This window comes from Amborella trichopoda, chromosome 8 (genome assembly GCF_054954075.1).
Source record: "Amborella trichopoda isolate Santa Cruz 75 chromosome 8, AtrichopodaSantaCruz75HAP2 v2.0, whole genome shotgun sequence".
In the NCBI taxonomy this organism is placed as follows: domain Eukaryota; kingdom Viridiplantae; phylum Streptophyta; class Magnoliopsida; order Amborellales; family Amborellaceae; genus Amborella; species Amborella trichopoda.
Window position 1 is genome coordinate 36521911 of NC_142343.1, and position 72089 is coordinate 36593999.

At 35.0% G+C, this 72089-nt stretch overlaps 4 protein-coding genes and 1 long non-coding RNA gene across 22 annotated transcripts in view; 1 reads left to right on the forward strand and 4 right to left on the reverse strand.

The window, feature by feature from the left end:
• Positions 1-18271: 18271 nt before the first annotated feature.
• LOC18437125 (protein LIGHT-DEPENDENT SHORT HYPOCOTYLS 6) lies at positions 18272-20382 on the forward strand. 2 transcript variants are annotated; one of them, XM_020668987.2, is made up of 2 exons: positions 18272-19698; positions 19996-20382. In XM_020668987.2, the coding sequence occupies exon 1, from the start codon at positions 19061-19063 to the stop codon at positions 19673-19675; it is 615 nt and encodes a 204-aa protein (XP_020524646.1). In that variant the 5' UTR covers positions 18272-19060; the 3' UTR covers positions 19676-19698; positions 19996-20382. The 2 variants fall into 2 exon arrangements, with proteins under 2 accessions (XP_020524646.1, XP_020524648.1); XM_020668989.2 differs by having other exon boundaries at positions 18272-19607.
• An 18367-nt stretch (positions 20383-38749) lies between these two features.
• Positions 38750-40004, reverse strand: LOC148781065 (uncharacterized). Its single transcript, XR_016060639.1, has 2 exons — positions 39873-40004; positions 38750-39685 (listed from the first exon to the last, which is right to left on the reverse strand). It is a non-coding gene; the product is annotated as an uncharacterized LOC148781065 (long non-coding RNA).
• A 5202-nt stretch (positions 40005-45206) lies between these two features.
• Positions 45207-48005, reverse strand: LOC18437124 (pentatricopeptide (PPR) repeat-containing protein). The gene has a single exon (XM_006847343.4). The coding sequence runs from the start codon at positions 47363-47365 to the stop codon at positions 45806-45808; it is 1560 nt and encodes a 519-aa protein (XP_006847406.2). The 5' UTR covers positions 47366-48005; the 3' UTR covers positions 45207-45805.
• Positions 48006-51476: 3471 nt separating this feature from the next.
• LOC18437119 (Iron-sulfur cluster biosynthesis family protein) lies at positions 51477-59586 on the reverse strand. Of its 2 annotated transcripts, none has more exons than XM_020668990.2 (4): positions 59311-59586; positions 54627-54757; positions 54420-54528; positions 51477-51898 (listed from the first exon to the last, which is right to left on the reverse strand). In XM_020668990.2, the coding sequence occupies exons 2-4, from the start codon at positions 54752-54754 to the stop codon at positions 51836-51838; spliced, it is 300 nt and encodes a 99-aa protein (XP_020524649.1). In that variant the 5' UTR covers positions 54755-54757; positions 59311-59586; the 3' UTR covers positions 51477-51835. The 2 variants fall into 2 exon arrangements, with proteins under 2 accessions (XP_020524649.1, XP_088729794.1); XM_088873668.1 differs by lacking the exon at positions 59311-59586 and adding an exon at positions 55876-56156.
• A 1964-nt stretch (positions 59587-61550) lies between these two features.
• Positions 61551-72089, reverse strand: part of LOC18437117 (LRR/ubiquitin-like domain protein) — a 10968-nt gene continuing 429 nt past the window's right edge. The window contains exons 2-10 of one of the 16 annotated variants that reach the window (XR_016060641.1): positions 70790-70884; positions 70368-70526; positions 70101-70211; positions 69880-69980; positions 68751-68888; positions 67278-67326; positions 67038-67103; positions 62165-62492; positions 61551-61997 (exon numbers count right to left, since the gene is read on the reverse strand). Coding sequence is in view for 5 of the 16 variants with exons in the window: in XM_011626159.3 (XP_011624461.2) it covers positions 61872-61997; positions 62373-62492; positions 67038-67103; positions 67278-67326; positions 68751-68888; positions 69880-69980; positions 70101-70211; positions 70368-70526; positions 70790-70884 (965 nt within the window). In the remaining 11 variants the exon portion in view is untranslated. Of the gene's footprint in view, positions 62012-62084; positions 62493-67037; positions 67104-67277; positions 67327-68750; positions 68889-69879; positions 69981-70100; positions 70212-70367; positions 70527-70789; positions 70885-72089 lie in introns of all 16 variants that reach the window. The other 15 variants (XR_016060640.1, XM_011626159.3, XM_020669007.2 and 12 more) reach the window with 15 other exon arrangements.

A 72089-nucleotide genomic window follows, 5' to 3' on the forward strand; every position in this document is an offset into this window, starting at 1 on the left:
TTTATTAAAAAAAATCATGAATCTAAATGTCTATTGTGAGTCATGTACTCAGTACTCAACGGTTAGGGCACTGAAACCACAATTTAACATCAAAGGTCACAATTCCATCGCTTACCAACCAAAAGCCAAAATAAGAAAGAGAACTTTATTTGATGACTCTTATTCTAGTTTCCTTATCAAAATTTAATGAACAAAACTATAGAAAATTTCAGTGATTTAAAGAACTGGGTCGGCATAGATCATCAGGTCCGACTAGGGAATCAATCACCTCGTTCAAATTTCATGTATATATAGGAAAACGACCAAGTCTAGAAAGGAACCCACAGTTCCGCACAATAAACGACAGCTCTGTATAGTAAAACAATCCGAACCGGTTTTTGGCCGGTTCATATTTTTTTTCACGTGTTTTTTCTCCAGGTCACTATTTTTCTGTACAGTAAAACGATGATCCGGACCGCCGATTCATCAATCCAGACCAGTTTTTGGGGTTCCCAATCCGGGTCGTCGATCCATTTTTTCAATCGCTCGAAGTTTTAACACAATTTAAGATACCTAAAGAAAACCCAAAAAGGAGCATTGTTGGGTGCAAACTTAAGTGCTAACAATCCACCAGGCTAGGATAAACCCAAGCTATTTGTCGCTTAATAACATGAATTTTGCCCTATCACTCCATTTTCAAGGAAAGGGCAAGTCTCCACTGCATTATATTGGAAGGTCTATTCCTGATGGTTACTTTGGCATTGTGGATTGACTTGAGGAATATATAAGAGGCCACTTGTGCATGACCCATCAGTATTTGAGGTGACATCACACTTTTAGAGATATACATGTGCCAATATGTGACTTTTTTATTTTATTTCTTTCCTTTTTTTTTTTAATTCATTTTTTTCTCTTTTCCTTTTTTTTATTTTTCCTGATGGATAAATACTAAGACTATAGAGTTGCAGCCATTATGCACTTAACTATTTCTTTAATGCACATTTTGTACTATTTCTCCATTGCACATTTTCTTGCTTCAAGTGGAAATTGTTCCACGTGATAATTTAGAAATTAGAAAATGCCACAATATTCATTCCAAATTTCAAATATTTCTAGGGTTCCTTTAAATAGGCTAGAAGAGGTTACCATGAAGCCGTTTTAGTATCTAAAAAGAATTTCTGATTGGTAAAATTACAAAACAATCATTTATTTTAACCAAATACGATTTTTACATATTTATGAATGGAAATGGCATATGTTATTGTAATTCAATACACCAATTGTAGTGTCAATTTTAAATTAACTTTTTTTACTCGTTTTTAAAAAGAACACCTTAACAATTTTTAAGCTGATCCAAGATAATTTAATAAATTTGTTTTGATAGGTGGAAATGGAAGTCATAACATGAAGAATGGCGTGTACTACCACCACGGCTTCAGCCCTGGCCCCCAAATCATAAATAGCTCCGTGCTTCTTTTTCTTAAATGCGACTCATATATTTCAAAAGAAATAAAAAAAATAAAAAAAAACACTATGATTATGTAAGCCAGCAAAAGTTTACTTGGCAAAGTAAAACATTTACCAGATTTCAGTGCTACAAAATGCGTAGGCATGACATCCACCGTGTGTTATCAAAATAGACGGTGGAGATGACCGACAATTAGGAAAAACCACTGTTTACATCCACCATGTTTCCTAAAATCTGCGCCTCAAGTATATTAATTTTACAGGTAATGCTCCATTTGCTAGATGTTGGGAAAAATACCCAGCAAAAACTTTAAGGGAAAAAGTTTATATATGGTGTCAACCTCATAAGACGCACCTCAAAAGACACTAATATACACTCCTATCGATCATCTCGAGCTTGAGATATAGGGGCATGAAAAAAAAGTTTTTTAGTCCTAAAAATAGGGCATCTCATAATATATTATCTAAATGTTCTTTTTTAAGGTTGTCAAGCGTTCTTATATTTGTCAGGTTCACACTATTTTATAACTTTTGAATTTCATATTTAGAGACAAAAATAGATTTTCAGACCATCAAAGAAGTTTCTGACATTAAACAACCGGTGTCATTTGGAGGCATGCCTTACTTCGGTTGTTTAAGGCGCCAACCTTACACAAAACTTATCCAACTTATCAAAACTGAAAAGCAGCATTGTTGCTTGTGTACAATAAAAATAAGGATTGTCTACTAAGAGACCATTTATCTTTTGTACATTGAGGTCACAATCATTATTATCCTTAAAATTTCAAAATAGGTGGTTGTAAGAGTGTCATTGAATAGACACAAAATTTCAAAAAAAAAATGGCATTTAATGAGTTAGAATGATTGTGACCTCCACATACAAAAGGTAAATGATCTCTTTATAGATAATCTCATGAATATAAGACTATGCCTTCTCCTACAAATAAGATAAAGGGGGTGTTTGGCAACAAAACATTTGGTTGCTTAATTGCCAAAAATTCTTGAAAAGCACCTTATATGGAATTTTTTCATTTGGACAATAGAAAATGTTGCAGTAAAATGAAGTTCAATTTAAATAGTCAGTAGCATTTTTAGGTGAATTATAATGTAGAATTTCATGGTTGATTTGGTTTTTTATTTTACATTCTACATTTATATAACGAGATCATTTACTTTTGATACAAGGTGGTCACAATTAACCTTGATCATGTGAAATTGAGTAGTTGCATTTATTTCATTGATCAAGCTCAAAGTTCAAGAGAATTTTTCTTGAACATTGTGACACACCCAAGCTATCAAATTTCACATCTAATAGTTATAAGTAAGTGTGACCTCTTCATACTAAAAGGAATATGATCTCATTGAATATTATCCTTTTTACAATTAAGTGAAAGTGAGAAGCATAAACACCCAAATATTTTAGTTCAATACAATGTATAAAAACAAATTTTAAATTGAAATACTATCTTATGGAAATTTCGATCGTGATTTTTTTCTATATTACTTTTTCCACATTTTTTATTGGTGCTTGAGGGTGAGATGTATAGAAGCTCAAAATTTTAACTCAATCTGATGCATAGAAAAAAAATAAAATTAAAAATACTTAGAAATGCTCTGAACTCATCTAAAATGTTTTTTCTTCTTACGTTATCTAGACCATCTATTTTGTTAGAGATACCATGCATAAACTATAATTTCAAAAACTCACTTACTCAAACAAACATTACCATCTCATTAAAGAAAACTTCAATGAATCGTTAATTAACTAATTCTTAATTCTCTGAATTCATAAAATTCCACTTAAACCAAACATAATTTTCCAAAACCCTCATAACTCTATACTTGTAGATATACTTGTAGATAGAGTGCTCTATATATATATATATATATATATATATATATATATATATATATATATATATATATATATATATATATATATATATATATATATATATATATATATATATATATAGACATGGTTTTTAGGGCATCATGATCTTAAAGCACACACAGTAGTGACCCACAGGTTGCAATCTATTTGGTGGATATGACAATATTTAGGGAGCCAATGATTCCCAATAAGATATAGCTCTCCATTATATATTATATCATTTACCTTCCTATTTCTCATTCCCCTCAAAGGCAATCAAAAGCAAGTAAGACTATATTAACGGAGGATGGGTAAAATACAAAAGAATGGTGGGTGGAAATGAGTAAACAAAGCTTTTTGAGGATACGCATTCAACATCACCCCTGTTTTAACAAAGATCACGCACCATCAAAAGTGTAATCAAGATTCACCCCAATTGGCTTTTGGTCACATCACCCACTCCCCATTGTGAAGCATTTAAGCAACACATAAAAACAAAGAAAATGGGGCCACATTAACCTATTTAATTCTCTCTATCTCTCCTCTCATCCCTAGATATAATCATATGTTGGGAAAGGAAAATTGTTTCATCGGGTTGGACTGCATTTCTACATGTGCGGTCCAAAAAGTGTAAAGCATCCATCTTAAAAATAGATGCAAGTAGGTATTTTATCTACAAACAATAGAAACTAACGGTTCAGATATTTTCTTACTAGAATTATTATTTTTAATTTTTAAAATTTATTTATTTATTCATGTTCACGATCTCCATGTTAGACATTATATGTCTTTAAAAATTAAATCTTAAAATCCATCTCAAAAAAGGATTTATTAATAGGCCCACATTTCTACATATGCGGGCTTGGCCGCAAAGAAACCGGTTCGTTCGAAAATACCCACACTAGAAAATTTCAATTAATGAGGGGTATGGTTTTGTATAAGGCTGAGGCCTTAAACAGTCAGAGTAAGTTGCACCTTCAAATAGCGTTGAAAGATGTTGTTTCAGTACCAGAAATCTTTGTGATGGCCTGAAGATTTATTTTAATATCTAATTGAAAAATTTAGATCGAGTAGGTCAAAGAACACTTGAAAATTTTGAAAATTGATGGTCTAGAAAATCCATTACATGATGTACTATTTCCAAGACTTAAAATCCATTTTTTTTCATGTCCATACATCTTGGGGTTGAGAAAATCAATTTGAAATTTTTTTGGCATCAAAACAACTTGTTCCAGTAAATTTAATTTTGAGGTGTTCCTTAATGTGATTGTTTAGGGCCTCACCCTTATATAGACTTTTTCCTTTGGAAAAATACCCGCATTAGAAAATGCCCATTAATTGGAAAAATGATAGGATAGCTCAAATAGTATAGGAGGTTGTCGGTTCTCTTGCCTATTTTAATGGAATTTAGGGTTTATTTTCTCACTGATGGAGAAGGTTGACATATACCTCTCAAACTTGGCATCGGTTTTAAATAGTGGTGTGATAGGAACACTATAAAAACATTATCGGATGGTTGGGATGAATAGAATAGAGGAATAGGAATGGAGGGTGGGTGTGAAAGAGAGAGAGAGCTACATCATCAAATTTAGAGAGAGAAAGTGGGGGAGAGAGATGGCTACGTCATCAAATTAGGAGAGAGAAAGAGACAGATGGTTACATCATCAAATTAAGAGAGATGGCTACATCATCAAATTAGGAGAGAGAGATGGCTACATCAGCTAATTAGAGAGAGAAAGAGAGAGATGGCTACATTAGCTAATTAGAGAGAGAAGGCCACATCAGCTAATTAGAGAGAGAAAGAGAGAGTGAGAAGAGAGAGATGGCTACATCAGCCAATTAGAGAGAGAAAGAGAGATAGATGGCTACATGAGCTCATTAGAGAGAGAGTAGAGAGAGAGAGAGGGGTACATCAGCAAATTAAGCGGGGGGCAGTGTACCCTACATATTCCAAGATCCAATTTCCCAACCCCATGCACTGAATGATAGAGGGAATCGTTTGTGGTAGGGTCCGTGGGCCACACATAAACATCAATGATAAAGAAAAAAAATATCCTTAATGACGTAATTCCGCTAATATCCGCCGTTTTTCTATGTTTCTTTTTTCTTTTTCTTTTTTAAGGTGAACTCTTGAAAGCTACTTGATTTGTGAGGATCTTAACAATTAAATAACCAAAAAAAATTTCTTTTTCCTTTTTTAAGGTAAACTCTTGAAAGCTATTTGATTAGCTAGGATATTTACAATTAAATATACAAAAAAAAAAAAAAATGTTGTATAAAATTTTTAAGTTCTCTTCTGTTGTGAAAGAGAACAAGTGCCTCTATCGTTAGGTCATCCGGAATTGGTCATTTGTGTTCATAGCAATGGACCTTGTGAACGTGGGTTTCCTGTTTAAGCCTTTCTCAAACTTAGTGAAATGGATTTAAAGATTTTTGGAATATCCAACCCAGAATCGTTCGAGACACAATGGAATTTAAAAGTCAGAAAATTTAATTTAAAAAGCCCAAAATCACCCCAATCTTTTACCTTTAATTTTTTTTTTTTCTGTATATTTGAATTAGACAATTCATACACGAATCGGGCAATTTAGATCGGAAAAGGTAAGCCGACCTAGTTTTTGAGGGGGACCGACTCGGACCAATGTTCCCTCTTTTGAGTCACTATTCATTGTTTGTGAGAGGAGTTGAAATTTTAGGAATAGCTCATAAATAATTTGTTTGAAAACTCTTAGCTGAAAAAGGAATATTTTGAAATTGGTCTGTTTTCTTCTTTTAATGAAAAGGTCGCATAGGATTCGGTAGCTTTAAATATTTATATCTATAAGCGTTGTACGATGTAAAAACCATCTTCGTGTTTCCTACTTTAAAGTGGGTGATCATTTTGACCCTCAAATTGGACATAAAGAGAGGGAGAGGTGCCACCAAAAAGATGCTCAACTTTTTATTATTTAAATTTAAACTTTGAATATATGGCAAATTCAGGATTTAAACATGCAACCCTGAGTCTGAAAGCTCCAATCCACCAATAAACGTGCAACCTATAATTTCACACCAAAGTTAGTGCACTAGGAGGGACTCACTCCAACTAAATCCGGTAGTGTTAGGCGGTGCTTGAAAACCGGACTACCATGGAGAATCCGAAAAGTTGGTACGGATCGGCATATCGTTGATCAGGATTTGCCCGATTCTAATCGATCTTTAAGATTTAAAAATTTAAAAAATAGAAAAAAGAAAAATAATTTAAAAATATAATATGGGGGAATTGGGTGATGTGGTTGGTCCTGATTGCATAGTTCCCAAACATAACCGAGCGAGTCCATTCCCAATTCTGATAAGGAGTCAAGTTGGTTTGGATCCACTTCCGACCTGGAACAAGATTCCTAATATCGATCGCCGGTTTTTAAGTAACTTTTTTGGTAGTTCAGCGACAAGAATCCAATTTGAGATGTTGCTAATACCAATTGCTAATCACTCAAGGCCAAACTCAATTCCTAAGTAGCCAGCATAAAAAATGTTCATATTTTAAAATGTTCCCGCCTGTATACTTATCCAAATGAATCTGACTTCCAAATTCATCTTAGAGATGGATTTTAGATTCCATAGGTCAATAATGTCACCCACCACGATCATAAATATAAAATATATATATATATTTATAGTTCTAGAAAATAGCCCATTTTGAACCTTTTTTTAGGATTGGATTATACCATTTTTGGAGCCTTAAAATATTGTAAGAGGAAAATGTGTTTTCAGTGATATGGGATGCGCTATATATTAAAAACCTTTGAAAAACAAGGCAGATTCCTCATCAAAAATAAGGTGTGGTTTTTATGGGCGTGTCAAAGTTAAAGAACCGAAGTAAGACTAGCCTAAAAATCGATTTTCACTTCAATTATGTAATTTAAAGCTCCAAAAATTGTGTATATCCAGCAAATCTATAAATGCCAACAAAATTTTGAAAATGGGCGGTCCAAATAACATATTATAAATTGCACTATTCTTGAACTTGAAATATTTTTTTCTTTTTTTTAATAATAGTTGTAGGGTATTATAAAGTTTGTCCAAAATGGTCACAAGGTTAAATATTAAATATTAACCAACTAAGAAAAAAGTGAAAAAAAAAAAAAAAAATCACATTACTTAAGAGGTCACCAAACTAGCATGCATTTGGCCTAAGGGAAATGCAAGCCAAGGTCCTCTTTTAAATCAATCCTTTTTCTGATTGTATTGAGTATATTAAGGTGAGAAATACATTTTTTTTTTTGATAAATATTTCAAATTTTATTAGATCAAACTAAACAAAAGAGATTACATCATTAGAGACCACAAGAGAAGGCAAAGACACATAAATACATATTTTCCTCTTGCCTCAAGATTCTTTGACATGCACTATTTGACATTGGCTCTACACATCCCACAAATGCTCCCATCCACCTTTATAGGGATTTGAAAGCCTACCCTACCTTTCATAGTAAATAAAGGTCCACAACCCTTGGCCATTATTTTAAAAAGGCCCACAACCCTTGGCCATTATTTTGAAAGGAAACTTGAGAGGTTAAATTGGGGTCATGCCCCAATCTTTTGTGAAGAATAAAGGAGCATCTCAAAAGGCCAAACCTAACAAAAGATGACTTAAACCCTAAACCTCAATGTTGGAAATATTGTACACATGGAACCATGTCCTCCTCCTGCCACGTGGCTTCAAACGGTAAATTTGACAAAGAGCAACCTTTATGTAGTAATTATGGGGTGGTGAATTTAGCACAACACTCCTATTGGGGGCTTGAATCCTAGCTTACCTACTGAAAAGACATCAACTGCAATGAGGAGGTGTGGGTTGCCAAAAGGTTGGCAACAGTACCTACTCCCCATTATGAAGCTAGTAAGCTATAGCATTTTTTTTTGTTTTGGTTAAATATTAAAGATAATAAAGGAACAAGTCATTTTTGGGGCATTTTATCAAAGGGTGCGGTTTTTATAAGGTTGCAACCTTAAGCAATCCAATTAAGGCGCATCTTGAAATTTTTTTATAATACTAATTTTGTTGTAAAAAATACTTAGTATTATTTTAAAATCTATTTTCATATCTAATTAGAAAATTTAAAATTCTTAAAATAGTTAAAATCAAGTAGATCTATAAATATATGAAAATCTTGAAAATGGACGGTCTAGATAATACGTTGTAGGATGCACTATTTTCAGGACTCAAGAACTTTTTTTTCCATATTCATGCATCTCCATGTCAAGATGATCGATTAGAGGGCTTTTTCAACATTAAAGCAACATTTTTGAAAGATTTTTTAGGTGCATCTATGATTCTACATTTTAAGGTTGCAACCTTATATGTATAAACTTTTCCCATTATGAAAAAATATTAAAGTGGTGAACTACTTGCCAAAGTCAAAATCCCATTAAAAAACTTACTACTCATGAAGTACAATAGGTGATAGGTTAGGTGTATTTTGATAAGGACACCGTTTCTATGAGTGCAAGTAAGTAGAAGTGAGTCACCTCTTAAAATTCTATTTTTGACCTAAAATAGAGATCATGAATATAAAAAAATAAATAAATTTTAAAAATTAAAAATAAATTCTATTAAGAAAATATTTGGACAGGTAGTTCCAATTGTTTTTAGATGAACCACCTATTTACATCCATCTTTAAGATATATGCTTTATACCTCAAGGACCGCAAAAGTAGAAATGCGGTTTCCGCCTCATGAAACAATTTTCTTTTTGATAAACACATTAAAATGTTAAATGGTTGAACTTTTAGATAAATTTCCAGGGTACTGATTTCATACAACGATTGTATAGTAATATAATGCAACCACACTCCTAAAAACCATGATTGTAGCATTCGAATCACCTCAAAAATTGCATATCCATTTCTTCATCTCAATAATCAATTTCCAAAAAGTAAAAATTAAATTTGCATCATAGATATGGTTAAAATGAGTCACCTTCAATAATGAATATAGACCATCCATTTGGTCTATTTCGTGATATAGGCCTTTACGAACTCAAAACCTTTTCTTTTTTTTTTTCAATATTATTCATCTAAAGATAACAAAGCTATCTTAAAATTTTGAAAAGAAAAAAATCCTTCGAAGGCCTAGATCTAAGCACCTTAACAAAATGGCCGGTTTATGTTGATTGGGCTAAAATAACACTTTTTAGGGTGAATTTTTAAATTTTGTTTTTTTTGTGATTGTTCAATGGAATGAAAAGAGTGTACATTTAAAAATTGAAATCAAATAAATGGCACTAACATGATTTTTTAAAGTTGTTGCATTATATTACTATACAACCATTCTATGAAATCATTTCCCAAATTTCCCATCACATGTGCCTCTCATTTTTGTACTCCTTCCTTATTGTGTTTAATTTTTATGAGGAGATTAGGGAGGAATTGAATAGGGCCTTGAGCTAATAGGATTATGGGGTTATGGCTTGCCAAAACAATGCAACAAAGTTATTAAGTAAATGAGCTCTTGAAAATGGAAAGAAATATGCTCTTATTTTTTTTAAGAAGTAGACATATGGGGTTATGATCTCTTGGCACAGTAAGTGATAGGGCCAAGAAGTGCAGGTTGTTAAACCTCAGAACTAAGTTTTTTTTTTATTATTATTATTTTTTTAGGTAATTCAGTGGGGAAGAGAGGCCCTACCCATTTTTTAAGTAGATTAGGAGTTAGTTTTTTGAAAGAATTAGTGAGGTGGTGTTAGTGGTGAGAATGAAAATTAGAACGTGGCGACTAAGATGTGGGGTACTACAACCACGACCCCAGCCCCTTTCAACACACTTTATCAAGTAAGAAAGCACCACTCTTCAGTTCTCAAAGATACATGGTCACATATTTCTTATGTACATACAATTCCTATCAAGAGAAGAGAGGAGAATATTGGTTTTTGGTGACTCTTTGGGTATAAAAGGGGCTTGACCACTTCAGTCCAATTTTTTATTACCCAAATTACCAGCTCAAATTAAATTCGAAAAAGGGAAGCCACAAAAAACGAATTGAGGATTGAGGGCTGGGGTATGGTTCAAAAGCACCTATTCCAGCATCCAACTTTTAGAATTCATCTTGGAGGTGGATTGAGGATCCAAAACTTCACGGGTCTATCATCTCAACCACCATGATTATCGTTCTGAAAAAGAATGGATTTGTGCCTTCAAAATGGTTTCTCATTTACCTATTATTTAATTTATTCATTTCAATTATTTACTCTGGTCATTTTAATCATTAAAAGAACGTCAAAATCTACACAAATAGCTCCAAAATCATGGATCTGAAGTAGAAATGGACCTGCAATGGAGTGGTAGAAAGAGGACCTGCAATCGGTTCCGATTTCAGTCGGTTTTCAAGAACAGCCAGGTATTTTGAAAAAAAAATTAAAAAAATTTATTTAAAGTCAAAAAAAAAACGGATTTTGTTTGTAATGTATTTTTTTAATATTCTTCATCATTTTTATAAAAATTGGAAATTGTTTTGGCCACAAATACTTATTTACATTTTTCCATCTTTTTTTAAAAAAAATTAAAAATTCCCCTGGGTATAAATTCGATTATTTAACATCGATTTTTTATTAACTTTCAACTTCAGTTGGATGTTCTTTATTTAATCATATTTTAATTATATTTTTTATATTTTATTTAAAAAATTTGTATTTTTTCTTTGTTAACTCTTTTTTGACCACCTAAGACTTGCCTGGTTAGGCCAGCTGAACTGCTTCCAGCTCCATGTCTGGTTAACCGTTTCGGTTCAATTTTCCCTACACTGGTCTGAACTTTAAACTTTAGCATTAACCACATAAACGGTACTACACTATTAGATTGGCTCAAAGTTGAATTACTAATGAGTCACGAAATGCTCTAGTTCCTACGTATGATTTATTTAATTATTCAATCATTCACCTAAATTCTTTTTATTTATTATTTAATTTATTTATAAATTTTTTCATTGATGTGTTTTACGTCTTAAAACCCTTGAAAACGAAGGGAGGCGTATGAATTGGTAAGAATCACCAAAAGCTTTCTGACTAGTGATATTCTTTGACATTTCATTAAGGAAGAAGTTTATATAAGGTGTCAACCTCATGCTATACAGGTAAGGTACACCTAAAAACCCACTAGAGAAGGTTGTTCCTATGCTGAAAAACCCTAAAATCGATTAGCTCAACCTCGAGATTCATAGACATGAAAAAAAAGGGATTTCTAGTCCTAAAAATAGTTCATCTTCTAACACATTATCTAGACCGTCGATTTTCAATATTTTCAAGTGAATACAGAACTGTTTGATCATCATCGTTTATAAAATTTTAAATTTTATAATTAGGGGTAACAATCGATTTTCATTTCATCGCTAGGCTTTGCGGCGCCAAAACTGTATTTTCGGCATAATTTTGAGGCACACCATACTTCAATAGAATGAGGTTGACACCTTATACAAACCTCACCCTTTGGTCAAATACAAGGCCATCCATTTTACAAAGTGATGCTCTTAATCTTATTTTTTCCTTAAATAGAAAGGTATTAGATCCTTTCATGATCTTTTTCCACATAATGGGAATAAAATAAAAAATCCACAAGCCCTTAAAATGGTAGTTGCGTATGAGTTTGTAGTAAAAGAGTTGTCTAAGGTCTCTATACGATCTATTGATCTATTAAGTGGCACGTGTTGCATCCTACGAGGCGAGCATGCTAGTTTAGTTAGATACATGGTCAGCAGTCTTGTATATCATTTCTATTTATTTGTATAAATAGCATCCTTTAAATAAAAAAAACATTTATATAAGTGCAAGGCTCTAAACAATCAAATTAGGGTGCACCTCAAAAATATCACTAGAAGAGGTTGTTTTGATGCCTAAGTATCCTCAAAATTGATCATCTCAACCTTTAGATAATGGATGCGGTTTTTATAGGGTATGGGCTTTGTGAAAACAAAGTAAAGTTTCACCTCGAGTCCTCATCTTAAAAGCACTTTGGGTATCAAAATCTTCATGATGATTTAAAAATTTATTTTTAATACCGAATATGAAATTTGGAATTAAAAAATAGTACAAATCTTGCATATATGTGAAGACCTATATTTAGGGCGAAATTGATGGTCTAGATATTGTGTCCCAATATACACTATTTTTAGGGCATCAAATTCTTTTTCTTTTTCTTTTTTTTACAATCATAATGGTCATGGCCAAAACGATCAATTTAAAAATTTCCTGATACATTACTACAATTTTTTTTGAATTTTTAATTGAGGTTTTACTTATTTTAATAGGGCTCCAACCCTATCAAAACATTTTCTTTAGATAATTGAAGCATGAACTCATTAGGACACTAAGTTGTTGCTGCAGCCCTATCAAAACATTTTCTGTAGATAATTGAAGCATGAACTCATTGGGATACCAAGTACTTGAGATGACACATATGAGAAATAGATGGTGACACTAGCTAGCTAAGATACTAATTAGATTAATGTTCTAGAGCAAAATATTTCCTTTAAAAATATTATTCAAAGGCAAAGGATATGTTATCCATTTCATGATAATTTCCAATCTCTCCAAACCAGTGTTTTAAAACCTGATTCAAATCAGGAACCGCCAATCCAAACTTAGAATAGGCTAGGATCGAATGGGTTTTGGAAATATATAGGTCCTGGCCCGATTGCCCCGAACCCTGTCACCTTGCCCTCTTTCATTTTTTTTTTTTTTTTTTTTTGAATTTATGTGATGCTTTTTCAGTTCCCACCTAAATCGCTCCCCCCTCCATAAACCACTATTTTTTTTTTGGATTGTTTATTCAGACCGGTCCAGATCATCGACCCAATGATCGGACACGGATATGTAGAGTGGATGATGAACTAGTCCAAATTAGCAGTGAAAGAGGTAATTGAATCTTGAATTGGTCAGGTCAGCTTGGTTGCACAAGAGCAAAGTTTGAGCACTCAATCTCCTCACCTTACGACATATAAACAAAAAATTTTGTTTTAGAGGGCATATTGAAACCAAAAAAAAAAGGCAAATCACAGTTAGTGACTAATTCATGCCAATCCGATGCAGTGATTAGTGTGACAATGATAGAACTAATAAAGTATTAGCTGACAGATTTATCTATTATTAATTTATTGTTTCTTGGGGATTGATAAATAGGAAAGTAGGACAGCAACCTCAATCCTTCTCAAACCTTGTACAAGGAAAAATAAGGGCCAAAAAACCCATGAAAATTAAAAAGAATTAAATGGAAAAGGATCCGGATTTTATGAGTTCCCCGACTCATACTATTTTCATGCGGGCTCCGTTGAACACCCATTATTTGTATCGATCTTGGATCTAAGTATATAGAGATCCATTATCTACACTATGATGGACATGAATATAAAAAATAAAATATTAAAATATTTTTATTAGATATTTTCCCTATCTATTGGATAGAAATCTATAGTTGTGGATGTTCATGTTAAAGATGGACGATTGTGATTGTGCAGGATGGGAATTTTAAAACACTTTTTCAAAAGGGTAAAAAAAAAAAAGATTAACTTCTAAGCAACACTGTCGCACGCTTTACGAATAATCGAAGAAATTATAAAGCAGCCAAGGGAAAACTGTGGGGGCCGGATGGCTGAGTGGACACGTGGACGCAATCTGGGGTCACAGGGTTTAAAGATTGGACCAATCGGAGCCGAGAACGCGTCCCGGCCGTCTATTCTGCAGGTTCCGTGCATCGCACGTGCAAAAACAATATGAATTAAATATAGGATGAGAAGAGAGAGAAAATATAGGGGAGAGAATCACGGAGAGACACGGAAAAGTCCGTGTGAAGGAGAAAATAATTAATTAGTTAGAGAGAGAGAGAGAGAGAAAATGTAGACTTGAGACTTTAGAGTTTAGAGATAGAGAGGACGATGTGTACGTGCGTAATGGTGAATGAAGGGAAAACGAGCTGTGGAAATTGAAGACTTAAGATAAATTAGTGTTTTAAAACTGGCTTTTCGATTGGGACCGTCAATTTTTTTGAAGGAAATTAGTTGGAACCGAATATATTATGGGTGGTAGCCTTGCACCGGGTTTCCCCAATCCCCACTCCTGGTTATGCTAAAATATATGAATGTTTTTTTAATGTACTCGATATTTTTGGACACCGGTATACCTTTAGTTTATTAGAGATATTTCTACAAAAAAGTTGTGACCCTTCATTAGTAGTTAATAAACACTTGCGGCTCTATAGGGGTGATGTTAGCGATAATGTCATCATCAATTGTAGTTAATAAATACTTTTTTTTTCTATCAATAATTTCATATTAGGCTATATTATTTGTTTGTGGTGTAGACCTTTAAAGTCCTCAACATTTTTTGACATTTAGATACCCATATCTTATAACGTATTAACTTTTTGTCTAAGAGTATTTTAAGTAATTAATTAATAGTAAAATAGAAATTCTTAATGGAAACAAAAACATCTATTAATAATAGTGGACTTTACTATATTAATGGCATCATTAATATAGTGTGTGAATTCACTTATATGATGTATTAATTGTTTTTTAACTACCAATAGAATGCTACTATTTTCATATAAAAATATCGATTCTACCCTTTTAAGTGACCAAACATGCTCATACTCAACAAATTTTGTATTACATTTCAAAGATATTTAAATATAAAAAAATGTTGAGGATTTTAAATATATACATCACCAAGTAGTTGAACCTACAAAACCTCAACTTGGTGGTGTATACCCTTAAAGTCTTCATTATTATTGGACACTTAGATACCTTTATCCTATAATATAGTAACTTTTTGTCTAGAGGTATTTTAAGTAATTAGTCAAAGATAAAATAGAAATTTCTAATAGAAACAACAACATTTATTAGCAATAGTGGATAGTGATATCACAGACATAGTGTGTGACATCACTTTCAAGATGCAATAAATGTTTTTTAACTACTAATAAAATGCCATTATTTTTTTATAAAAATATCCATTCTACCTTTCTAAATAACAAAAAATACCTCTACTTGAAAAGTTTCATATTGCAATTCAATGGTATTTAAGTGTCCAAAAATACTGAGGACATTAAAAGTATACACCACATGTAGTATAGCCTAACAAAACCCATTTCAATTTTACTCCTATTTAATTACCTAAAATACCTCTAGGTAAAAAGGTTACTACAGGGTAGAGTAAGGATATTGAGTGTCAAAAAATGTTGAGTACATTAAATAAATGAAAAAGTTTATATAGAGCCTAAGCTCCTAACAATCAAATTAGAGCTCACCTTAAAATTTTCACAAGAAAAATGTTGTTTTGATCCCCAAATATCCTCAAATTGATCATCTCGACATCAAGCTACATGAACATGAGAAAACAATGGATTTCAGTATTTTTGGATCGTCAATTTTCAAGTTTTTATAGATCTCGATTTACACTATTTTTTAAGCTTTAAATTTCATGATTAAAGATGAAAATATATTTCATAAAGATTTCTAGTATTGAAACCACATTTCTTGCCACTATTTGAAGGTGCGCTTTACTTTGATTGTTCAGAGCCTTGGCTCTATACAAACCACACTCTTAAGTAAATACTCATATATATGAGTACCCTAATATACATAAGAATATGAATATTTACTTAATATTGTCAATATGTTTAGACACTCAATACCTTTACTCCACCATGTAGAAACATTTTTGCCTAGTAGTATTTTAAGTAATTAAACAGGAGTAAGATTAAAATTCTTGTTACAAAGAAGAATATTTATTATCTATAGTGGAAGATGACACCACCCACAATGATTGTTTCTTAACCATTAATAAACATTATGTTTTTCTTGGATAAATATCTATCATACCCCTCCTAATTACAGAAATTAGCCTTACTAAAACATTTGTATTACAAAATAAGGTTTATGAGTGTCCAAAAAAGTTCAGTACATTAAGGAAATACTCATATGTATGAGTACTCTAAGATAATCATATGTGTTTTCATGCAACGATTGTGTAGTAAATAATAAAACTATCTCCAAAAACTGTGTTAAGTCTATTTGTTTAACCACAAATTTTAAATATATAGTATTTTCATTCTAATGAACAATCACAAAAAGTAAAATTTGAAAACACAACCTAAGAAATGTTTTTTTAGCCCAACTAACATAGGTCATCAATATTGGTAAGATGCTTAGATCTAAGCCTTAGAATGATTTTCTTTTCCTTTTCAATTTTTTTAGATGACTTGATTATTATTAGATCTTCAAATTAACCAAATTAATGATTTAGATTTGTTGTTGAAGGGGACTCATTTTAACTATATCTAAGTTGTAGATTGAATTTTATTTTTTTCGAGATTGATTATTAGGGTAAAGTGAGTTTTGGAGTCATGCAAATTCCAAACATACGGTTTTCTAGAAAGGTGGTTTCATTCTATTACAATGACACAGTGACATGAATCACTTCTCTCTCTCTCTCTCTCTATATATATATATATATATATATATATATATATATATATATATATATATATATATATATAAATGAACAGTGCTTTCGTCTACCCTCATCACCGTCCAAAGTTCATCGCACGGTCATGATTGTCCGGTAGTGTTTCATTTTCATTTTTTTTCTACAATTGGGAATGATCTGAAATTTTGAGCGTGTGTATATCTTAGTGAGACTCACCTAATAAAAATATAAAAAAATAATAACTCTAAAAAAATTCCTGGTCATTCCGATTTGTAGAAAACAAATGAAAAATGAAACATTATCGGACAATCGTGATGGTGCAATGAACTTTGGACGATGATGAGGGTTGGCAAAATCATTGTTTATTTTCACCTATAAGCGTTTTGTAGTATCTTTTATATATATATATATATATATATATATATATGTATGTTGTTTAAATTTGCAACCTTATATTGTGGCTTGCATAAGGTTGCAAATTTAAACATTCCTATTATAAAATATAATTTTGGTGTAAAAAATAATAATCTTAGGATGGCTTGAGAATTTATTATCATCTCTAATGATAAAGTTTTAAATTTAAAAAATTGTTTAAATCAAATAGATCTGTAAACACATGAAACTCTTAAAAATAATCAGTCCAAATAATGTGTTGCAAGATGCATTATTTTTTAGACTCAAATTTTTTCTTTTTCTATATTCATACATCTCGATGTCGAGAAAATTAATTTAAGGTTTTTTCAATCTCTACACAGCCTTTTCCAATGGATTTTCAAGTACACTTTAATGCCATATTTTAAAGATGCAGCCTTATATAAAATTTTTCTAAATATATTGTTGAATGTTTTTTAGTACTCTCGAGTTCTCACCTCATAAACTCTTATTCAATTTTAATTTAATTTTATTTATTTTTAATACTGTTTATTGTCGATTTAGACCGATCCAAATCCAATCAACACATATTTATCCCACATATCTAGATTTTAAAATGTGCTCTGTTAGAGTACTCATATATAAATGAGTATTTTCTAAATGTACTCAATATTTTTAGACATTCATTGCTCTTTATTTTGTAATATAAATTTTTTTAAGCAAAATGTATTTTCCTTCATTAGGAGATGTATGATAGATATATTTACAAAAAATTAGTAGCATTTTACTAGTGGTTAAGAAACAATCATTATTCAATATGGATGATGTCACACCTCATGTGGAGATATCATCATCTATTATAGTTAATAAATATTTATCTTTGTATCAATAGTTTCTACTTTATCTCTGATTAATTATTTAAAAATGTCCATCACAACAAAATTATATACAATAGAGCAGGGATACCAGATCGTAAAAAATATTGAGTAGTTTAATAAAAAAAATTGTATAATGTCATGAGGCCATTTACCTATTGAACAAGGGATCACAATTGCCTATAATACTTTTTCCTTTACATGAAAGTTCTTATTGTCAATAACATGATTTCTTATTATTTTAAATTTTTTATTGTTTAATTTATTTTTTATTTTTTCTCTTTAATGTATGAATATTATTTTTAAATAATAATAATCATAAATTTAAAACCTTGGCACTACACAAACTGGCGCTTAAAACATTGGTGCCAAAAAAAAAAAAAGGCGCATGGAAAATGGGTAGAGAGAAAATTGCGCAGGAAGGAAGAAAGTGAGAAGTGGGAAGTACGGAAAACCCATGTAAGAGAGAAAAAAAAAGGGCGAAGGGGGTGGAAATAGTGGAAGGAACCCCTGGGAGAGAGGGAGGGCAAGTCACGTCGAGGAGGGGCCACCACGTGAACCGCCCGCATTCATTCACTCATTCATCTAGCAGCCCCTCCCCCTCTCTCTCTCTCTCTCTCTCTAACTATTCTTTTCTCTTCAAAACTATTTCTTCTCTCTCTTTCTTTTTCTCTCTCTCTCTCTCTCTCTCTGTACTCTACTCTCTTTTACAGTTTCAATTTCACCCCATTCATTACTTTTTTTTTACGTCCCATCCCTTCCCACTTTCTCTCTTCTCCATTCTCCATTCCAAAACCTCCTTCCTCTTCATCCGCAGCACCAAAACCCCAAAAAGGCAAAAAAGAAGAAAGGAAACGTCAATACCATCGCACCAGAAATCCCTAAGGGGATTGAGAGAGAAAGAGTCAGTTAGAGAGAGAGAGAAAGTGAGGTGGAAGTTTGAAAGAGGGAGAGGAGAGGTGAGGATTATGGGCGGTTGAGATAGAAAGCTGTAGAGACAATTGGTGGGGGATAGAGTTGGAAGGTAAATAGAAGAAATGATGGATGAAGGTGGCGGTGGCGGTGGCGGTGGCGGTGGCGGTGGCGGCAGCGCAGGCCCCGGCGAGGGCTCCGGCACTGGCAGCGTAGCGGAATCATCCTCCCCTGCTCCGCCGAGCCGCTATGAGTCGCAAAAGCGGCGGGACTGGAATACCTTCCTCCAATACCTCAAGAACCACAAGCCCCCACTTTCTCTCTCTAGATGCAGCGGCGCCCACGTGATAGAGTTTCTCAAATACCTCGACCAGTTTGGGAAAACAAAGGTCCATCTCGTTGGGTGCCCCTACTTCGGGCACCCGAGCCCGCCGAACCCATGTGCTTGCCCGCTGAAGCAGGCCTGGGGCAGCCTTGATGCGCTGATCGGGCGGCTGCGGGCCGCGTACGAGGAGAACGGGGGGCGGCCCGACGCCAACCCTTTCGGAGCACGGGCAGTGAGGATTTATTTGAGGGAGGTGCGGGAGTCGCAGGCCAAGGCGAGGGGCATTCCTTATGAGAAGAAGAAGCGAAAGAGGCCTCCGCCACCTGCCGACCAGGGAGCAGCCTCGGGTGAGCCTAATTCCGCAGGCGGCGCCAGTAGTGGTGGCTCGGTGCCTCCGGCTACAGCTGCCATGTAGTAATCAGAGGGTTTGGTAGAGATGTATTATGTTTTTTTTTTTCCTCCTCTTTTTTTCTGTGTTTCTTTTCAAATCTCAAGGTTTTTGAGGTTTTTAGGATATATATGAGACTGCATATGGGAAGAAAAGCTTCTTATGAACACCCCCTCTCTCATCTCCCCTCTCTCCGACTGGTTATGACTTTTTTTCATGTCTGATACTAACCACCAATTGTGAGGGGAGCTCTCCTCTCTCTTCGCCATTGAAGTCGAACACACTCTTTCTTACAGAAGTCAGGTCTCACTTTCTCTCTCTAAAAACTCAATCTATTTTCTCTGCAGTCGCCTTCCACCACGAAGACCTCCCGATGATTGGTGATTGGTTGCCGTTTTTGATTTGTTGAGGGTTTTCATTGGATCGAGACTTTTGGAGTTTCTCTTGGGGACGGATGCGATTTGCTCATCGGCATCTCTACTCTCTTTAACTCCGTTTCTCTGTCTTCGAGTTTACTGAATTATACCCCGATAATATACTTTCTCTCTCTAGAAAGTGTACATTGTAGATTTGTGCATGGCGGGGAGTGAGTTGATTATGTAAATGAGATATACGTCTCCTTGTGGGTGTTCCTTTCTTGCATGATCTTGGACATTTCTCCATTTGTATGGCAGGAGCAATTATTTTAGTGGAATGGTGAATCCTAACCAGGCGAATCGGGCAGTTTCTCTCTCTACAATTCTCAATTTCTTACTCTCTCTCTCTCTACACTCAAACAGTACTCTCTCTCTCTCTCTCTACCACACCCAAACCAGTGTTCATCCTTGCATTCAAATTTTACTCCCAACCCTTACATTTGAAATTTTAACAGTCTCCTCCTCTCCCTGTTGTCTCTTCCACCTATTCAAAGCTTTCTCTCTCTAGATGTTGCACTTGTTTTGAGCGTTTTAGAGAGAGAAAAACCTGAACCTTTCCGATGAATCCGAGAGAGGATTGAAGTATCCTAAATCACAGGCACGTGTGCGTAACAATACTTCTTCTGGACTAGTCAATGGTAGTGCAATAGAGGGCCCTTGTTGCACCGCCCTTCTCTCTCTAACACTCTCTCTCTCTAACTTTCTCTCTCTTGTACTCTTGCTCATCGACCCGTCCTGCACCAATAGAGGAGACAAGGAAGATGACCCCTCTATACCCCTCTGACAAGGACGAAGACTCTCACTCTCTCTCTCTCTCTCTCTTTCTCTCTCTTCATGGAAGAAGACTCTTTCAAAGAACTCTCTGTGGAAAAAGACTGACCACCGAATGGGACCTCTCTTTCTCTCTCTAAACATGGGACACAGAGAACTCTCCCTCCCTGTCGGACACATGCACCGTCTCTCTCTCTCATCCTTATTTTATCTCTCTAGCAAGAAGTACCCTCTCTCTCTACCCCCCTCTTATCTCCCCCAACGTTGACGATAGAAAAACAAGCTCCAATTCTTTCACTGTAGTCCATGACTCTTTCTCTCTCTACATCACTGTAGTCATGATTGTCTTTCTCTCTCTACATCACTGTAGTAGATGGCTCCGTCTTTCTCTCTCTACGTTAGTTGGGGTTGGAGAACGAATGTGGTCGTATCCGAGCAAAAGATTGATCAGAGACAAAAGAAAAGCAGCCTTACGAGTACACCAACACGTAGACAGAGAAAAGATCTTGACATTTACACTGTATTTGGTCTGCATATTCTCCTGAGCAACACTCTCGTTGAAAACACTTTTTTGAACCAATAATATTACCATGGGTTCTCTCTCTCTCTCTCTCTCTCTAAAATCGAGAGATATGGGTTCTCTCTCTCTCTCTAGCTTTGTTTTAAAATCGTATTTCCTTTGAGCACCGTCTAGTCTTGTCCGCACCCCCCGGCCCTTCTGGTGCGCAGTATTATTATTGAAGACTGAGTGAGGGGAATATATACATATAATATTCGCGCATTTGCTATCAGACTCAAGCAAGCGTTCTCTTTCTTATTTTACATCCATATTCTCTCAACACGCCATTAAAAATGTGCTCCTCCTTGTGCGCTTTCTCTCTCTCTCTCTCTAACAATTCCTAATCTCCCCACTCTCTCTCTCTCTCTTCCTTCATGTCCTTTCTCTCACATTCAGTTCTTAATTTCCTGGTGTCCCTCCACTTCTCCATGCACCAATTCTTTCTGGTATCTCTCTGTAGATTTCATATGGTCCTTTCTGTATCTACTGTCCTCTGCATCTCTCTCTCTCTCTCTAATAACTTCTCTCTATCAAAATTCCTTACAATCCTTTCTTTTATGATCTTCTCTCTCTAAATTTCGTCTCCCTCTCCATCAATTCCCTATGATTCTCTCTGAGAGAGAGATTATTGAATTTGGCGTGGATTTTTTTATGAGAATTTTGATAGAGATAGAGAGAGACATTCTTTTTGAAGGTGGTGTTTATTTATTAGCAACTTCTTTACAAATGGATAACACCCGATATAAAAGCATGAGAGGTTCATCAATCCACCATAATTCTATAGGATTTTTTTTTTTTTTTTTTTTTAATTATGTCTTGTGGTTGCTTTGTATGTACATTTGGTTGTAATCGATTACTACTATGTAGCATGAAGCCTCAGATCTGATAGCATTTTGTGAGTACTTTTAAGCCCTAAATGGTACCTCTCCCTTAACCATATTTGGAAAGCTTCCCCATGTTCTTTTTGTCATTGGAGCTTTCTCTCTCTAGGCACGTGAGGACTGGTGAAAATTCATGGCTTCTCATAAAGCAAGAGTATTTATGTGAAATTCAGTAAGTGTACAGAATGTTGGGTCATTTCAAGGGTTTGCTCCTCATTTGTTTTCAATTGTTATGTACCCATGTCATAAACTATATAGTATGGCTCCATAATCTCAGCTTTTAAAAATTTCTAGGGCAGAATGAAGTTACTCTGGTAATTATCATGAAATCAAGTAACCACATTTTATCACTCGAGATCAACTTAATTTGTTCTTCTCTCACTCTAGCTATTGGTTTTCTTCAGCTCAACTCTCTGGAAATTTCCTATATATTGGCACATGTATTTTGATTGATAGGGTTTCGGTGGGTCAGCCGACGCACCTACTGTTGCGTTCGAAATCAAGAGTTAGCAGGGTGATGATATAAACCGCTACGATTGTGAAACTAAGAAAAATAAAAAGGGAATTTGGATCTTAGAAATGTACTAAAACTTTATTTTTGGAACATTCATTTAATTCTTTGTAATCAACATATAGCTATTTTTTGTGCTGCGAAATCGTGGAGAGAAAGCAGAAATGTGTCTAGAGTGACTTGGGATGTGTTTCTGATCCTAAATCCATCTCCAATATGGATTTTTGGAACGATACTGCACTTGACTAGGATCTCATCTATTTTTCCCATGATTTTATATTTTAATTGTAGAGATCAACCCTCCCTCCATTATAAGAGTTCGGTCCCCCTCAGAAGTTTGTTTGTGATGATTTGAAGCTTGTTATCTCATAGCAGTTTTGAGATATATATGGCTTATTGGTTTTTAAAGGTAGAATTTGAGCATCCATATTTTGATGATTATATTTACAAGCTTAACATTGAATCAATTTTAATGTGCTTCTCTACTAACCATGGTAAAATTGATTTTCTTCTTTAAGGAATTCTCAATATGCTAGTTACATGGGACAATTGTATTCTTTGGGATTTTTTACAATGGGAACATTAGATGCTTCTGACCATTTTACCAATGCTTAAGCCAAGTGTACACATAAAAGTAATTGTACACCATGACTTTTATTTTTTTTGGAGCATGAGTTAGTATTTTGTTTGTTGCTTTTCATGAGACAGAGCTCTCTCAAGAAAGGAACATAAAACAAGCTTGGATCACAGGCCTTCTTCATTGCAATGTGAACCACAGGAGGATCATAAAAACCATAACCAGATATTCCTGTGCTTGACCAATAATAGAATGATATTCATTCCTATTTTAAAAACAATTCTAGTTTTCGGTTTTCACATGTGCATGTAAGAATTTACCTGGCAAATATCCAATGCTGAATTGGATCACAAGTGCTCTTTTCATTTTATTTACCTTTACCAGTTTCCATAGTAATTAAACAAGGCTTGTTCCCGAATCGTCACAGCACAGCTTTGCCATTCCACGATCGTTCCATGACTGTAAATGTCGAGGAGGCATGGAATCCTTCTGATTTCAGAGTGATGTTGTAGTTCTTCCCTCTTCAAAAGTTCCTCTCGAACTTTACATGCAGTTTCAGGAGCAATAGACCGTGCAAACATCATGATTTGAGAGGTTAGCCATTGGATGAGTCCCTTCATGCAGTAATTCTTACTAAACAAGGATACTAGCACCATTCAGATTTCCAAACTAGGAGTTGATTTGTGTTGACATTGCAGGTATATTATTGACAAAGCATTAGATGCAACTGAAAGCAAAACATGTATTTTTTATCACGGATTTATGGGCTTATTCGCAGCATTTCTGGAAAAACTGGGTCAAAAAGGTGACAAAGAAGCATATTATTGAACAATTCCCGATCTAGTGTGTTAAAAAAAATAACTTTAAATGTGTATAGTGTTCTACCCAAGCACACCCTAGGAGAAAACAAATATGAAAGCTATTCTTTGCTTGATTTCTTTTGTGGCATGTTGATTACTTGGGCCATCAGATGCCTTAATTTATCTTCCCTAGATTCACCACAGAAACATGTTTAATACTGAAGCATATGAAATCAAGATTAACAATAGTATAAGGAATTCAAGATTAAGAAGTTGTACAAGAAACCCATTTCCAAGTTGTAGCAATGGCCTGCATGGCGCCTTTCTCTTTCTGATTCCTTCAGAGGGAAGAGTGTGATAAATTGAATTTTTAATAGACAACAATAAGGGGAATCAGGGGGGTCTTAAGTATCAGAAAAGACCTCAATTTTCTCTCTATCATCATTCATTTGTCACATATAATCACATGGGTTTTCACTCAAGCAGGTTGCAAAAGGAAATCTTTATACAGAACAAGAAATTCTCAAATCCCTAATAATATCCTTGGCTTCTACACCATTTATGATTCCACATGACTTTGCTGGCCTCGGAATTCATTTATCCGATGAAATTGTTCTGACTATGAAACTGCACTTCCATCTTTAACACTCAAAAGTAATCCTAGTACAACATGATTTTATTTCTTTCTACACTGGTATAAGGTTAAACAACTCCATAATGATACAAAATTACATCAAAAAATATTGAAAGAAGATTTGATTTCATTAATCGAATACAAATGACTCGGTTCGGAGCTTTTTCTTGTTCGTGATTGCTGCAATTCTTCATTCCTTCAGTGGATAAAGCTCAAAACTGAACTCGAAAGCACATCACTCAAAGCACAATCGAAAAACATATTCAGAACTATGCTTAGGCTTTTGATTACCATGCCTCATATTTGGAATAACATTTTATGCCTAGGCTTTTGATTATTCATATTGGAATAATATTTTCAATACTATTTCTAGAGAACATGCATGAATTTTTTCAGTGTTATACCTTCTCAAATGTGTTTGGAGTGGCTTATAATGGATCCCCAAATCATAGTCTCAAATCCTGCAAGAAATGAGGTTCTTGGTCCTTGGAGAAATCTACAGGTTCAAGTTCTTATCCTAGTTGAAGTGTGTTATGTTTTATGTTTGTTCACCTTATGGAGAAAATCACTGCACTTCACACTATATGAAATTGTGTACAAAACCCTAATTGTATAGGGTTACAAAATTGTGTACACCGTATAGATTATTACGCAGAAATGTATATGATGAATCAAATTCCTAATATGTGTATGCAAAAAAAGAATGAAAATATTGTACAGAAAAATATAAACATGTTACTGTAAATTCACACCCCTATGCCTAACCAGATTTCAACTTCCAAATCCACTTCATGCATGTTTAATATCGAAGCTCAGTAGTACTCCCATCTACAAAAAATAGAGAAACAAAAATAAATTAATTTTTAGAGGTGGAGAAAGGAAGAAGAAAAGGAAAGACTAAAACACTTTTTATCTCTCTTGGCTCTTTTATGATGCTGTAAATTAAGAAAACAAGTTTCCCAACAGTATAGACTATTATGAGATTCGTGAGGAGGGAGTAGAAATCTCATGGCCCTCACTTCAAGTTATTGAATGTTGTCTGATGTTTAACTACGGTTGTAGGAAAACGAAACTCGGATTTGATCTTTCAAAGATACTACTGCTTAAACCTAACCTTTGCTTCTTTTAACGAGACAAATGTTAAGCTTTTCTGGACCCCGTTCCGCGTCCAGTTGGACCATGACTCGACTTGGTTGGTTCGGATGAGTTTGTGAGATATTCAATTGATTGTGTTATTTTCAATGGGCTGCTGCGTCTTAGTTGTGCAATTTACACCCACAGCCCAAAAATCGCCTAAAACACTCGGGTATTGCCTACTGAATCGGTAATTACCAATTTTGCGCGTTGTACTTTATCTATTTCGATCCCCGTGTAACTTCATTGGTTTATAGTTAATAAAAGTCATGATTTAATGTTTAAAAAAAAAAAAAAAGATCGCCTACTGAAACGGAGTAGGCTGCAAAGTTTGGGCAAAGAAACAAAAAATCACTCCTCGAATCACCTATTTTTTGGGTCTATTTTCAGATTTGAGGTTTAGCTACAAATTCAGAATAAGTTTCGGTATTAAAGAATGGTTTGACATTACATAGTGAGGTCCACAATTAGTTTTTTATTTATTTATTTTTTAAATATTTATTTTTTACCGGTATTTTACCTCAGCTCAAAAAGCAGACTTTCCAACTACCTAAAATAAGGTACTTTTGGGTGATTCGAAAGTACACCAAAAAACACACAAAAAGAAACGTATTTAGGTAGTATGAAAGTAGGACTTTGGTATTAGACCTTAAAAAAAAAAAAAATGGTATATGGGCAGTTTGAAAATCCAAATTTTCAAAATATTTTGAATACAAAAAAAGCACCAACTTTTTTCTTTCAAACCACGGAAATGTTTAACATCTTTTGGTGTTTTCTATCTAAATACATTTATTTTTTGGGACAATTCGAAAGTTAGTCATGCGAATTCCTCAAAATACCTTTTTTTTTGTTTAGGCAATTCGAAATCAAACTTTCATACTGAAGATAAAATGAGAATAAAACTAGCCTAAAAAATTTAGGACCTCACTATAAAAGGTCCAAAAATATGATCATTCTTTAACAGCGACACTCATTGTGAGTGTCTGTACATGAATTCCTTTTTTGTCAAATGTAGCCGGGTCCAACTCGATAATCCTCCGAGCCAAACCATGAATACAGGAATCGAACCTTTGATGATCAAGAACCGGAATCCAAAGTTTTGTATCACAATATTGTTGGCTGCTAGCTTTGAAGTATTTATTGGTGCAACTCCAATAATTCAAAAGACAGTAATTAAGTATGCTCCAACACCATTTGTTTTCGTGACCGTATACTAGTATCTTGGGTACCCTTTCTAGTCGTATACGGTGGAGATAAATAAGGTAACCTAAAATTTATCTCGAGTATGATCCATGAATGATAAGTATGAATAGAAGTTATTTTTTAACTTCAAGGTTTTAAAAAGTGGATTAGTGACCGGGTTGTGCATCTGGATTTATGATTCTAATCGGTGATTGGGTTTGAAGATTTAGTTTCTTGAGCCGAACCTTCAAATTAAAAAAAGTGTGGCCCGTTCTGACGGGTTCTCTGATAGAACTGGCAGGTTTTATTAAAAAATCTGCTATGCCATGGGGAACTAGTCGGTTCCCAATATTTCATGAGTACCGTTTCACTCCCGATGATTTTTGATCACTCCCGATGATTCTTGATCCAGATCGACATGTTTTTTCAATTTGGTTACTTGAAATCTGAGCCCCGTTTCTTTTCCTTTTAATTGTTTTATATTTTTGCACCTTGACACTCCCCTTAGGTGGGCTTGGTGGGTTTAAAACCTTTATGGCTGCAAGATTATCTTAGGGAATCTCAACTTGAAATTAATATTTTCTAATTTTGACTTCATTGCATAGTTTCAGTCCAAAATCGCCATGTACAACTACAACGACTTGTAAATTAATCACAAAACTTAATCAGTTATAACTTTAATATCAACCTCTATTTTATTTGTTTTGTCTTTTGTGAATGGTAATCTACCCTTAACCCTGATATTGAATGACACATGTCTTGTACATGTAGAGTGTATCTAGTCATTGACCTTGTTGGCATATTGGGCTTTCATTAAAATTCATTGTTCATAAGGTTGATTTTAGATTCTTTAGGAATTGGGATTGGGCTCGAGCTTGAGTGGTTAGCAGTTGACGTGAATCCATATTACATTTTAAGTTTCATTTTTATCATTAAATTATTACAAAAAAAAAAAAAAAAAGAGTCGTTCATTGTTTTCAATATGAAAAATAATTTATTTCTTTTTACTCTTGTAAAAAAGATTCAAATTTAAAAATTACGGATGGGATTGTCAACATCTTAACCGATCGACCCCAAACGTAAAACATCGCAATACAATCCTCCTTTGAGGAGTAGATACGAGGGCCTATTAAGTTTTGGGATCACACCTTCAAGTCTCCTATTTTGGATAATAAGCCCTCGAACCCAGAATGGATCCCCCTTTCTCTGTCAATATTATTTCTAACAGCAATTTAGTTGAAGTAAATTTAGTTAATTTAGATTGAATGAAATTTGGGCACTTGACTTCATGGTTAGGGTGTTTACAACTATTGCAAACATATAGCGGTTTTTTATGTGAAAGATTTATAGGTCGATTCATCTTTTGAAAATTCGAGAACGAGAAGTTTTTGAGCTTTTGAATTCTTAGATCTGTCATCCCTCAAATGATCATTCAGAGTCAGTCCTTCATATTAAAGGGAGATTTGATTCGGAATATCTATTTTTGTCTAGCATGATTGAAAAGAAAAAGTTTATATAAGGTTGCAACCTTAAAATGTAGAAATTAAAGATACACCTAAAAAATCCATCATAAATAGTTGTTTGGATGTTGGAAATCTTCTAATTGATCATCTCAACATCAAGATGTATGAATATGAAAAGAAAAAAAGATTTCAAGACTGCGAAATAGTGTATCTTGCAACATATTATTTGGACTGTCTATTTTCAAGATTTTCATTTGTAGATCTACTTGATTTGGACCACTTTTAAGGTTTAAAATGTTATAACTAGAGATGAAAATAGATTCTCAAACCATCCTAAATTTTTTTTTAAATTAAAATTACATTTATGATAAAATTTAGAGGTGCGCCTTAATGGGATTGTTTAAGGTCGCAACCTTATGCAAATGACGCCCTTATTGAAAATAATACAACAAATTTATATGCAAGAAATTCCCTGAAGCATGTTTTCGGGGCCTGGACCACCTAATTTATATAGTTCGGCTAGACCACCTGATACGTACCCATATATATTGTACCAATGTGTTTATATTCGTACTCAAGCCCATGACCATGAGTTCCTAAATCACTAGCCTAACGTGCTGGAAATGGAAGGAGTGCCTGGTGCGGCCTCCGATACACCAATACCTCATATGGGCCAATCAAAATCTATAGAAAGGAAATGGTCTAGAAAATTTTATAGATCAATCCCCTTAGAAGAAAAATGTTGCACAATGGGTGCTATCTCAATATCATTTATTTTTAAATGATGAGTTTCTAAACTATTTTCTTAATCCCTTGTTTTGATGGTCCACTTTGCTTTTGTGGTACCCTTGGACTACCAACCTTTTAACCTCTTTATCTTCTCACTTTCTCATCAATCGCATTTAATCTAGGAAAAAGTTTATATACGGTATTAATCTTAAGGGAAAGGTTTCTATACTTCCCCTAAAGCATAAAAGTTCTATCCGCCCCCGACCATCCAGCCATCCAAGTTTGATCAAGAGAGCCACTCACCGTTTGATTTTAGATCCGACATCTCAAAGTATTTTATTTTTAATTTTTTTTACAAATTGTATGAATATGAAATTTGGTATGTGCCATCTTCTCATTGGGGCGCACTTATAAAAAATATTAAAAATAATTTTTCGATAAAATATAATAACCAAAATACCTTTAAAACTTTCAAGAGTATTTTGATCATTTTATTTTATTGAAAATAATTTTTTTTATATTTTTTGCTAGTTGCGAGTTTAATAGATGAATGGACGTCTAAAATTTGGTGTCAAAATAGTTTATAAAAAAAAATTTAAAAAAAAATGGTGTAGAGACGTGACATTGTGATTGAGGCAATCTTAGCCCTCCATTCAGAATGGACGGTTGGATAAGGGGGAGTATATAAGTTTTATGCTGTAGGGAAAACTTAGAAAGCTTGCCCTAATCTTATATTGTACCTGTAAGGTGCACCTAAAACCCAATATAGATTGTTCCAATTTTAGGAAAACCCTCAAATCGATTATCTAGATTCATAGACATTAAAGAAAGGGAATTTCTAATTTTAAAAATAGTTAATCTTCTAATACATTTTCTGTACTGTCCATTTTCAAGATTTTCCAATGTTAATAGATCTACTTGATCGTCACTATTTTTGGAACTTTAAATTTCATAATTGGGGGTACCAAAAATGTATTTTCGACTTAGTTTTGAGGTACAATAGTATAAGCTGACACCTTATACAAACCTCACCCTTTAATGTATGCCATATGCTTGCATCATCTAGCCACATGCTTACATCATCAAGCTTCATGCTTGCCTCATCTCTTTTTACCTCTCCATTTGTTGTCACCTCATATGTTATTTGACACCTCTCTCTCTCTTCATGTTTCTTTCTTTCTCTCTCTTGTCTTTTTTTTTTTTTTGAACAAATGTTTCTAATTTTATTGATAACTACAAAAAGACAATTACATCATGAAAAACAACAAGAGAGGGTAAGAAGCTCTACCCTTAGCCAACAAGTCAGCCACATTGTTAGCTTCACCATAAACAAGAGAAAAATAGATTGAAAGAGTAGCTGTAATATCCATAATATGAAACCATAAAAGACAACTCCCAAATAACTCTATGATCCTTATTACACCATCTAATCACATTCATAGAGTCCATTTTAATCCTGCAGCTATTACCAAGATTCCTAGCAATGAAATTTTCAATCTACTAAACACATCACTCAGCTCAGTATAGCTAGAGGTTGCATTACCTATCAGACCTGTATAGGTAAATATAATATGTCTAAAACATGGCACAACACGCCACCAATCCCAGCTAACCCAGGGGTATCCAAAAAGCTCCCATCAAAATTCAGCTTTAAACTTTCAAGGCAAGAAGCAGTCCAAATACATTTCAGTCTAATGCTACCAACACCCACAAAGAAAGGATTATTGAGATTAACCATGACATCTACTTGAGAGATGCTCTATCCATCCTTAGTAAATGTTAGCCACGATCAGATAGAAAGTTTGATGTTGTGAATTAATCTATCAAAAGTAATAGAAATCCCATCAAAAGTCCTCCTATTCATCTCTTTCCAAACCTGACAAAGGATCACACCTTTGCTATCTTCCAAATTACACTACCCGTCTTAGTCAGATGAGGTAGAGCTAAATGCAAAACAATCACCGTCGCATTTTGAAGAAGCACCATATTTATCCTTAAAACACCAAACAACCAATACCAGATTCTCATAGTAAAAAGGCAATGAATAAATAAATGTGCACAATTTTCTCCATCTGTCTTGCACAACAAACGTACATTTGGCATAATTCTTCCCTTTTTTTATCAAATTATCAATAGTCAAGACTTTATCCTGTGCAACCAGTCATATAAAAACTTGAACTTTGTGATGAATCGTCCACTTCCATATTTGAGCAATATGAGGACAAGACTCTCTCCATCGATCGTGAAATAAAATATTATAACATGATTTAACAAAAAAAACATCATCACTTTCGATCTCCCAAATCATCTTATCCTATGTATTATGTGAAATATAGGCCTTATCCAATAGCTCCATCAATGCACACCATTGAGATAACAACATATTATTCAACTGACTATAAGCTAAAAAAAAATTCCACGAAACAAGATGACCCCTTCTTTCTACAGCTTCACTGACCTTTAAGTTAGGCCTAGTAACAATCCCAAATAACTTTGAAAAAACAAATTTCAAAGGATAATCCCCTATTCACTTATGATGCCAGAAGAAAATTTGATTACTACAACCTAAATTCCATCTAAAGTAACCTGAAATCATAAGTATGCAATTAAAAATAGCTCTACACACATGAGAAGTATTACTTCTTCCACTCTCAAGCCAAAGTTCATGTCTATCCATACCATACTTTGAAAATAAAACTTGATGCCAAAGTTGATCGTTCAGATGGAGACTGCTCCCACCCACCATTTGCACATTAAAGCTTGGTTAACCATTCTAATATTTCGAATACCCAAACCTCTTTTTTATTTTGGAGTGCACACTCTGTCCCATATTAATAAATAAAATTTCCTGGCGTCACCACTGAAACCCCAAAGAAAGCTACACATCATCTTTTCGATTTTTTTTGCTATTGAAACGGGTATATTTATCAATGATATCTAGTAAACAGGAAGGTTGGCCAAACATGATCTCAATAATGCCACCTTTCCACCCAACGACAAGTACTAATGCTTCCATAGATCTAGTTTAAGTTAGACTCTTCAAGCACTTTATCTCTGACTAGAATGGAAAGCTTTGAATCTGAGATAGGCAAGTCAAGATAGGTAACAGGGAATGAACCAACTTTACCCCCGATTACACTTGCCAAGTTCACTACCACATCCTCTGAGCAATTTATACCAATCATTGAAGACTTGTGAAAATTAACTTTCAGGCCTAAGTACCCTCACAAACTTCCAAAAATCTAGCAATATTCTTTAGTTGAAGAGACTTAGCATCACAAAAAGTAAAAGTTTATACGAGGTTGAGGCCCTACACAATTAAATTAACATGCACCTCAACAAAAAAAAAACTCACTTGAAGAAGTTGTTTCGATATTGAAAAACCCTCAACTCGATTATCTTGAACACGACATGAGAAAAAATAGATTTCAAGTATTGAAAGCAATGCATCATGTACTGTATTATCCAGACCGTCAATTTTCAAGATTTCCAAACATTCATAGATGTGCTCGATTTACACTATTTTTAAATTTTTTAATTTTATATTTACATATAAAAATAAAATTTCAAGCCATCATAAGTATTTATGATACTAAAACAGCATATTTCGACACTATTTGAAATGCGCCTTTTTTTTTTATTGTTTAGGACCTCCGCCTTATTCAAACCACACCTTTTTTTTTTTCTTCTTTCCTTTTGGTTGACAAGGTTTTCGACTCATACTTTCTGTTTTCTTTCGTATTAGAAACTTAGTAATTATCGGATTTGAAACCACAACCTAGGATGCAAGGATCAGACCGTGCAGCCGCCTACGAGACAAAGTACTCCAAAACTTCAAGCCATAAAAGAAGGGTGCGGTTTTGTATAGAAACGACGCAGGCGCACTTTTAAATAGTATAGAGAAATGTGGTTTCAATATTGGAAATTTTTGTGATAGACTTAAAATATATTTTTATATTTAATTATAAAATTTAAAGCTTAAAAAATAGTATAGATCAAGCAGATTTATGAAAACTTGAAAATCTTGAAAACGGATAGTCCAAAAATAAGTTACAAGATGCACTATTTCTAAAACTTGAAATTCTTTTTTTTTTCTCATGACTATGCATCTTGATGTCGAGATGATCAATTTGAGGATATTTGAGCATCAATGCAGCCTCTTATAGTAAAATTTTTGAAGTAGGCTCTAATTTGATTGTTTAGAGCCTCAGCTCTATATTTAAACGTTTTCCATAAAAGAAAAAGCTTATATAAGATTGTAACTTTATATGGTACAAAAAATGCACGCCCAAAAAATATTAATAATGAAAAAGTTGTTTTGATGTTGAAACACCTTTTAATTGATTATCTCGACCTCGAGATGTACGGATGTAAAAAAAAAGATTTTAAAATCTCAAAAATGGTACATCCAGTAATACATTATCTAAACCGTCCATTCTCAAGATTTTCATGTATTTTTAGATCTACTCAATATATACCATTTTTCAAGTTTAAAATTTTATATGAAATAGTTTTTCAAGTCATCATTAAAATTCCCGATATCAAAATTACATCTTTTAAATAGTTTTTTATGTATTTGTAGATCTGCTCAATGCGCCTTACTGGATTGTTGACCCCTTATACAAACCACACATAGCTATAAATCCCCAAACCACTTTACCCCAATTTTAAATTACTCAAAGTTAAATATCACTCAAGTGGTCAAAACCATTTACAATATCATAACCAGTCGAAAGATCCTAATTGATATAAGAGGGTTTAAATTTTGACTTTCATTTTACTCACATACTTCCTCAAAATATGCCTTAAAAGATGTTCAAATTGTCAGTGTTAAGGGACGGAAACCCAAAAGAATAAGGGAAATTTGAGTAATTTAATGCAACCTAAACGAGCAAGGATACCATGGTCATTTAGTCGGAGCTTTTAAGGTGGGTAAAATCACTAAAATGCCCGATCTTGTTGTTCAAGGTTCCAAACTTAAATAGAAGTGAAATGAAAATTAAAAAATAAACTGATATCAATTTGGGTATTTTGGACCTTTTAACAATTTTGTAAATAGGTTTAGACCCCTTAAGCTATATTTTTTTCTCTCTTAAATAGCTTAGACAAGATGATTCGAGATACTCAAATTGACAATTGGGCAGATAATCACTCACATACTCTGCGCAACGATCATCGTTTACAACCATCTCTATTTTTAACTCATAACTAACTCATAAAATTAATTTGGAGCTGGAGCGGATTGATGTCAATTGGAGCTGGAGCGGATTGATGTCAAGACTGTGTTCTTTATGGATTGTTGGAAGAACATATTCATACGACTCAAGTCTGAAGGCTCTGCAGCCAAAGACAAAGAGGATCATGTCTAAACGTTAAACAAGTTATTGTACGGCCTAAAGAAGTCTGCTAGGTAATCATACAAATACTTTGACACATTCATGATCAGACATAGATACGTCAGAAGCAAATATGATAATTATATTTATTTTAAGAATTTTACTGATAATTCGTTCATCTATTTGTTATTCTATGTTGATGATATGCTTAGTGTTACGTAAAGATATTTAAATATCAGTAAATTAAAGATTCAACTTACTAGAGAATTTGAAATAAAATATTTAGGTTCAACAAAGAAAATATTGGCCATAGAGACATATAGAGATAGAAAAGGGTATGTACTCGTTGTAATCTTTCAAATATAGTTAGCATTGTTGGCAAGCATACTCATCCTAATCTTTCAAATATAGTTAGCATTGTTGGCAAGTATACGACTAATCCAGGATGGGAACATTGACATGTGGTGAAATAAATAAAGCATTACAGTAAAGGGAAGAGTTTATATAGAGCCAAGGCTCTAAACAATCAAATTAGAGCCTACCTCAAAAATTTCACTAGAAGAGGTTGTTTGGATGCCCAAATAGCCTCAAATTGATCATCTCCACATCAAAATGCATGGACATGAGAAAAAAATGGATTTTTTTTGGAAATAGTGTATTTTATAACGCATTTTTGGACCGTCAATTTTTAAGATTTTCAAGTTTTCATAGATATGACTAGCTACACTATTTTTGAAGCTTTAAACTCTATAAATAAAGATGACAATGTATTCTAAGGCCATCACAAAGATTTTCAGTATTGAAACTACATTTCTCAATACTATTTGAAGGTAGGCTCTAATTTTATTGTTTAGAGCCTAGGCTCTATACAAACCACACCCTTACATAATCAGATGTTGGTTTGGTGTTTAACAGTAGTAGCAATTTCAGTGAGGAGGTTGTTGGTTTTGTCGATGCCAATTTCGCATGTGATTTGGTAAGATCTATTGTAGGTTATGTGTGTGTACTTGCAAGAAATCTGATTAGTTGGAAGTTGATACTACAACCCACGATTGCATTCTACAACTGAAGTAGAATATATGGTTGTTACTAAAGTAATAAAAGAAGCTAACAACCAAAGTAATGAAAGGAGCCATTTGGCTTAAGAGGGCTTGTAAGTAGTATGGTCTTATAAGAAGATAGGACTATTATATTTTGTAATAATTAGAATGCAATACATTTGGTGATGAACCTAGTATATCATGTAAGAATGAAGCCCATTAATGTAAAGTATCGTTTTCTCTTGAGCAGAGAGTAATATCTTGTTGCTTAAGATTGACATTAAGAAGAATATTGTGGATATGTTGACCAGACCGATTTCATTACATAAATTTACACCGTTCTAAGACTTAATTAATGTGTTGTCAACGTGTACGCACATAAAGGCTTATGTAGAGAAGAAAGATGATGGAAATCTCTTTTGAAATTCAAGTTTAGGCAGAGATTTATTGGAATGTCTTGAAGCCCAAGCAACCCACATGGGATATCTTTTAGAGTTTTCCTACTTTTTTTATAATGGATTAGGTCTCCTATTTTAGGGAGTGAATCCTAGGTTTTAGATAAGGAAAAAGCTTATATAAGGATGCAACCTTGTAATGTAGAACTATAGATGCACCTCAAAAATCCATCGGAAAAGGTAATTTTAATGTTGAAAAACCCTTTGATTGATCATCGAGATACCATGAAAAATAAAAAGATTTTAAGTCTCAGAAATAGTGCATTTTACAGCATATTATCTACAACGTCCATTTTCAATATTTTCATGTTTAAAGATCTACTTGATTTTAACCATTTTTAAAATTTAAAATTTTATAATTAGATATAAAGATAGATTTTGAGATAATCCTAAAAATATTTTACAACAAAATTATATACCATGATAAAATTTGAAGGTACACCTTACCTCTATAGATATAGATGCATCTGTATGCCAACTGTACCCTTCAGATAATACTTTTCTTTTTTTTTTGGTATGGGAATCTTTTTTTTTTTTTTTTTTTGGGTAAATAGGGTGTTGGATTCCCATCCATGAGGGAACGAATATCTTCTAAGTGGGATATTAGTGGATTGGGTTATGTTTTGGTCGTTAAAGGATAAAGATGAACTCGCATGATTACCTTTTGGGGCTTCCCTCTTTTCTCTATAAATAGGCAGGTAGGATAGTCGCAACAAGTCGGGTCAGGTCCGAGCAGACCCGGTCTCAAATCCGACCTGATTAGATTTCACCCCGGACCTAAGTCTAGATATTAAAAAAATAAAAAAATATATTTTTTATATTATTTAGTACGTTTATTTTAGTAATTTTTATATATTTTGTACTCGATCGACCCCAACCCGACCCGATAGGATCCATGCAAGACCCAAACCTGACCCTCATCCAAATGATTTTGACCCAGACTCGACCCGCCAGGTCCAAACATTGACCCAGACCCGTTAGGCCAATCTGCTGGCTGGATTCGAGTGCCACGCCTAATGTAATAAAAGAAAGGGTTAAGGGGGTATAGAGAGCCCTTGGGTTGTGTGTAGAGAGAGAAAATCTTAGAGAGAGAATGTAGAGGCAAATTGGAAAATTAGGTTGGATCCAACCTGCCAGGTCCAAACATTGAGCCCGACCCGTTATGCCAATCTGCTTACTAGATTCGATTGCCACGCCTAATGTAATTAGACCATCCGTGCACAACAAAAACCCAATAGACTCCTTTAATCACTCGCTCTCCACATATAGACTATATGTATGAATCAATGTTCACAATCAAATCGAAACGGTTAACCGGACATGGCCCAAAAATGGTTTAACCGGCCTAACCAATAAATAGATCGATTCAACCGTTCTAACCGGACAAATACCGAGCAATAAAAAAAGTAATGAAAAAATTAAAAAGATACAAAAAAAAATCTACTAAAATAATAAAAAACATATAAACAATGATTAAAACAAAACACATTCAAATGAAGTTGAAAATTAACAAAAAAAAATGGCTTTTAACAAATCAATTTTTTAATTAAAGTGAATATTAATAACCAAAATAATTTTAAATCTTTACCATAGTGTATTTTAAAAAATACACTATAAACCAAATTTCTTATTTTTGGGAATTTATATACATTTATTTTATTTTTGGCCCAAAACCGGAATCGGACTGGTTCCAATCTAACCGGGTGGTTAGATCTATTTTTCCAACAGCGGTATGAATCATTATAATACATGATTAAGAAATACAGCACCCCAACATGCACATGCGTTCTTTGCTTAAAAAGAAAGGATGCACAAGGTCATTTTAAATTTCTTTCGCTTGGTTTGATCCATGTGCAATCCATACTTCTCCTTTAAAATTTTCTGAATTCCCCACATGAAAAAACTATCAAGGGCCTTTACATATTTTCCACGGGACAAGTTTAGTCTGCATAAGCCACGAAAGTTTAACAGTCCAATCAAACCGCTAATGGAGAAAAGGCAGCAAGATTCAAATAAAAGAGGGAGACACAGAGGAGAAGAGGTAGATGAGTCTCAAAGGTCCCTCGACATTCTCTCTGTTTCTATGGAAATGTAAACAATCAGCAGGGTTATGATCAGGGATTATCTGATCATAACATTGATTATTTCCCTAAAATCTCTATAATTGAAGTGTAGAAAATCAGAAAAGCAAGTGATGGTGATTTTGATGATATGTTGATTTTGATGATTTGATTCTTATTATTCATGTACAGCAATATTAATACGTAAATCAGTACGTACGACTTTCAGATTTGTGCTTCTATATACCTTTATCTTGCAGTAAATAGAGACCAAATAAGGATCCAAGGTTAATCTGAAACCCTCTTATAAGTTTAGATTATATGTCATCTATCAAATTTAAATAATTAGATATAAAAACTCTACAAGATGAAAGTGCAACCTTTCCCCTCTACAAGAAGGAGGCAGTAAAAATGTTTTCTACAATATGAAAGATTTGGGGGTAGTTTTTGGCACAATTTTGTTGATGTGGAGAGAAGGGGTGGAATATGTGGTAAAATATCACATACAAACGCATCCTAATCTAACTATGAAATCCAAAGTTACCAACAAATAACAGCAGATCTCACCTCACAGGATAAGTTCCCAATTCAAATCAAATATTCCATAGAAATCAAGTTCAATTTCCAACATCCTTCCTTAAACTTGAATTATGTACATGCATTGCCTACCAATCTAAATGGTGTTCGACTCTTTCTCACATCTGGACATTCCATCTTCCAAAACATTGACATCTTCAACTTCATACTAGCCATTTGCCAGCAATTTTGTTTGTCATGTAGCACACCTTAGGCAGTGGATCTTGATAATCTTTACAACACATGAATAATGTGGCCAACTTTAGCTTTTGGATAACTTTCACGAACCCAAGATCGAGCAAGACCTTGGCCCCAACAAATTTCCAATCACAAAGAAAGGAGAGCACCAATAACAGCACTCCACCTATGCTTATCCACACTGAATTGTGACTGTAGTCCACGAGCATGAACGCTTCAAGCTTCATAGTTAAGTAGCAGTCTTCATGGGTTCATGGGTTCTGCTAAAGGTCATACTCTTTTTCAAATCTCTGTACAGGACCTCTATCAAGTATGAATCTTTCTAGGTCTCACTCTCATCCTCATGCTATGTTATATGGATTCTTTTGTTTGGGTGCCTGAACAGTGTCTGACATGCCTCAACACATGTACTGACATACCAGCACATATTCTTTTGGATTATTCTTCTTGCTTATTAACTATTGATTACATTTAGAGCTTTGATCTTCATTTTTCTTACGAGTAGACACACGAATTTGAAAATGTCAGTGAAACGTCCAAATTATCTACAAATGCAGCCAATCAAGGAATAATTGATTATCTCGTTCTCATCACGAAATGCAATACTACTAAAACATTGTTGGGCTGTTCTCTTCATAAAATGGTCATGTCATCAAATCCTCTTCTTCATGGCATGAGGAACCTTGTACCCAGGTTAGACACCGACACACATACCCTTGTCGATTAAAAACGAAAAATGGAAAATCAATTAAAAACCATTTCATCAGAAAATGAGGAAAAAAAAAAAGATGCATTAAAAATCATAAAGAAAAAAGAAGTATATCCATTGTTTGCTATAAATCAGCTATAACTACTTTTGTAAAATAAATATATGAATTTTAATTTGGAAAAATGAAATTTACCAGATATTGAGAACAATCCCCCAATCTTCATGCTTAGTGTCATTTGATGCCTCCAATCTTTGTCAAAGTTTCCTTGGACAAGCCGCCAAACCAAAATTTGAGTTTCATGTTCGGTTCTAGATGATCCGGCCTCTTGAAAATTTGAATGAATAGTAAACTCGAATTTGAATCTTGCAAATCCTTATTTTTTGTGAGAAGGTTAAATGAAGAACCAAAAGCTAGACTTAGGGAACAAATTTAATCAAAGATCAACTAACTATTGCGAACAAATCGCAACTTTTCAAAATCAAGTAAAATTTTTGTCGAAATCTTCAATCTCTCAAATACGTCAAAATTGATTTTTCTTCTCAAATCTGATATATCTAGTAAATAGATCATGCAAAAGTTAGTCAATGGGTGAAATTTCAACTGAAATTGTTGTCCTAGGGCCTCTCTTAATAAAAACAATGCAGGAAAAAAAGGGGACGGATTCCCCTTCTCACAAACCCCAACATCACTCCCCCCCTCTTCGGTGGGTTTTTCTTCTTCTTCTTCTTCCTTTTTTTTTTTTTTTTTTTTCTTTTTGATGTTGGGGTGTGGGGTGTTGGGGTAGAAAAGAGAGGGGGCAAGGGGGAGGGGGTTTTTCCTTCTTTTTTTATTTTTGATTTTTTCATTTTATTTTATTTTTAATTTTTTTGGGTGTTGGAGGAGAAAAGAGAGGGGTTGCTTAAACGCCATAGTGTAATACTCACCGAAGTACTATAGCAAATCACCCGAGTACTTGAAAACTCGGGTGAGTGAGCCCATGTTTTGATAGTACTTGGGCATGTCTATAGCCCGAGTACTATACACCTAATATATATGGGGCTATTCCGGGCTCACAGGCCGCCAAGCCCGAGTGACTCGCCTAATTCTGAAGCCACTTGGGTGAGTTTTCTGACACCAATGAAAAACAAAAACCTCAAGCATCCCCAACAAAAAAATTGTTGACCACAAGACCTAAATTTCCACTAATAAACAACAAACAAATAAATAAATAAATAACACAAGATACTCCTCTCTCCCTAAAAAATTGTATGCTCTCACGTTCCCGCCTTTTGATGTGATGACAAAAGATTGAGGCAAAACTTGGTATTAAGAACTTGAAATAATCCAGGAAAATGAAGAGATTGAGGAAAATGCCGCACATAGAATTAGAGCTGCGTAGGTGAAATGAAAATGTGCAATCGGAGTTTTATGCGATTGCCGCATACCAATGAATCTGAAGGGCAAGTTCTATAGGAAAGTTGTGAGACCAACTTTGCTTTATTGGGCAGAATGTTGGGTGGTCAAGAAGCAATGTACCCATAGGATTAGTGTAGCTGAGATGAGGATGTTGAGGTGGATGAGTGGCAAGACAAGAAGGGATAGAATTCGAAATGAATACATTCGAAAAACTTCGGTGTGGCACCAATAGGTGATATGATGAGAGAAAGTAGGCTTAGGTGAGTTGATCATGTGCAACACAAACCCAATACAGTACCTGTTGGGAAGTGCGAGTTAGTTCAAGTGGAAGGCTCAAAAAGGGGAAAGGGATCAGCCCAAAAGGACATAGTTGGAAGTAGAGAGAAAAAATATGGGAATTAATGGCTTCATTGAGAGTATGACCCTTGATAGAGTAGAATGACGATTCGTGTAGCCAACCCCAAATAGTCTAGGAAAAGTCTTTGATGATGATGATGATTGATGATTCACAAGGAGGAAATATGAGGGAGGTGATCCAAAAGACTCTCCAGTATGAAGTGGGATACAATCACAAGGTAACTACAGCCTAGTAATTTGAAGGGAACTTTTGCTATCACAATAAAGAGGTATATTCCAAGAAGAGGAAAGATCAAATCATATTTAAAATTCTTTTAAGCAAACCAATTTCTCTGGTTGTACATGATAAAACATGCTATCCAACATTAAATGTAGAAAATGTGATTTATGTTTGAACAATTGTTTCAAGCGGGCTGGACCGCAATTGTACAATATACGGTCCAGAGGTATAAAGCATCCATCTTAAAAGTGGATGCAAATAGGTGGTCCATCTAAAAACAATTGTAACTAACGATCCAAATGTTTTCGTAATATAATTACTATTTCTAGTTTTCAAATTTTATTTATTTTTTCATATTCATGATCTCCATGTTAAAGATTATATATTCTCTAAAAATTAGGATCAAACTATATTTAAAAAATATATTTATTGCCAAGCCCGCATTTGTACATGTGCAGGCTTGGTTGCATGCTAACCTCATCCTTTATGTTTTACTCTTTCAAGAAAACAATGACTTGCACATGAACAGACACATTGCATGAGTGACAAGTAACAGGGCACCATCTTCAATCAAAATATATGAATAAGCAATAGGAGGCAAAGAATATGATGATGACAATAACACCCATGATTAGCCATGCACATGGATGACAGATCCTCTGATAAACACTTGCTGGCAATGTTAAACAAATCGACTCGGCCAAGGTACTTGGCACCTGGCCGAGCCGATTTTCTCAGGCGAGTCGAGTAACCCGCCCGAGTCCAACTCAATTTTTTTTGTGAAGAAAATGAAGAAAAAATGTAATAGCTATAAGTAGTGGGCTTCCTTTGAACAGTAAACTGCTAATGGCGCCTAGTTTATGTTGTGACATTGAGCCTCTTCTTTACAACACATTGAGGGTTCGGTTCTTTGCATTTTTTTATAACTTCTATCGTATAAAACAAAAACGAAAAAGTTTAAAAATAGGCTTCCACCAGCCGATCGCGGGATTCAACCTTGCAATACAATGAGGTTCACGCGCCCCATACTAACCATGAAGCCCTTCAAACATGAATGACTTAAGTTTGACATATTAAGATACATAACGTTTACTAAAATGTTGTACAGTCTGTTCGCCCAAAACTCGCCTCGCCTATAGGGGGGCAATGCCGAGTTACTCAGCCAAGTCCGAGTGGCATCAGCCGAGTTTTAAAACTATGCTTGCTGGAAACTGACTTTTTCTTCTTCTTTTTTTTGAGAACACTTGCTGGAGACTTACTTGCCAATAAGAAGGGGCTCACGAAATGGGAATCAAACACAATATCCACTTCAAGGATGTTGTAAACTCATGCAGTAGATTTATTCAAAGAAAAAGAAAGAGAGAAACAGAGAGAAAACTCATGCAGTTTGTAGTTGCCACCATGAATTGGCTCACCACATGGAAAGCATAATATGTCTGGTCTTGGGATGTTGAACTAAACAAGGAACTGGAGTTGAAAAGTGAAACTCCACAGTTGCATGAAGCTTGAAACTAAGCATCATAAGCTTGACAATAGCTATGTAACCAAGAGAATTAGTATGAGCATGCAAGTTTGAACAGTGTGACATGGACATCAAGATGGATGTTGGTTTATGAGACAGCAACAACAAAGTATGTTAACATGGCAATGTTTTTAAAACTGAATTAAGTATGAAGCTAGGTATCATATGTATTTCTCATATTCCAAATAAAATACAATAAAATACATCCAAAGAATAACTTATTGTGATAGTATTACTTTTGAATAAAATTTTCGTTAAGTTCCATGATATGGTTTTGTAAATGTATAATACATTGTTTACATTCATGTGTATAAAATTTATTTCTTTTTAAGTCCACAAGAAAAAAATTTAGAAGTTCGAGTCACAATACATAGTAAACTTTAAATAGACATATAAATTATCATAAACATAATTTATCATAGTATTAGTAACTAAAATCATAATAAAATTCTATTATTGACAAGTGGCATGCAGTACCAAATGTTAGACATGGACATAATGAGCAAAATGAAGTGCTAGGGTGGCATCTGTCGTGGGTAAACCATAAACCTAACAAGAGGTAAAAGAATACTTTGCAGCGACTGCAGAACTTTACCCAAGAAGAACTTATCCCGTGAGCAATGGCAGTAATATTGCATTCCAAGGGAACTTGCTTTCACAATAAAATGAAAGAATTGCTAGATATGCAGTACTCTATTTGTGAATTTCCATGTACTACTTAACATAATATGTTTTACAAACAAAAGTGGTGTACCACAAGAATAGAACTATAGAACATTGAGTCGAAATGAAGTACCTAAGGCAAGAACCTGCCTTCTTGCCCCCCACTCTACGACGGTTGCAGACATCCAAAAACGCCACAACTCAAACAGAAGTAAATGGAAATCCTAAACCATGAGTTATAGTTCATCCCTCCATGTGGGGAAACTTCCTTCCCTAAACAGATGCTTTTCCATCCAGTGTCCCAAGTGGGGTCCCATAGGCCAACCAAAGCCCTCTACATATCCCCAGCAACCACTAGGTCAACCACTTCAGCAAAGATGGAACTACATGAACTTCCCCACAATTTTGAGTAAACTTCATGATCTTGCCTCATGGTATGGACACATTTGCAAACAGCCTAAAAGGTCACTAGCACCAAGTAGTAATCCAGGGAATCATAAACCCCTAATGACACAATGGAGAAATATTTCATTGAGAACTATCACAACTTATTCGGAAGCAGGTCCATTCCCGTTATACTTACTCAAACCATTTAATCGTGAATGTCTCATTTGCTGTAAGCGAAGTAAAAATAATGTTCAAATAACACTCTCCACAAGTAACCTTGATCCTCAATCAATACAACAATTTAACAAATGCAATGAGAACATTAGAGAAGCCTATGCCTCCACGGGTCCCACCATTAAAAAATTTCTATAATAACACCAGCAACTGAGAGCACTGAACCCCAACTGAAAAGCTACCCTCCAAAATCAGTCTCTTTGAGAATGGTATAGCTCCTGAAGGAGTCATCCCTGGTACCTTTCAATGCTCCCAAACTACCCTCTTCATAGTTCATCCCTTTGAACCCTGCTTACAAGTTTTGTGGCTTCTTCGTTAATGGCTGAATATCTTAATTATTATAGTTCTCTTGCATGGTTCTCCTCATGCTTCAAAGAATGGAGTTTCAGTCCAAAGGCTCATGTAAGATCGCATAAGCAATCAGCTCATGTAAGACCGCATAAGCCATCAAATAAATAACAAATTAGCAATTCAAACAATGTAAGAGTACAATTCATGGTATGCAACAGTACTTACCATCCCCGAACCCAAAAAATTAAAAAATAGTCAGTCCACTAGTCATTTTAGGATCAGGCTCATGCAAAAAACGGATACGGTAATACAACGAGACACTTGTTTCTTTTCTTTTGATGGTTGAAAAGATACAATGATAGAGGACAAATAAACATTGAAAATATAATATCCATGTTGCATTTTGTTTTGTGTGCTTCACTATTTTCTTTTTAATACAGAAAGACATGAATGAGCATTTGGGACAGAAGTATCAACAATTCCCTTGCAACAAAAAAAATAAAAGACAACATTCATACACATCCCCAAGGAAAGAAGGCTAACAACATACTTTCCAATAACTAAGTAATTTCGGAATAGAATCAACCAAGCTTGTTGTGAAAACTTACAGGAGTATGTAGATAGCCAAATCCACAGACTTGAAAGAATTCAAGTTCTGACCAAGCATTCCTCCCCATGTTGACACAATATACAAATTCAAACCCCCTGCCCCTTTGGTGCACCAAAATCCATCTTTATGCCACAGCACATCATTTGTAATTTGAACAACTGCCCAAAATACTGGTGAATTTTAGATAACACCACATCACAAGAAACCCGAAAAGGGGAAAGCCAGGTTTTGGGCTTCTTCATTCACCAAACACTATTCTTCTCTCCTATTGTATAGTTTGATATTCAACTATCTTTCACTGTACAGTTTATAGAGAAAACACCTATCAAGAAGCTCTACATGACTAGGTGGCCTCGCAGTCATGGTCCAGAACCCTTCGACCTAGTAATTTCATCCACTGTTGGCTGCTCAAACTTGCTCACAAAGCTCTCTCTATATTGAAAGATTCAAAGTATCTTCATAATCCAAAGTTTCAATTCAGGTACATACAAATAAACAAGACACGGCACAATGAGATCAGCTTCAGATAGACGCTTGCATAGCTTGAGATAGAGCTCGACATTACCAGGGTCGTGTATACTCTTCCTCAAACGCTGCAAAACCACTGCTATGTCAACATTCTCAGGGCGAAAACCTTTATTGAGCATATTCATCAAAGTATTTGAAGCATCCACAAAGTGGCCTCCTTTCAAATACCCCCTTAAAAGCCAAGTCGAAGTCTTCTTTCTTGGTGAGAACCCTAGAGATTCCAAGCCTGCCATTAACCGCAAAACAGCTGCTTTGTTATTCTCAGAGGCACAAATGGCCATGACAATAGCATACATCTCCCTATCAGGCTCCTTACCAGCAAGCTTCATCTGCCATAAATGGTGCTCAGCTTGAGCTCCCCTTCCTGCACAACTATACAAGGCCAAAAGTTTCTCATGAATTACTCCTATAAAACGTACGTTTTGGCCATTAATGACCCTATTAGAGATTTTTTCACCATCGCTAAGAAGACCCAACTGGTAATTCTCAAGAGAGTACAACTCTTCTTCACCAAATTGGGCTATCAATCCTTTTTTTTGTGAGGTCTTAAGCTTTCGAAGAGCCTTCGAGAACTCGTTCTGTTCCTTCACAAGCGCAGTCATGGCAATTACATAGCTATAGAGCTCTGGTTCAAGCCCTTTCTCAGTGAGCTCAATAACCAAATTTACAGCTCCTCTGTAATCTCCATCAACCATCATCTTCCAAGCTAGATACCCAGTAGGCCCCTGCTCGTTCTGGTCTTGGGGTTTTGCTAAACCACGTTGAATAACCAGTTCAAGAAAAGAACACGCCTGGTCTTTTTTACCTCCATCCCAATAGAGAGAGATGACCTTCTCAATCATGGAGAACTCTGGTTTCAATCCAACACAGTCCATTTCCTGGAGGAGGTCAAGCAGCTGATCAATTGGGTGATCCCCATCAATGAGCTTAGCAAGCCAGAGGCACATAATAGAGACCATTAGCTCCATGGTCTCCTTATCCACCCTATTAACTCTACGAAGCCAATCAAAAACTTCGAGGGCACACCATGAATCTCTACCTTCTTGAGAGAAGTAAACTAGGACAAGTTGCAGGTCCCGAGCCGAGAGTTTCATACTCATCTCTTCCAGAATGTCTGATGGTTCTCTGTCCATGCGTTCGAGCTCTTCAATGGCTTCATAAAGCTCTGGGTTCATTCCATCCAAGTCCAGGAGTGACCCCGAGAACCCAGAAATGATGGTCCCTGGTTCTCCTCCATTGCTGCGTTTCGAAGCTAATAGTGACTTGAATTTCATAGAACTCAACCCAATTTGTAGCCATTTCTGGTTGCTGGTCTTGAGAACAAAACCAGAGAATCCATGACTATGATTTTTTGTGGAGAGAGAGAAAAACCCCATTGGGGTAAGGCGAAAATGAGGTGAAATCTTGACTACATGGGAAGAGATGCATATAGGAATGCGAGTTTTACATGAAGCTGCTGAAAATCGAAGATGGGTCATGGCTTTCTTCTTCTCCCGCTGATTGAGAATGAGTTGGGCTCCCCAGAGAGAGAGAAAAAGAAAGAAAGAAAGAGCGCGTGTGTTTTGCTCACAAGAGGGAATGAAGAAAAGGAAGAGTGAGAATGGTTGCAGAAGAAGGAATGGTAAAGAAGAAGAATAGTACGGATTATCAAACAAAATTAATAAGAGAACGATTAAAAGAGCAGGTGTTGGTGCTAGAGAGAGAAACTTTCTCTCTCAAATACCATTTTCTTCATATTACAAGAATTGCCCTTCAAACTTACTTTGAGTACGGCCCAATTTCTGTACCTTAATTTACTGACAAACATCCTATTTTCCTTCCGAGAAGACCTTTAAATCCTTATGTCGTAAAAAAAATTAAAATTTTAAATTTTAAAAATAATATATATTACAACAAATCATCTCGACTCTTTATTTCACACTGCAAATAAATGTTACTATTTTTTAAGTTTCAAATTTAAACGTCAACACTAAAAATTGATTTGAAAACCATAGTAAAGATTTTCGATGCCGAAAATGCTTTCTAAATAAAGATTTGAGATAAAGCTTTTATTTTATTTTCATAAAACCTAGGCCCTATAGAAGCTCCATCCTAAACCTTTACTTTTGAACGTGGGAGATTGCTGGCCAAGGATTTAACATATTTGCTAGATAATGTTGTTGTTTTTAGAGAGAGAAGATCACGTGCCATTGAATTTTTACGTTAGGGCAGCTCTAATTATAAATTGCTTGTCATTGAATTTTTAGTTAACGAAAGGGGCTCGGATGGTGGTAGCCCCAGCATTTTAGTTATGACGTTGTGGTTTTTATTTTTATTAACATGTAATAGAATTTCAATTATTCGAAACAGCCCTACTAAATCAGCAAAAAAAAAATAAAAAAATTTATACACTTAGTCCAAAGATTTCAAATAATTGTGGACACATATATTCTCGTAGTGTTTGAAAATATATATATATATATATATATATATATATATATATATATATATATATATATATATATATATATATATATATATATATATATGAGTTCTTTTTTGGGTAAATCAGTGGGGGATATATATATGGAGTTACGTTATATTGATCACACTATAGAGCATTTTATAATTGTAATTAACAAATTTTGGAGGCTTACATATTGTTCATAAAGCATTGTTTAGTAAAAATATTTCTGATAATTAGGAAGGGTGTAAGATCACCCACATAGAGGTGATATCACATCCACGTGGATGATGTCACAATCCTCTTAATTATAAAAAATACTCTTATTAAAAATATTGTATTACAAAATAAGGATATACAAAATATTTAAAATTTGTTGAATACAATTATAACTCGTATTCTTCTTAATGAACAGAAATATTCTTACTGAAAAATGTTTTATGTACAAAATAAAGGTACATCTATAGTTCTACATTTCTATAAGGTTGCAACCTTAAACAATCCCATTAAGGCGCACCTCTAAATTTTAACATAACATGTAATTTTGGTAGAAAAATTCTTAGGATTATCTCAAAATCTATTTTCATATCTAATTATAAAATTTTAAACCCCAAAAATGGTTAAAATCAAGTAGATCTACAACATATCAAAATCTTGAAAATAGACGGTCTAGATAATGTGTTGTAAGACATTATTTCTAGGACTCAAAATCTTTTTTTTTTTTTTTTTATATTCATACATTTTGATGTCGAGATGATCGATTAGAAGGTTTTTAAGCATTAAAGTAACTTTTTTCGATGGATTTTTTAAGTGCATCTGTAGTTCTACATTTTAAGGTCACAGCCTTGTATAAACGTTTTCTTATAAGTTCTCAAAATTTGTTAAATACAGTTATAAAATGATCTATAATAACATAACCCCTATATATATATATATATATATATATATATATATATATATATATATATATGAAGATACTACAAAACGCCTATAGGCGAAAATGAACAGTGATTTCCCCTACTCTCATCACCATCCAAACTTCATCGCATGGTCATAGTTGTCAGGTAGTGTTTCAATTTTCATTTTATTTTTACTAATCAGAATGATATGAAATTTGGAGCGTGTGTACATCTTAGTGAGACGCACCTAATAAAAATATAAAAATAATAATTTGTAAAATATAAATGAACCAAAATACCCCCATAAAATTTTGGGTATTTTGGTCAATTTATATTTTATGAATTATTTTTTTCATATTTTTATTGAGTACGCCTCAGTAAGATGTACACATGCTCCAAATTTCAAATAATTTGGATTTGTAGAAGAAAAAAAATGAAAATTTAAACACTACTGAACAACTGTGACCGTTCGATGAAGTTTGGATGGTGATAAGGGTAGTCAAATCACTGCTCATTTTTGCCTACAAGCGTTTTGTAGTATTTTCCTATGAACAGTGATTTCGTCTACCCTCATCACTATCCAAACTATATTTTCTATGGAACTTACCCCCAACCTAACTTCTTCTATCACATTTTAGTATTTTCCTATGAACAGTGATTTCGTCTACCCTCATCACTATCCAAACTACATTTTCTATGAAACTTACCCCCAACCTAACTTCTTCTCTCACATTTTTCTCAAAAATATACTTTTTATGCAATTACCCCCAACCAAATAAAAAATAAAAAAATACCTAAACTACTCTCCCTTAATTTTACCTTACCCTCGCCTCTCTCTCCTCTGTGTAGGTGTGCTTCGACATTGTGTAAGTGCGCTCCGACAGTGCAACACTCTGAAGTCACAACGCTCCGACATTGTGTAAGTACGCTCCGACAGTAGATCGCTCCAGCACTATGTAAGTGCACTCCGACAATGGATCATGCGCTCCAGCACTATGTAAGTGCGCTCTATTTGTGGAACCTGGAGTCACAGCACTCCGACACTGTGTAAATGCGCTCTGGCAGTGCAGCACTATAGAGTCACAGCGCTTCGACACTGTCTATGTGAGCTCCGACAATGGATCATGCGCTCCGACACTGTGGTGATTCACTCCGACAATAAGCTCAAAAAGTCAACATCAGAACTGGCCAAATTGATTTTTGTATACGAAAAAAGCATTTTTCTCTAAAAAAAAATTGAATTTTTTCCCGGGCATTTGCATAGAAAATGTATTTTTTGAAAAAAAATTTAGCTTGGGCGTAAATTACATAAAAAAATGTGGTCTCGAATGTTTTTTTTGTAATTTTCTCAATAAATAAAGGTTTTAAGGAAGCACCAGACTAGGACCATGACAACGAAACAATCCCGAATAATCCAAACTAACTTTATCCAAATCGATCATAGATAGCCTGCTTTTAAAACACTCGCAAGAGGGAACACAAGTCTATTGAAAAGGGAAATTGTTTCATGCAGGCTGGACCTCATGACTACATATACGGTCCAAAAAAAATATAAAGCTTCATAGATGTAAACAGGTGTTCTTTCTAAAAACAATAGAAACTTAACAGTCCAAATGTTCTCTTACTAGAATTATTATTTTTAATTTTTTAAATTTATTTATTTTTATATTCATGATCTCCGTACATATCCTTAAAAATTAAATCCAAAATATCGATCTCAAAATTAGATTTATTAAGAGGGCCGTATTTCTACATATGCGAGCTTGGCCGCATAAAAACGGGGTCCAATTGAAAATGCGGGGACCACCTTCAATTTCAACATTTATACAAGATGTGAGGGTATTATTGTCATTTTGGGTCGGTGGCCGTCGTCTCGAGGCTTCCTCGAGCATGCCTTTGTCACCTTCTAATGGGAAATTGCCCATCATGGTGTCAAACATTTTCTGTAATGCCCTTAGAATTTTACCTCCACTATGTAGTGAATAGGAAAGATAAAACCTCTCTCTCTCTCTCTCTCTCTCTCTCTCTCTCCACAGAGAGAAATCCGATCTCACAAAGATCAGAAGAAGTTTAGAACTACAAATATTGTCCCCCTCTTCTTTACAGCAGATACTCAAAGGATGCTTAATTATATCGAAATGGACCTACAAAAATGTTATACTTTGAAAAATAAACATCAATTTAGCAGCATTATACAAAGAATAAGATCAGAAGAAGTTTAGAACTACAAATATTGTCCCCCTCTTCTTTACAGCAGATACTCAAAGGATGCTTAATCATATCGAAATGGACCTACAAAAATGTTGTACTTTGAAAAATAAACATCCCGAATTTAGCAGCATTATACAAAGAATAAGATCAGAAGAAGTTTAGAACTACAAATATTGTCCCCCTCTTCTTTACAGCAGATACTCAAAGGATGCTTAATTATATCGAAATGGACCGACAAAAGTGTTATACTTTGAAAATAAACATCCCGAATTTAGCAGCATTATACAAAGAATAAGTTTGCTCAATTATTTCACCCACAAATAAACATGAATTGATTATGTGTTATAGTAAAAGAGTAGATCTGATCACAAACTCTCAACGCCCATCAATCATCTCTATTTCACCATGAAAGAGCTTTTGCAACTACATCCTCCAACTGCGCTTGGATTCGTGGTTACCTTCACAGAAAAGAAAAAAGAGAAAACAACATAAGATTACCTAATATCAATCTTCCTCTTTAAAAAAGAAGAAACTAATTTCATGAAGACTCTTTCCCGCTTCAAGCAAATCTTAAAGACCCAATTCAAAATACTGACCAATTTACAGACCATACTTAGCAATTATCAAACCATAAAATAGGGCTCTCATGAGAAGGGATTGCTTTATTCCTTCTTTGGAATTACAGTGTAACATGAATGGTCAGGCACCACCTAGCTTTACCTTGATTATCAGAAGTCCAAGCCTAAGAACCGATCATGATCCTAAATCAACCAATCAATTGAACCAAATTTCCTATACACTGATGACTCATGAAAGAGCAACCATGTCTCATGTGTGTTTCTCATGAAGGCATCAAGATGTCCCTTCATTGTCCATGGCAAGCATGCCTATGAAGAAGCTTTTCAGTCTTCATTTTGGAGAACGAGGTACAAAGACATCCAAAATGCCTTACATTTAATTACATATGTATACAGCATTAGCACTATATATGGATACAGCATCATCACCATACTCATCGCATGATGACACCTACGAAACAAAATTACAATTTTTTACCAAATAAACTTGGGTTTGATAGTTCTTTTGAACTTGGAGTTGCATGCTCTTCCCATGCTTATACATAAGCTACCAAAAGTTCCTTTAAAGAAATTATGTAAACCAAAGAGGAATCAGTAGAAGACTTTCCCATGGAAGCCATCAAGGAATTGCCATGAAAAATGTTAGTTTTCAAAGTGGGAACGTTACCCAAGTACAGAAGGTTCCTACAACTCTAGGTTACACACCAGCTTACTAAGTCATCCATGTATAAGGAGTACTTCAACTTCATAGCATAACACAGACAACACAAAACATAAACCATGAAAAATATAAACTAGTCAGTAGATACCCAATTCTAACTAAGCAAAAGAAACACTAGTAGGGTACAGATATCATGCAATTTATAAAATGCGAAGCACTAAGAAGAGACTCATTCTACTGTGATAAACAATTAATATGGATACAGGATGAGTGCACGTGGTTCCATAATATGAAACTGCTTACATTTATCCAATCCGTTTTTTCATCTACAATAGGTAAATGAGACATAAAATACAGAATATCCAAGCCAAGGATGCCAAAGACCCTATGCAAACAAAAATAGGGGTAAAATATTTTAAAAGGAAATAGAATAACAAAGAAGAATGCAAGGCAGCAATCAGGATGATGAATGCAAGGCGGCAATCAGGATGGTAGTTCCCAACTATCAAGTGGTCAAATAGATGCAGGAGTAGTAGAAAGACAAGGGAAATGAAATACATTAGACAAAGAAGAGGCTTAGAATTAGCCAACCATATGGGAGAGTATGATCTGATTCAAGTGGAAGGCTCTATAAGGACAAGGGAAAGGCCCAAAAAGGACATGGATGGAAGTAGTGCGAAGAGATATGGTGACTTATGATCTAACTAAGGGTAAGTCCCTTGATAGAGTGGAATGGCTGAACAATATTCTTGTGACCAACCCTAATTAGTAGGGATGAAGCGCGGATGATGATGATGATGATGGAAGAGGATGTAATTCCCCTCTAAAATGTCCACCGAAATAAGTTTTGAGAAGTTGAAACTTTTGATTCGTTATTGCCCTTGCCTTCTTCATTTCCACATAAACAAGTTAAAGAGTCGGTATCTGTATGGGAAAAGGCCATGAGATTTCCAGAAAGATAAACCCCTTAGCAATCATACACCAATCCACTTCTTCGATGAGAAGAGCTGAAAGAGTTATGGGTGTTTGGAGAGAAAATAGAGTTGTTGCACTGCAATCATTTGATATGTTGTGTTTTTTCTATTGGATCAAACTGTTCAACAAGGGTTCACGTAGGAGTGGAAAATCAACTGAATTTAAAAAAATTTGGTGCCTTCTTTCCTTTTCCTGATTTATTTGGACTATTGAATGGGTATCCATCCATGAGCCATGAGGTAAGTTTCCTCAAAGGCACCTTGTGTGTCATTTTCTACAAAATAAAGAAAAAGGAGGATGAATTTGTCCGGTGCAAATAGCAAGATGAATACATCTAAATGTAAGCTCTAAAAATTTGGTCTGTCTCAAGTGATGATCTAAATTCTAGATATTCTGGGATTATTTTTCTTGATCAAATAAAATAGTGAGTTTAGACAATTGGACAGCATTCAAATAAAAAATTAGCTATTCATGCAGGAAGAGTCAAAAGTGCTACAATCTATTCCACATTCTTTTCTTAGGGTATATTATGGAAATTAATATATGACATACTATCCTTCTTGGAAACTAGTTAGTAAGCGTTCATCATGCTCATTAGACTTATATTGGTCGGATCAATTTCTAAATAAATAACAACTAAACCTTACTATAAGGCTAGAAGAACAAACCAAAAAAACGAAAAAGACTATACTGCAAAGACAAAGCATAAAATTTCTGAGAATCTAGAATGGTAAAAGAATGGCCTGTAAGGTAAAAAGTGCTTACTTGGAATGCAGAACGAATGAGCTCCTCCACATAGTCAACAGTAGAACCTTTGACAAAGTCATAAGAAATGTTATCCACCACCAGCTTCACACCATCCTTCTCAAAAACTCTGTAAGGATATTAAACGATATACAAGCACACTTTAGGAAACATGATTATGTAGGCTAAAACTAATAAATAAAATTTGCATGTAAGTTAAAATAGGACCTATCGTCAGGGTTCTGCATATCATCAAGCAAAAACACATATTGAAATCCAGAACAGCCTCCAGTCTCCACACTCAACCGAAGCATTTGTTCCCCACCAGATATTTCCTTCGCATGCAACTCTCTCATTCTCTACAAAATCACAGATTCATTTAGTGAATTTCATTGACATTGAGTAACTTGAAACAAGTATGGCACATTTCATTGCACAACTTGAAATGAGTTGAAAAACTGCAAAATTGTGCACAATTAAGGGTGCTGAAACTTATGATTAAAACATAATAATATTTGAATCTTGAATCTCATGCATGAAAACTTCAAGGTACTTCATGAGTGATTGATACACGAGGAGAAGAGCATTACAAGACATACAATTACAGGCAAAATCAATCAGGTCAAATTACTAAGCTGTGTGGAAAAGTATGGAGATCACTTGACCAATCCAATGAAGGAAGATCAACAACACCAGTACTTGTCATTTTAACTAACAAAAAGGTGGTAGTTTTGCACAATCATGCTCTAGATGTAATTGTAATCTCAAATACGAAAGATTTGTGTATAATAATAAACAGGAAATTCACTGCAAAATTGTGAAATTCCTGCTGTTCAAGCCGAATTAGATATTCTCAATTAGAGAATCAAGGTTATACCAGAAAAATAATTCAGAATAAGACCAAATATAGAAAATAAAACGAATGAATTAATGCGGTAAGCAGCCTACATTGCTCTCTTCAATTTGGGGAACCATAAATTACAGAAGACAAGTACTTGTATATAAAAATTCCTATTTAATGTGCATCTATTTACACAGTAAATTATGCAACGCTAATCAAAAAAATCGAACCAATTGTAAATTTAGCCTAAAACCTCACGATGAAGCTGATTCATACCCACAAAAGATTTAACCTAAAACCTCTAGATGAAGCTTCCTGTAACTTTAAATCCCAAAAACTGTTGTTGGGTATTTTGGATTTTCCTGTAACTCGTAAACCAACAATACATTCTGGGGTGTTTTGGTTTCCCCTTATCTAAAAACCCTACAAAGTATTCTTGGGAATTCTGATTTCTTCTTCCAACGTACAAGCTAGAACTCCGTTCTCCACAACAGTTGTAATAGGAAATGAACAAGACCCAAAAATGTCATTGGGAATTTTTGTGTCTCATGTTTATGAATCAAGATGGAACTGAAAACTCCATTAAAATTCCCATAGAAAAAAAAAAAAAGACTCATAAAGGAAGAGAAATCTTACCCGAATGCAATTTTCAGTAAGGTGGATGGCATCTTCTGGCTTGGATGATTCTTGTTGAGAATAATTCTTCTGGTGAAAGAGGAGACTGGGTGGAAGAGGCGTAGAGTGAGAAAGGAACGGCATTAATTTGGGAAGAGAGAAAGGGTCAGAGAGAGAAGGAAAAGGTGTTGATTTGAGGAGAGAGAAAGGGGTAGAGTGAGAAAGGAATGGGTTTAGTCTGCGAAGGAGCAATCTGGACATGGCTGACTCCCTCCCAACATTAATTAGATTACCAAAGCATCATCTCTATCAGAACAAACAGAGAGAGGTGACAAAGAGAGAGAAAGGTAGCATTTGATAACTTTCACTGCAGTGTCCCTTGGAATCACCTCTACAGCTGACTTCCCAGAAATTGATAGGGTGAAAGCTGGAAACCCTGTTTAATAAACTGTGTTATTGTTAATTTCACCTGTCTGGCAATTGGAAAGCTGGAAACTGCCTGCAATACTGTTTATTATATATTTCATAGATATGAGGTGCGAAATGCAATTTTTAAAAAATATTTTGTAATTAAATAAGATTTCTTCCATTCATCCAACATATCACCAAATTGAGAAATAAACCATGGTATAAATAAGGAACTATATAAAATTAATCAGAGGAACATTAAGAAGAATAGAAAATCAATGGAAGAAAGACATATAAAAAGCTGATCTTTCCACAAGAAAAAAAAACCAGATCATCATATAGTGATTCAAATGAACATTGATCTACTACTGCTATTAGTTCAAAAGAAGATAAATCATAACCAAATATCTATTCTTTATTAGATGCCATAGCTTCAAAAAAGCGCTAGGCGGGTCTTGGGCGGCCTGGAGGGTCCTGGGCAGCCTGGGGGGTCCAGGCCGCCCAGCACCTAGGCGGGCACCCCGAACCTGGGCAGCCCAGTTGAATCCAAATAAGGATCCTGGCATTCTGCAGTTATCTCAATATCAATTATATGTATTGCAATACATAATTCAAATTATACTACATATTATTTAGCATTTAGCACACACTCCATAAGCATAACCATAATCCATAAGTCGGTTCATACTCTATATCCAATTAAAACTTAAAATTTTCCATCCAACCAAATTATCACTTACTTTGAGTTTGATTGTTCAATCTTCAAACTTCCACCTCAAAGATGCTTCTAAATACTCAAAATCTTCTAAAAAAACCCCTTAATAACTTTGCAAAACATCAAAAAGTAAATATAATACCAATGGGTGATGTTTTGATCAATTTTTGTTAACTTTGAGTAACCCTTCGATCCTAGAAAATTCACCACAACCTAGTTTTTTGGGGCCTTTCTCTCTCTAAATTTGGCTCCAACAAGTTTTAGGTTTCAAATGAACCTAAAACCCTAATTTTTTGCCCTTAAAAACAAAAAAAAAGACGTAAAATGCCCTCACCACATGGTTTTTCCACCCCTGGGTGGGGCGCAGGCCCTAGGCGCCCAGTGCTGGCCCAGGCGGGTTCCGTACAGCCTAGGCGGCCTCCCAGATTGGCCGTCTAGGCCTGGGCAATGCGCCAGGCCTTCTGGACCGCTTAGACGGCCTAGGCGCTGGGCGGTCCGCTTTTTAAATCACTGTTAAATGCTGAACCAAACAAAGACAAAAGAAATAATAAAATCAAAATCTCAACCAGATGGAACCTACTACAGTTATTACTTCAAAAGAAGATAAATAATAACCAAACATCTATTCTTTATTAGATGCTGAACCAAACAAAGACAAAAATAATAATAAAATCAAAATCTCAACCAAATGGAACCATCAGGGTCAGAATAAGAAAAAAATAAGCAAGTATAATCAGTGTACGATTGCTTTACCAGAATAGAGATAGAGAGTAACGCTTACCACAAGGAAACAAAAAGAGCAAAGAGACGCAAAGCTCTGAATAAATCCATGGCAGACTTATAAAAGATAAGAGAAAAGCGTTCTCATCAGAATTACTCAAACAGATAAAAGAGAAGGAAATAAATTTTCTGTTTTCAAGAAATAAATTTTTTTGATCAGATGCATTACACAACAGACAGTGCCAAGGAAGAACAATTTTCTATAAGATTCAGCTGCATAATATTAGAGACAATGCATACAAACACCCTGATTTCAAACAAAACAAAAACATAAATTAAAATAATAAAACCACACTTAACATACCCTAAAAATGCATAGAAAATACGAATAGAAACCTAAATCATGATATAATGTATAGTAATGGACCATAACCATTGTTCGCAAAATCGCCCGATGTAACCCCTAACCGCCCGGTTAGATCGGAACCAGCCAGTGGCCGGTTCCGGTTTTGGTTAGGGTGAACAACTGGTATTTGAAAAAAGAAATTTCGAAAAAATGTATATAAATTCTCAAAAATAAGGAATTTGATTTGTAATGCATTTTTAAATATTCTCTACATTAGGGTAAAGATTAAAAATTGTTTTGGTCATTAATACTCACTTTTATATTTTTCCATCTTTTTTTAGAAAATTTTAAAAATAGCCCTTGGAAAATATAAAATGGGTTAAAACCCATTTTTTCATTAATTTTCAACTTCATTTGAATGTGTTTTGTTTTAATCATTCTTTATATGCTTTTCATATTATAGTAGATTTTTTTTTTTTTTGTATTTTTTTTTATTTTTTTTCAACACTTTTCGACTGCCTGGTACTTGCCCGGTTAGAGGGGTTGAATTGGCGGTTTACCGGTTCGGCCGATTAAACCGCTTCTAAGCCCATATCCGGTTAACCGTTCCGGTTTGATTTTACGAACTCTGACCATAACATAACTCGGGGACCAGTTCCAAGAGAAGAATATGCCTAAAACTATTGAAAATCAAAATAAAAAATATGGATGTAACAAGACAATAAAAATCCAAGGATTAAAGAACAAAATAAGCAAAAAAGGCTAGTAAATTAATACTTCCATCCAGTTGAAATATATGCAAGCATCAGATTGAAAAATCAACCAATAAATAAAGATATATATTTTTTAATATGTATCAATAAATAAATATAATCCCAATCTACTATAAAAATGAGTCCAATAAAACCAGATCAACGCCCCTGATCAACCACCGAAAACAGCAAAACAATAAAACCAATAAGAAATATATGATAATCACAAGAGACTGAGAATCCACCAAACACACAATCAAACCTTAATTTACTAAAGCTCTAATTTTATCAATATATAGAATTGCAGCAAAAAAAATTAACTCACTCGTTTGGGTTTCTCTATAAGTTACCTAGGTATTTGGGATTTATCAGCAACCAACAGCAAAAAAAAAATACTCATTTGGGGTTTATTAGCAAGAATAGCCGGAAAAAAAAATAAACGGAAAATAGATTCAAAATTTTAAATCAATGCGTTAGGGTTTATCATTATAATAAACAGTAAAAAAATAACTCACTAATTTGTGGCTTCAATGTGATAATAGCGATCGAATGAGGGCGGCTGTGGGTTCGACCTAGAAATTTCACAGGCTTCACGAGCTTTCTCTTCGTCGACGGTTGGTCGAAGAGAGACCATGGAAGGGAGGCCCGAAGAGGGACAGAGATGGGAAGTTCAGAGGGACAGAGAAGGGGAAGCTGACAGAAGTGCGGCGAGGCAGATCGTTTCGAGGGGTAAAATATTGAAGGGTGTGGTTTGTATAGCGCCCAGGTTCTAAACAATCAAAGTAAAGCTTACTTTTAAATAGAATATAATTTTAATATAGTGAACCTGCGTGACAATAGCTTAAAAATATATTTTTATTTTTAATTATAAAATTTAAAGCTTCAAACATAGGTTTGCAGATTTACGATAGCTTGAAAATTTTGAAAGTTGATGGTTCAAAAATATGTTACAAAATACATTATTTTTAAAATTTGAAATCCATTTTTGTTCATGTCGATGCATATTCATGTTGAAATTATGTATTTGAAGATATTTAAGCATCAAAACAATCTCATTTAGTGAAATTTTTTAGGTAGGCTCTAATTTAATTGTTTAGAAGGTCCATATAAACTTTTTCCATTAGTAAAAAAAGTGAAAAAAAAGGCCTTGGACTACCAAATACACTCATGTAGCGATTATCAAGGGGTTTCTCTCTAAAATAACGAAACTTTGATTTGGCCCTCTTAGCTATTTCAAAGGTTGGAGGCGCCTAAGTTTGTAAGACTGCGTATTCATATACAATATAGGGCTCCATGGAAACCTTTTTTTTTTGGGGATGCTTCTCGAATTTGAATGATCTTAGGGCTGGGAATGGCCGCGCTGACCAACCTGGCCTTAAAAAGTAGAGCCTAGGCCACACGTTTTAGCCCAAGAGCAGGGCTGGGGCTTGTGCGGGGTTAGTATGACCTAGCCTGGCTTTTTTTTTTTACTTCTTTTATTTTTTTTCATTTAATTTGCCGCGGCCTTATCCTATTAAGACCAGCGCCGTGCTTGGGCTGAACGCAGGCTGGCCCCGTGCCCTGGTCCTGTTGCCACCCTTATTGAATGTTGGGTCAAAGTGATTATCTGTCAAAGTTTTTGGGTAAATAATTTTCTATTCTTTCTTGTGTCATAAGAAAGAGTATTATGGTACCCTCTCCATTTCTCATTTTTGAGAAATGTTACACTTCGTTTCACCATAGCATTTCTAGTTGCCAAATCTTTTGATATGAAAGTTTTCACTAACGGTCAATTGAATTACTAGTTATTCAATGGTCGGTCAAACTGAGCCCTAGGGCATGTTTAGTTCGTATCAAAAAATTTTATAAAAATAATTTCACATCAAAGAAATCTCCATGTGATTAGGTATAGAAAATTTTTCACAGCAATTGATCCACGAAAAAAACACATACCATAAAAATTGACCAAATGGAATGGAAAAATTTCAAACCTAATCACATAGGCAAATTCTTTGATGTGAAAATATTTTCATAAAAGATTTTAATACAAACCAAGATAGACCATTTGATCCCAAGTAATTCTATTATATTTTATTGAATAGTGTTGAGAAAGGTTTAGTCCACTCCGGGCAGGCCATTTCTCTCCCCTGCGCATTTGAAGAACGTAGCAAAACACTCCCAAGTGTACTAAAGAAGCCATGTTCTACTCCAATGCAACAGAATTACACGAGTGACCAATAGAACTCAAACCAAGTATGATACTTTAACACATGGTTCCGGAGGAAAACCTTGCTATGCCTTCATCAAATCCCACCACATTATTCTTTGAAAAGAATATGCAACAAGACAATTTATCTTTGGTATAAAGTGATCACAATTAATCTTGACCATTGCATGTGGAATTAGATAGTTGCATTTACTCTATTGACCAAGCTCAAACTTCAAAAAACAATTTTATAAATTTTGTAACACACTCGAACTATCAGATTTCATATCAGATGGTTGTAGTAATTATAACCTCCTCGTATCAAAAGTAAATGGTATCATTGTATACAATCCCATTTGTTTGACAACCTTTTAACCCAACAAAATATGACCAACCAACAAAATGTGACCAAGCTGGGACTGATAGAACTTGAGCCAAATATGAAATCAAATTGAAGGTTATGAAGGAAAAACTTGTCAAAATGCAGGATATGCATCTCCATCAAATCCCAGCATGAAATAAGATCCATAGATATGGGTGCTCACCCTCATTTTGCAGTTTCTTTCCAAATTTGCTAAAGGCCAACATTGATTAATGAGCGAACTCTGAGAATTGTAGGGTAACTAAAGTTTCTATAATACTTAAGAGAGAAGGGAGATTAGAGGAGCTTTTACAGATTGCATACCTCGCTTTTAAGGCATATTGAGCATTTACGCAGTTTTCAAACTTTAAATCATTTTTTAGTAAATTACAGGGGTACACAGAGTTCCCCAAAGCACTTGTCTTCTCATGCCTACATAAGTAATTTCATAATTTGGGGGGGCGGCGTATCCCCACTTCATGATTCCATTGCCATTTAAGTAATCCTTCCCCCAACTGCAGTTTCATGGTTTACCAATTATCACCCCTATTTGAGTCTGCGCCTTCATCAAACTCTGTAGAACTCATCACACTGAACTCCAGTTGTTTGTGGTGCTTGTATCGACGGCGTGTGTCAAAATCCTCCCATCCTTCCAACTGTTCAAATATAGCTAAATTGGCATCAGAATATAGTTCAAGAACTGGAAATACAATACTATTTACATAAGGGAAAGAGAGTAATACCATAATTCAGGTGTTTGGCATGTGGTACACAATGGAGTATCCACCTTCCATTCCCTTAAGTATGGTGAAAATGACCATACCTGGACAATGTCCATCATCAGGAACTACGGTTGTCCCCAGCATCTGTTTAAAGGAATGGGTAATGGATCTCCTACTTTGGGTGCCACGGACCATACAAAAATTGATGGTATACTTCAACTTAAAAGAATGACCACACGCGCAACTGGGAGAATGAACAACAGAAGGTGTGTTGATTAAAAAGAAAGGAGATTATTTTATCAGTATCACCTCTCGAAGATGGTCCATTGTGATCTCTGTGCCATGAAGATCTAGGGTACAAAGATGGGAGCAATTTTTTAAGAGTGCTAGGGGGAGGGTCTTCAGCCCATTGTTACTAAGGCGCAAAATCTGCAATGGAGAAGCAGAAGAACACCCATTTGTTTATTTCCATGGAAAAGGCACAACTAAGTCGAGCACAAGCAAGCATAAATCACTTTCAAAGACAAGATTACATGAGTGACCAACAGGCAACAAAATTACATGAGTGAAAGTTGCATTCAAGGTTTATATATAAGATTGAGATACATACATCGAGATTTTTTACTTGCAGGATATAACTTCTACAAGCAATATTTTCTTCCATGATGATAGTCAAAAAACGAAATTGTTTTCCCAGGAGAAAGGTTTGGGGGATCCAGAGGGAACCTAAGGCATGTGTTTCCTTTTTGTGCTAAATAAACCTAAGGTATGTGTTTCTTTTTTGTGCTAAGTAGAACTAAGGCATGTGATCTTAGCCATTTCTTCAACATTTGTATGAGAGGCAAAAAGGCAATCTGTTCATGCATAGCCAAACTACGAAAAATTAAAGCTGCCGATCTGGATGGGTTCCTAGTAGCAATTTTCATTGATTTTGGGACTCTGTTGGCACAGACGTCATGGAGGTTTTCTATGCATTTCACCAAAGGGAAATCATCCATAAATCTTGAATGCAACTTTCATCACTCCGATTCCCAAGCTTGAAGGAGCTGAAGAACTCAAAGACTCCAAGCTGTCAGCCTTATGAACAATTCATACAAGCTGATTGCGAAGGTCCTTGCTACCAACTCCCAGAGGTCCTCATCCAGATTATCTGGTTGCCACAGAATGCCTTTATCAAAGCCTGTCAAATCCTAGATTGTTGTTCATTGCTCATATGTGGATTGAACTGTCTTAAAGCCCCCGATATCATATGCAAATTGGATTTTGAGAAAGCTTATGACCATGTTAATTAGAATACGCCAGATTATGTCTTGAAGTGGATGGTCTGTGGCAGAAGATGCAGAATGTGGACTCTTGCCTGTGTGTGCTCAGCCCATTTCTCAATATTGATCAATGGAACCCCTTATGACTTCTTCATAGTGCCCCACCGTCTTCAAGAAGAAGACCTACAGTCCCCACCCTTCTTGTTTGCTAGCATAACAGAAATATCTAGTCGTTCCATCACCAATTCATATACCAACGTTCTCCTTCAAGAATTAAAAACCTCACATAATGGCCTGTCTATATCCCATCTTCAATATGCAAGTTCTACCCTAGTCTTTTGCTACATCACCTCCCAATCAGTCGATAACCTCTCGCTCTACCTAGAGGCTTTGCATTGGCCTCTGCCTAAGCATTAAAAATAGCAATAAAGATCCTTGGAGATACTACTAATGAAGACATGATCATTATTCTAGAACAGAGGCTTGGGTGTGGACATGATCAACTGCTTTCCAATTATCTGGGCCTCCCCTTGTGCTTAGGAAAACCTAGGAAAAGTGGGACAGTATCATTGAAAAGTTTGACCATTAATTAGCAGACTGGAAATGCCAATGCCTATCAGTTGGAGGCAGCATTGTCCTAATTAAGGGCACCCTCTTGAGCATCCCCATCTTTCAGATGTCACTCTTTTGCATGACCATGTCCATCATCCATAAGCTTGAGCAACTCTGGAGGGATTTTCTTTGCAGTGCTGATGTATCCCATAAATATCATCTCGTTGTCAAAAGGGAAAATGTTTGCAAATGTTAAAAATGGCAGGCAGACTGGGGATAAGAAGACTTAGAGACTCAAATATTGCTCTTCTTGGCTAATGGTGGTGGTGTTTTGCCATATAACAAATCTGTAGTGCCACTCCATCGCCGCCAACCATTACAGTTCTGTATCTCTCAGTTGGTTACCCAAAGCACTTGCCAATGCGAGGTCTTCAGGGGCTTGGAGAGGTATCAGCCAAATCAAAAACCTCTCTGCTCCCACATCACATTCATAGCAAACAATGGTGAATGTACAAGGTTCTGGATAGACATTTGGACTGGGTTGGCCACCCTAGAATCTGCTGTCCCCCACCTCTTCTTGATGGCTGCTGATCAAGAGGCTATCATGGCAAATTTCTTTGAGTTGTTAGATGGTCTTTTGTGGACCCCTGTGTTCCAGAAAAACGTAATTCAAAATAGGAATTCAAGCTCCTAAGTCTCATGGAATCCTTAAAACTGTGTGACAATCTGAGGAAGGAACTAAATAAAATCATCTTGTGCACCAAATCTTCTGGTTCTTTCTCAGTCTCCTCCTCCTATAGTTTCCTAGCTCCATCTACCCAACTACCACTTAATGTCAACGGTGTGTGGTCTATCCATGCTCCACCAGATTTCCAATCCTTTTGTTAGCTGGTGATCGTGAACAGAGCCCTCACACTTGATCAAGTGCAGATAAGAGGTATTACTTATGCCACTACCCTATCAATGTTGTACATGCGAAGAAGATGAAGAAAGCTCGATCCACCTTGTACTACATTGCAAGTTAGCTGGTTAAATTTGGCAATCCTTCCTAAAATTGTTTGAAATCCAGTGGGTCATCCTTGATTTATTCCAGTGTTTTAAAATGTGGGATGCAGCCGAAAGCGATGCGGGGGCCAATGCGGTGACGCAGCTCGATGCGATCCGAATGCGGGTCCATCGCAGCGATGCGATCAATAAATATAAAAAATTCTAAAAAATCTAAAAAAATAGGTTAATACATTAAAAAAAATATGGAAGTGATATATGTGAAAGTAGGTATTTAATTTATTCATTAACTCCAAAAGTATTAGCTATCGGAGATTCTGTATCCACTATCCCCTGATAGAAACTAGAAACTTGAAACTAGCTTCATAAAACATTCAACAATCAACAACCATTAGCACGAATCTGCAACCACAAACTTTAGTGTCACAAAATACTACAAACTAAAAGTCCATAAAGATTTAAAGAGTTTTAAAAGTTACAAACCCTCGATTTGTTGTCACAAGTCGCCTAACTTCCTCAAATCAACACCCAAAAGATACAAATCGACAACCAAGTATCAACAAACGCACAAGTCGAAGAACTTCAACAAATAAAATAATAAAATTCCACCCAAAATTTTTTTTTGATTCAATTGATCTAATAAAAGCCACGGATGTGGCTGAAAATGTTATTCGGAGGATTTAATACCCCCGAAACCCTTTCCCCCAATTTTCGAAGGTCAAAATGACCGGTACAGTTTAGAAAAAACAAAAATGGCAGAAGATCATGTAGCCTGATGCGGTGAGATGCGGGATGTGGCTCTAATGCAGAGAGATGCGGCGCATATGCGGGCGCATCTCTCCAAACCGCATATGCAGGGATTTTCGATGTGCTGCTCAGCCATTAGCGCCTGATGTGGCCGCATTTTAAAACATTGATTTATTCCCTCTGCTTTTTAAGATTCCTCCCCCTTCCCTAAGGCAAGACTGGTCCCCGTGGGAACTTATCATCCTCTCTATCTTCAGGTCCATTTGGCTGAAAAGAAATATATTCAAACATTTCAAAACTTAGAAGTCAACATTCCAAACTTCATTGATTGCACCAAAACATCTATCATCCCTGGGACTCAGCTCGTAATGAAATTTTTGGATTTTCCTCTTCAGTTAATTTCCCAATGGAAGTACTTCATCAGAAGTCAACCACTGACAATATTGGCTCAATGGTAACTGTCAACTGTGCGTGAGTGCCATCAAATCAAATTTTGACTGTCGCTCCTAAGGCAGTCCTGGGCCTGCTGGGTTTGGTGGTTTGTTTAGGGATGACTGTAGTGAAACCCTTCTCAGCTCTAGTCCGATTGGTACTATCGACTCCAACATGGAGAAAATGTTAAAGCCTGATTACAGGCCTTATCCATTTTGATCATTCCTGAGGTTCACAGCTAATTGTGAAACGAAACTCAGGCAATGCTATTTCCCGGCATCTAAATCCTCTTCCATACCTTGAAGCAGTCAACTGTTTGACCAAATATTCCAACTATGCCGCCCAATGCAAGTGTCATTCAATGATACATGGAGAGAAGCAAACCACAATACTGCCACATTGGGAAAAAAGAAAAAGGCATCCCCAAACCCAACATTTTGAACTCTAGAATACCCCTCCATGCTTCAACACATAGCCACAGCCATTCTTGCACAAACCTTAATCCCTTTATTCTTGAATGGAAACCTTGAGATTATTTCATTCAAATTTTGTACACCCCGTCACACTTGACAGATTTTGCAGACATCCAATTTTGAAATAAAATACAAGGTAACATTTAAAAAAAAAAAGAAACAGTGGACCATGGGAAGATTTTACATTCATTTTCTCTTTAGAAAATGTTGACATGAAATTCACATATTTTGTTCCCATTAACAATGTGTGGAATTTGAACAATGAGACTTTGACATATGCTTTCAAGTCCCGACCTTTCCCACATAAAAACTGCCATTCAAATATAAATAAAGGGCATTTCATCCCATAGTCCTACAGTGTATCATGCAATCATTGGAACCAGCTCAATATTTCAGAAGAAAACAAATATAGATTCTTCTTCCATATGACCAATATAAACAGATAAGTATTGTTCGTATTTCAGTTGTATGATCGTCAAAAGATAATAGAAATTAAAAGTTACCTTCAAATTTTGCAAATTTTCAAATGTTTCAGCCAAACTTGTCAGAAGATTTGCTGAGAGATCAACCTACACAGTTTAAAATGAAGACAGTTCAATTTCATATTAACTGTGTAAGCTTCCATAAGGACAACCTCCACATAGGAGTACCAAACTTAAGCCGCTGCTTATCTTTTTGATTGAAAAACCAAATTAATACTTCATGAGAAGAGCTTCCAAAAAACTGGCAATGGGTTACTCCACCTCAATAAGTGAGCAGCAATCCCCAATAGATGAAGGCATCAAGGTTAGTCTGGAATGTGTAAGATATATTAACTAGACGCACAAATATTAGAAGCATGCATCCATTATTGACTTTGCAAATATCCATATTTTTTATACCCATGTCAACTACATAAACGAAAAAAGAGCTTCACCGTCTATAACAGCTACAAAAATTGTGGAAAAGGTTCTGAACAGTGCCACCTAAATGAATTTAAACCTTAATCATTCAATGAATTCACCCCAAAACCAAGTACACCACAAATACTAGTTCATGATAAGAAAGTTGAAACCTGAAATCCACAAGTTCAATAAACTAACAAACACTTCTGAATGGAAAATCAACTCAAAAGAAATTAAATAGAACAAAAATATATTTCAGAGAGTTAAACACTAAAGTACTTTGATGCCTCATCTCTAGTGGGTCAACTCAAAAGAAGAATCTAATGGTTCCAAATTGATAGCAGCAAAATGTTGTTTAAGAAACAAAAGACTCTAAATTGCAGGGATTCAAATCATTGCTTGAGAATTTGAGTTCCATATGTGTCATACTGTTTTTAAAATAGATGATGATGTCATAAGATTTGCAACGGATCAAACTTTGAGCGAAATATTGGCAAACCATGTATACGGAAAATTGGTAAATACTTAAATCCTATAAGGAGAAAGTGCTTTCTTACCCAAACATCCTACAAAAGCAATAGATCAAGGTTAGGGGGTAACTAATCGATAAGTTAAATAAAATACTTTTATATTCCTAATATAGTTATTGTTGAAGTATATGTGCAAGCTAGATATAGGGGAGTAGTTTGGATGTGTAAACTCACCGCACGAAACTGCCCTATCAGGGATGGGGGCAACGGATCAAAAAGGCCTTACAAGCTTCTGCCTCCATCCCTGAAAAGCATTGGTTTACATGCAAACTGGGCAATTTTCTGAAGCTACAAGGCCAACACCCAATGTTCAAGAAATACGACCACCTAGGCGCCTAGGCAGCAGCCCCGCCCCACCTAGGAGACCAGAGTGCCCTGGCTAGATCCTCCCTAAGCAGCTGCTCAGGTGGGCTAGGCGGGCACCTAGCACCTTAGCCGAGGCACCCACCAAAGACAAGTAAAATATCTTCGTATTTGAGATTCTTTCCTTATTTCGAATTGTCTTCTACGGGTTCTAATCTAATAGAAGCAGGGACCAAGGATGGAAATATGGTTTAACCTGGATAAAAGATAAAGAATGAAATTCTATGAAGATTTTGGTGCTATAACATATGTCAAACTGTAGAGCAATGTCCAAGAGTAAAACATAAACATCCCAGATCAATATTTGTTAAAGATGAACACCATAGAGCTAAAAGAAGTCAAATGATCAACGAATGGAACACTCCCATTTTTAAACCAAATGTATTTTATGATGAGTGCCTTTGGCCTTTTTATATTTAATTTCCGAATTTTGGAATACCTATTGTTATCCACTTTCAATATCTCAAGACTGGTCAATTGGCCGATCTCTTTTGGCAAGCTTGTCAACATATTGTGTTCGATTTGTAGTTGCTTTAAAGAAGACAGAGCCCCTATCGCACTGGGAAGGGTGGTTAACCTGTTATAAAAGACAAGATGTATGAGATGATAAAGAAGCAAATGCCCACCAGATTGGGACATAATGGACATCCTACTCTCAAATATGCATCATAATTAGGGTAAAATATAGTGTTTAACCATTATGAAGTTTGAAAACTACGACATTATAGACATATTGCATTTTTTCTTACCAAAGTGAGTTTCATAACTAAGCTCTTCTTGTAAAGAGGATAGTTCGGCAATGGACACTCAATTCAAGCTATGATGCACATTATAATTGTCTTGGTTATAAATGTCTCCTAATTCTAACTTTCTTTTTGATAGTTCACAATTTCATAATCTTAACATCAATAAAATGCATATCAAGATCATGTATATCAACATCGTCGGCAGTTTTTGCAAAAACAACAATCAAGGCTAGGAAAGTTATAGCATGGGAACAACCATATTACGCAAATCAAGGTCACAAGTACCATATGACATGAAAATTAAATTTGTTAGAATTTTTATATTACAATTATATATTCCTATATATCACTTTCTTTTACAAGTTTCCTCTCCCCCACTTGTTACGCCTCCTCTCTCAACCAAAAAATCACATGCATTTCAAAAATAATCTCAAATTCTACTACCTACCACAAGATACAACACAATATATCAGGATGCAAGTGAGAAGCTGAATGTCTTTATTAAAGTACCCATCTCACTTTTGGGATGCAAGGGGGAAAGATGCAAGAGAATAAGTGTTCAATAAAAAATTGAATCATGGATAACTTTTTAATTAGAAAATTACGAAACAGGTATAATTGCAACTGGTTCCCTAATAATTCACAAGTGTAATGACAACAAAGGCTAAAATTGATTTATTTACTACAAGATTTTCTTACAAGGATATACAACTTCCTTACAAGTTGAATCATATACACTTTGACAATCTGTGGAAATTCCAAGTCCAGCCCACATGGAAAAAAACTATACAAATATTTGGGAACAAGTTAGGAAAGGCTTACTGGTTGTGGTTTAGTGAGAGTATTGTTAAAGACTTCAAAGCAGTGACTCCTTCCCAGCATATTTTTTTGTCCAGAAGAGCATTTGCATTTAGAAGTAATTTCTACATCAAATGAAAAATCCAAAGGAAGGTCCATATGGCAGCACTAAATTTAACAAGACAATCTCAGAAGTACTTTTGATAATATCATCAATCACAATGTTGCTAGAGCAAAAAAATTACACGAAGAGAGCTCAAAGATCCAATAGCAATGGGCAGCTCCTGCAACGCGTTGTGGCTAAGATCCAATACTCGGATTGATGCCCCGCAAGCCCAAATCTCTTCAGGAACAACCTTCAAACCCACCGTAAAACAGATTAAATTATCAAAAAACTGATATGATGATCTACCCATGAAAGGGAAGCTTGCTAGGATTCAATATAATGGTGCCTAAATGCTCAACAAGGGGGTAGGGATTTTCATGGTGATAGTTTCGTACTTATGTACTACCTTTAAGTTACATTCTGACAACGCAACTATCCCAGTAAGCCTCCAACGCTCTAATCTGCTCTTCCCTGCAGGTGCCTCAATCTTAACATTCCCAGCTTGATTGAGAGAAATGTCCATCAAGTTAGATGAGTGAGGAATACTTGCATTCATGGGGCCATCCTGATCAAGGTATTAGAATATTAGTGGTCTTCAAGAATGGTGAGAACTAATATCTAGTAAAAGGGAACCATTAGTTCAAATTTCTTATGGAGATATAATGAGTTTGCATCCAAAAATCACACTTAGAACAAAATAAAGACAAGGGTATCAATGCTCCAATTGCATGTTAAAAATTTGTTTGTCACATCCCAAAATCCACAATATGAACAGAACTAGCTTAGAACAAATTGAAGTGACAGATGTGTAAACCAAGAGAAAGTTACCCCTTGATGTAAACCGTGTGAAGCCATCAGCATAATTTTTGATCCTTCTGACAAGCCCAAAGACTTTAAAGACATTGAATCGACCAGAATTTTACCTGCTTCAGACCAGGAGATATAAAATTCCCATAAAGCTAATGATGCAACACTATGATGTTTTCTATTGTATAAAGTTGCATGGGTCGATATTATTAGTAAATACTGAAATAAATTGCAGCCGAAACTGACAAAAATGAGACATGCAAATCCAAAAAAAGGGTTTTTATTTAGAGTATTTGATACGCACAAGAATTTAAACAGGATTCCAGGAAGTAACTGCTTAAACTGAAAGATTGAAACCAGTAACATCAAAATGAGATCCATTGATGAGACATTTAGCCATCCCACCTATAAAAGACAAGCTCTCATTATTTTTTTATTTTTAGTAATTCTAAGTGCTACATGAAAAGGCTCACTCAGATTTTGGTTACAAACCATCTAACAAGTGTAAGAGAAATAGGTCTCAAAGCAGAGTATTAAAAGACAATGTAACAGAGGATTAAGTGATAATATGACTAAAAAAGAAGATGGTTAGATGATAGGAGGTGTTCTATGATAGTTAGATGATGATAGACTCCACAAATATCACAACTTATGTAGCTTTTGTTTTTTTCTCTTTTCCCATTCCATGTATATGTCCCAGTCTGTTTGTCCTCTCTGTGCAACTTTATATATACATTAATTCAGCAATAGGTCACACACTTAGCTATAGAAAAAACAATGTTACAGAAACTGTTCATTCGTTCCAGATGTCACATCATCCATCTCCAGAATTTTATTAAAGAGACAGGATTAATTGATAATGTGATTGAAACAGAGAATTAATTGATCAAATGATAATGTGATAGCATGAGGATTAACCTCAGCTTCTTCAATAATCTTTTTATGATGACAAGGTGGTGGATTGGCAACATGACTACGTGGCTCGTTCAATATATCAATAGCAGGGTTGTTGATCTTTCATTCACGAGTCTTTTGCATTGACTTGTTTTGTTGAGAAAAATAATAAATCAGGTAATTGCTGAGTCCCAAAGGATTTCACTGAAAATGCTTCCAAGCAATTATATACATTCATGGGAGGCTTCAAACCCAACTAAAATTTTGGTAATCAAGCAGTTAATGCGTTAAATCAAAGAGAGGAACCTATAATTTATGTCCAATGTTGTCTTTTGCCGAACAGGTGGGCATAGCACCACAGGGGAGGGATGCTCCTCGTAATGTTTACAGACCCCATACGGTAATAAACGGACACAAAGGTTGTCCG

Coding starts and splice junctions, on each gene's coding strand:
- LOC18437125 (XM_020668987.2), top strand. CDS start 19,061: ATGATGGATGAAGGTGGCGGTGGCGGTGGCGGTGGCGGTGGCGGTGGC.
- LOC18437119 (XM_088873668.1), bottom strand. CDS start 56,115: ATGTCCAGATTGCTCCTTCGCAGACTAAACCCATTCCTTTCTCACTCT. Junction 54,758..55,875: donor TTACTGAAAATTGCATTCGG/GTAAGATTTCTC, acceptor GTGATTTTGTAG/AGAATGAGAGAGTTGCATGC. Junction 54,529..54,626: donor ATGCAGAACCCTGACGATAG/GTCCTATTTTAA, acceptor ATATCCTTACAG/AGTTTTTGAGAAGGATGGTG.
- LOC18437124 (XM_006847343.4), bottom strand. CDS start 47,365: ATGACCCATCTTCGATTTTCAGCAGCTTCATGTAAAACTCGCATTCCT.